Source organism: Schistocerca americana, chromosome 3 (assembly GCF_021461395.2).
Source record: "Schistocerca americana isolate TAMUIC-IGC-003095 chromosome 3, iqSchAmer2.1, whole genome shotgun sequence".
Taxonomy (NCBI): domain Eukaryota; kingdom Metazoa; phylum Arthropoda; class Insecta; order Orthoptera; family Acrididae; genus Schistocerca; species Schistocerca americana.
The window spans coordinates 945489679-945561767 of record NC_060121.1 but is presented as its reverse complement, the minus strand read 5'-3'; the positions used below and the strand labels follow the sequence as shown (position 1 = coordinate 945561767).

The window sequence follows — 72089 nt, the reverse complement described above, 5'->3', positions numbered from 1 at the left end:
CGGGTCGTAACACATCTGAAATGAAACATCCATTGTTCAAAGTGCCATCAATGCGAACAAGAGGTGACAGAGACGTGTAACCAATGGCACCCCATACCATCACGCCGGGTCATACGCCAGTATGGCGATGACGAATACACGCTTCCAGGGTGCGTTCACCGCGATGTCGCCAAACACGGGTGCGAGCATCATGATGCTGTAAACAGAACCTGGATTCATCCGAAAAAATGACGTTTTGCCATTCGTGCACCCAGGTTCGTAGTTGAGTACACCATCGCAGGCTCTCCTGTCTGTGATGCAGCGTCAAGGGTAACCGCAGCCATGGTCTCCGAGCTGATAGTCCATGCTGAAGCAAACGTCGTCGAACTGTTCGTGCAGATGGTTGTTGTCTTGCAAACGTCTCCATCTGTTGACTCAGGGATCGAGACGTGGCTGCACGATCCGTTACAGCCATGCAGATAAGATACCTGTCATCTCGACTGCTAGTGATACGAGGCCGTTGGGATCCAGCACGGCGTTCCGTATTACCCTCCTGAACCCACCGATTCCATATTCTGCTAACAGTCATCGCGATAGGCCACAATCAGACCTTTATCAAAGTCGGAAACGTGATAGAACACATTTGTCCTCCTTACACGAGGCATCACAACGACGTTTCACCAGGCAACTGCTGCTTGTGTATGAGAAATCAGTTGGAAACGTTCCTCATGACAGCACGTTGTAGGTGTCGCCACCGGCGCCAACCTTGTGTGAATGCTCTGAAAAGCTAATCATTTGCATATCACAGCATTTTCTTCCTGTCGATTAAATTTCGCTTCTGCAGCACGTCATCTTCATGGTGTTACAATTTTAATGTTTAATGGCCAGTAGTGTAGATGTGCGATGTGGATAGGATTCATTATTCTGTACATCAAGAAGCACTTTGCTCTGAATTTACAGGCATGGACCACCTGAACAAATTGCAGGTACGCTTAGTAAAATTCCTAGTCTCACACATTATTCCATTTTCATCTGCAACAGTTTTCAATGGCAATGAACAAAGAGTAAGGAGACTTATTACTGCAAAAGCCCGCTGGTTAAGTTGAGGGGAGTGCCTGGAAAGATTTTTTGATTTAAATCTCACTATTATTGAATTTATGAAGGAAAAAGGAGTGCAGGAACGAAAATTAGAACATTCGGAATGAATGGCAGACTTTGCGATTTAAGGGGCCTTGATTGCACACTGCTTAAAGTAACTGCAAGGTAACTTCTTTCTGATTTGATGGGGACGCATTGAAAAAGAAAATTGCATTGCACAAGGACAGGTTCTGACAAAAAAAATCCAGTTCCCTAAGTTCACTGGCATTAAAGAAAGCGCGAGAATTCATAGTGGCCTTGCAAGAATTACAAAAATAGTTTTATAAAGGTTTTGAGGACACTATGGATCTTACATCTGTTTTCGAGGTGTTGTCGAAACCGCTTGCCGTTTCAGTTGAATGCACCCCTGTGAGAGTACAAATGTAACTGGTTGACCTGCAATGTAATCCCAGTTTTAATTACAAATATTTTTACGTTAAAAGTGTGCAGGACCTCTACATTATTTCTCTCAGATAGATTTTCCACGTCTCCATAATAAGGTTGCAAAAGTGATACAATATTTCGACTGGCATATTTGTGTGAAAGACCTTTTTTCGATTACGAAATTAAATAAGTCAGGATTACATGGCAACTTGAGTGCAAAACTCTGTGAAATTTTCTGCGTCTCCATAAACCGACAGTCTACACCAGGTACAAATTATACAGGGTGTTTCAAAAAGGACTTTATAACTTTGAAAATTCATGTAAATTAATTCATTGTACCTACGGAGGTGACTGGAGTGTCAATTTGTATGGAAATACGTCAAGTTTCGTATCGCATAGTTCGCTAATGCCAAATCGCACCGTAAAGAGCGCTAGCGGCAGTTGCGTTAAAGATGGCTGCCTTCCCTGTACCCAAACATGCTAGTTGTGTGTTTTGGTTTGAAGAATCCAAGTCAGCAACAACAGTTCAGTGTAATTTCCATACCAAGTATACTAAAGATCCTTCTAATAGGCCTACAGTTTATGAACAGTATAAATATTTTGTAGAAACAGAGAGCTCAGTAAGATATGGATAATCATCAGGTCGACCGAGCACATCTGACGACGTCGTTGAGCGAGTGAGACAACGTTTTGTCGACAGACCTACAAAATCGACCTGGCGTGCTTCTCGCGAACTGCAAATCCCACATATGACTGTTTGGTGCGTTTTAAGAAACCATTTGCATTTGAAACCTTGCAAATTGACGATCGTACAAGCAATAAGAGACACTGATAAAATCGCTCACAAGAACTTCTGTGCCACTTAAGCGGCAAAGTTAACATATATAACTGTATGATTTGGGGCAGGGAACATCCACATTGAATATTGGAACATGTTTTGATAGCCCTAAACCGAGCGTTTTTTGTACATTGAACAAGAACAAAGTGTATGGCCCCTTTTTTTCGTGAGAGAAACATCAACGGGATAGTGTGCCTGGGTAGGTTACAACAATTTTTGATACCACAGATCGATGAGAATGACTAAGTACGAAATGTTTACTTCATGAAAGGTAGCGCACCATCCTGCTACCTGGCTGGTGTCCGGGATTTTCTCAGTGACCGCTTTCCAGGTCAATAGATTGGCCATGATACGCCAATTGCGTGGGCCCCACATTCCCCAGACCTGATAACACTCGATTTTTTTATGGGGATTCAGCAAGGATATCGTGTTTGTACCAGCTGTGCCGGATTCTCTACCTGAACTAAGAGAAGAATTTATGCCTCCACTGAGCAAGCTACACCTGCAGTGCGTCAGCGAGTTTGGGAAGAAATTGACTTCCAGTGGGATGTATGCAGGATAAACAACGGAAGCCACACACAACATCTTTAGTTTAAGTTAAAAAAAACTTGATGTGCTTTCCTACAAACTCAGCTTTATATCTTCTTTCAGTAAATTTATACGAATTTTTAAAGTTGTTAAGTTCTTTTTTAAACACCCTGTATTATGTCTTCAGCGCGCCAAAACTAAATAATTAATTTTGGAAACTTGTTTTGTTTGTGATCGTTGTTGTTGAGAAGTTTCCCCACTTCTTCCTCATCGCGCTCAGACGGCGCGGCGTGGCCTTGGTGGAAATGTGAAGTGAGGCTGAGTGCATTGGCACTTGGGCCAGGGTATGGCTCACGAGCCGATATCTTGGTCACCCCTATGTTACAACATATGGAGAAAGCATATTTGTGCCATCAGCTGTACAATTTCATGTTTATTCTGTACTGGTTTCGATTGTTACAATCTTCTACAAGGATAAAAACATTGTATGTCAATGGATCAATGATACATTTGATAATAATCCCAGTTTTAATAATTATTACATGCGGAGTTATCGTCAAATGTGTGCTACTATAATTATGCCAAAGCACACAATGGATATATGGACTGTCTTGAGACAGACTATTACGAGAATTAGATAGGTTTTACATTTGTATGTCTCATGTATGACAGAACAGTATGGTTGATCCAATGATGTACAATGTTTTTCTCCTTGGAGAATCATTGTAATGATCAAAACCAAAAATAAACGTAATAGTGTTGAGCTGATGGCACAAATATTCTTTTACAAATATCGGGAAGAATTGCTAATACCTTGATATCTCCACATATTTGCCATTTGTATTTCTCAACGAGGTAAGTGTGAATAATCGGTATTCTGTGCCCATTGTAGAGAAGTATTGCTTTCAGACTAACTGTGCTGCCATCTATGAATAACAGCCAATATCTCCTTCACTGTGTCCTGTTTGTTCATCGCTGTCTTTGTCTTCACTGTCAGTCACATTCTCAGGAGACAATGGTACAGGTAATTCTTCACGGCAACGTATAGGCTTTATAGCAGATGGTAAATTACGATATTACACAGTTTTCCTAGTTTTCGAGCTGATTCCATTCATTTCTCTCAGACAAAAATTACAGTTCGTTGTGGTTACCTCCTAATCATGGAAATAGTAAAGGGCGTGCGACGTGATCCTTGTAACCAGGCTGTCAGCAGTGCAGCACATGACAAAAAACATTTTGGTGGGGCCCAGTACTTGTCCTGATCGCCAACCTTACACGTTTACAAGACTGTTAGGATATCGTTTCCGCGATTTCAGGGTAAACTCTTTACTGATATAGCAAAAGTAATTTGTGGTATTTACACACGTACGAGGTATTTCTTATTCTGAATTAACACAAATCGCAAACCAGAAATCTTCACTAGTTTAGAAAACCAAGCGGTTGTTTACAATTGCCAGAACTTTTAATGCTGAGACGTAAGTGGCACCAAAAAGTGATTCCACATGTTCAATGGGGGCTCTTCGTCAGTGCTGTGAAACCACCTCCACTTCTTGAAGGTATATTTCTGGGCTTATGGCCTTGTGTAGCAATTATTTGTACATGTTGTGATTATTTTTCGACAGTTAAATCTGCATAAAATTTAAGTCACGGAAGATTTACCAATACGCAGTATTTTCAAGTATATCGATAGACAGAAGATAGCGTGCGACAAGACAAATGATCCCAATAGTAAGAATTGATTTTATATTCTAACACCTCCTACGATATACTAATGAGCCCCATTCCTATTTTATATAACAAAAAGCTTGTTGGCCAGTGTTACTAGTCTGTCTCTGTATTTTAAACTCTTATCTTCTAAGGATTATGAATATCCATTTCATCCTACATTCTCCAATGCTTTCTCTTGAACCACAAGTGTTAGAAAAGTATTCTGATTTTCTTCCACTCAGCTTTCCATTATCAAGAGCATCAACATAAATCCTTTTCCGGTTTGTTTTCCTATCGTGAAATTGATCTTCCAATACGTCTTCAACGTCTCTTTGTATTCCAAGAAATACATCATTTTCAATAAGTTCTACCGTTAAAATCAGCACTATATCAAGCACTGCTGGGCAGTTTTGAGTCTTCGCTTGTTTCAAGGGCAGAGATGAGCGAGGGCAAATAAGATGAACTCTGCATTCCAGAAAGCCAGAAACGTATACAAGAAGAAGGCTCTGTTCGTGTGACACCAAAATTAAACATTATAATACAATAGTGAGATCTGAGGCTCCCGAAGACGCCGAAACACTAAAACTAGAGAGGAAAGAGGGTGGTATAAACAAAAGTGTGAAAACAGAAAGAAGATTGATTAGAAGCATAGTTGTCTCGAGGACAGGAGAAACAGAATACTGCAGGCCACGATCTAATAAAGAAATCTATGAACATGTGGGAACGCAATACACACAATGTGTAAGAGAAAAATGTAGTTCTGCGGACATTTGGCTAGAATGGACGGTGACAGACTGACGAAGCATATCTTTAGTAAAGTTATGAAGCTGAAAGGACAACTATCATGATTTACACAGACATAAATGACTTCAAAGAAACAGACGTCAACATAATGAACACACATAAAAGGAATTGAATTAGGAAGAAAGTCCAGAAAGTGGTCTTCAGGGACGAAAGGAAGTAAAAGAAAACATTGTCAAACAACTTCGAAAGCAGAGATGAGAACTGATGAAACGAATGTGGAAGAAGAAGAAGAATGCAAGCATCAAGAACTGAAATATTGATTTAAAGTGCTGTATAAAAGGGCTATTTGCATATATAAATAAAATAAATGTGTTATGTAATGTTTGCAGATATGCTGCTCGTAATTCTTTAATTTTATGCCAGTGAAAGTTTCGTGAGCTTAATATACTGTTTGGCTCTACTTATAATTTTTTGGGATCTTATGTTGTAACGTGTAGCCTTGGAATAGCACAGGAAGAGTGTTGTACCTTAAGGACAGTTTACCTAGGAACCCACGACCTTTCCTGGTCAGTGTTTCGATGTAGTGACCGATTTGAGAATAACATGTAGAAATGCGAACTACAAAGCACCATAACCGCTATCCGGCGTTTTATACTGTTTCTATTGTTGAGGAATGTCAGGTTGTGTTTCGTGCAGCATTCGTGTAATCTATTAAAGCTGTCTCGAAGATGTTAATTCTTCTGTTACAGAATTTTATGCTGAGTAAAATTTTATATGTTTTGAAACTAGGTATATAACCTGTGGAGATAAATCCACACTTTACCATTCGTACCGTCTAGCACCTTGAAACAAAAGGAGGTTGTCTAGCATGGAAGACGTAATATTTCCAAATGAATTGAGTTTCTTTAATGTCTTAACAGTTTTACCTGACTTGAAAATGGAAATTTGTGTTAGTCATCAAATGTATTTGACTTGTAACTTGTTTTTCATAGTATTTCTTTTTACTTTGGTTTCACTTGGCTGATTGTTGGTATGTAACAGACTATAAAATACAGTATTGACAATATTTTCTCAATTTTTAAATTTAAATAGAATATTTGTTCCTGGGTAAATGACCATGTTGCACCTTGGAACATTTTTTCACTTTTGGAAAAGTCTTACTTTTTCGCAATAATTTTTCTAATTTCAGAAAAAAGACTGTAGCACAGAAAAGTGAAAGCTATCATTTAAAAACCGAACAAGAGAATATACCAGCAGAAAAATGCTCCTACCAGAGTACAAAAAATGTGAAAGTGCTCCTATTTATTTAGGACTCTGTAAATTGGGCTACCAGATGACTCATTTTATCTTCCTCGATACGTTTAAAGAATTTTCCAAAAATGTTGATGTGCGAACGTTCTCACTCCTTTTTAACACACAACTGACCTCTAACGCCCCCAAACTCGCCTAACAGTAACTCGCTCACACACAGAAATCCACTCCCACTTGCCCATTCTCATTCTGCCCAGCTCATTGTCATTATCTCTTTGTCTCTCTCACTGTCATTCTCTCCTGTGTCACATCAAGAGTCTCCTCCGTTCTGTCCTGCACTGTCACTGTCTCTCTCTTGCTCTCTCTTACTGCTACTCTCATTTATTCCTTCCCACTGCTGCTCTCTCTTTGCACTGTCACTATCTCCCCCTTCCTCGTTGTCATTTTCATAGTTTCTGCCTCTTATTATCACTGGCTCTTAACTACATCCACTTTGTCCTTCTCTTTATTCCTCTGCCACTGGCATCGTCTCCTCTTCACACTTTTCCTAGCATTGTTCTGTCACTGTCAACAATGTTCCACTGCCACTGCCACTGTGTCACTCTCTTTCTCTGCCACAAATACTTATGAAACGTCCCCTTAGAAAAATTATTAAATTACTGTGCTGATAAATCTCTTACGTTATTTGATTTTCAAACAGCTGAGCAGAACTGAACGTACTCAGACATTTCGCTCTTTACCTGTTCTGATCAACACTAAACTGACACACAATAGTTTTTTAGCGCAACTCAATCTGACTTTCAAAAATCCCTACAAAAGAATGGCCCTGACTAACATTAAGCTATACCTTTCACAAACCACTTACCTCACAAAAATCTTCGTTACTCTAACTACTGCAATACAGCGAGCGCCACTACTGCCAGCTAAATAAAAGATTCAAATTACTGAAGGCACTAATTACTGATATGCATAGTTAGCAAATGAAAGATTTTGATAGAGAACAAACAATGTATTTACCTTAATAGTGTTCAAAAGTCATAATATATATATATATATAGCAGTTCATGACATCCATTCTTACAAATGTATTGTTTCTGATGGACACACGCCCAGATCATCCGCTCTCAAAACTCCGCCATCTCTCTTCCCACATCCACCACTGCTGGCGGCTACCTCCAACTGCGCAACGCTACACGCTGTTAACAGCCAACTGCCCAACACTACAATAGCAAATTCCAACAATGCCATCCAGCCACAGACTGCACACAGCACAGCCAGTGATTTTCATACAGAGCGCTACGTGGCGTTACCAATATAAAAACCTAAACAGCCTACTTACACACTGTCTACTGCCTCCAATATTTATTACCTTTCCGTCTCTTTCCCACTGCCACTGTCTCCTTCCATCTTAGCATAGAGAAGTGCGAATATGTTCGCATGCCAAACGTTTTGGGAAAGTTTTAAAGGTGCTCAGGAAGGTAGAATCAGGCAGTTAGTACCCAACCTTTCAGCCAAATTCTTTTAAATAAACATATTCTAATTTTTTGTGCTCCGATAGGAACACTTTTCCGCTGGTTTCCTTCTTTTCCCTGCTGTAGCAGGGCATGTCACTTATATGAAAAGGACCGTACAGGACTGTAGAATACTGATAGTTTACTCATGTGAAATTGAAGCAACGCAAAATTAGTTTTACACTGCAGATCAGATTTTACGTGCAAAAAAATTTTGCGTATGCTTCAGTACTACAAGGGGTTTCCAGAAACCTTAGGATGATAACAGAGGCGCTTTACAGCATGTTTCTCCGTGCTACGCCACTTTATAAACTCCGTTTTCGCCTCGCAACGGATTTTACTTGCGTATTTTTAAGTATACAAGTAGGAGCCTCTGTGTCTCGAAAATGGATGGAGATACTGTATCAAGAAAATTTTCGAGGTTGCTCGAAATCGGGATCTTAGGAATATATCGAAAAAATTTCATCCATTTGCTGTCCTTAACCGTCTTGGAACAGCGACTCGGTTGTAGTACCCAAATACCATGTTCTTGGATTGTTTCTCGATAATGACGGGTAGTAGGCTAACTTTGAATCTCTGTATCTCAGAAATAGATAAAGATATCAAAAAAAATTTCTAGATTGTTTGAGATATTGATCTGAGGAATATATCGTCAAAAGCGGAGCCGTTTCTGTGCACAGCCGTCTTGGAACTCGAGGCTAGGTTTTGGTACGAAAAACGGTTAAAAAAATGCTCTTTTCAGGTTCCCCAAGAAATCGCCCATGCACTAATGGCGTCCCTTAAACCCCATAATGCATATCGTAGAAAAAAAACGATTTGCTCCGTTTGCCTAAGCTGTAGGAAGTGTGTAATATTCATACACTGACCCTGTAGTGTAGGATAGCGACACTAAGAGGATCCTTCTATTAGGCACTCTAACACTCTGGTCCAAAGACTATCCAAAACACTTGACCCAACTACTTCATCAAGCCTAGGTACGATCCGCGGAATAATCGCAGTTTTAGGAGCAGCGTTTTGGAACATATTGGTAAGCGTGATATTAAACTACCAATACAGAGCTGACTAGCGTCGGAAGCGTGAAAAGTGCTCCCAAATACAAAACTCTCCTCTACTTCGTTGCACTGCGTACACAAGAATGCGATTTTTCCGCGTTTGCGAGCACACTTCATTAAACAGTTCACCTTCGCTGTGCGTTTATAAAAAACATCTATATCTACATTTACATCCATACTCCGCAAGCCACCTGACGGTGTGTGGCGTAGGGTACTTTGAATACCTCTATCGGTTCTCCCTTCTATTCCAGTCTCGTATTTTTCGTGGAGAAAAAGAGTGTCGGCATACCTCCGTGTGGGCTCTAATCTCTCTGGTTTTATCCTCATGGTCTCTTCGCGGTATGTACGAAGGAGGGAGCAATACATTGCTTGACTCCTCGGTGAAGCTCTGTTCTCGGAACTTCAACAAAAGCCCGTACCGAACTACTGAGCCTCTCTCCTGCAGAACCTTCCACTGGAGTTTATCTATCATCTCCGTAACGCTTTCGCGATTACTAAATGATCCTGTAACGAAGCGCGCTGCTCTCCGTTGGATCTTCTGTGTCTCTTCTATCAACCCTATGTGGTACGGATCCCAGACTGGTGAGCAATATTCAAGCAGTGGGCGAACAAGTGTACTGTAACCTACTTCCTTTGTTTTCGGATTGCATTTCCTTAGGTTTCTTCCAATGAATCTCAGTCTGGCATCTGCTTTAGCAACGATCATCTTTTTATGATCATTCCACTTTAAATCACTCCTAATGCCTACTCCCAGAAAATTTATGGAATTAACTGTTTCCAGTTGCTGGCCCGTTATATTGTAGCTAAATGATAAAGGATCTTTCTTTCTCTGTATTCGCAGCACATTACACTCGTCTACATTGAGATTCCCTGCATCATGCGTCTATACGTTGCAGATCCTCCTGCATTTCAGTACAATGTTCCATTGTTACAACCTCTCGATATACCACAGCATCATCCGCAAAAAGCCTCAGTGAACTTTCGATGTTATCCACAAGATCATTTATGTATATTGTGAATAGCAACGATCCTACGACACTCCCCTGCGGCACACCTGAAATCACTCTTAATTCGGAAGACTTCTCTCCATCGAGAATGACATGCTGCGTTGTGTTATTTAGGAACTCTTCAATCCAATCACACAATTGGTCTAATAGTCCATATGCTCTTACTTTGTTCATTAAACGACTGTGGAGAACTGTATCGAACGCCTTGCGGAAGTCAAGAAACACGGTATCTACCTGGGAACCCGTGTCTATGGCCCTCTGAGTCTCGTGGACGCATAGCGCGAGCTGGGTTTCACACGATCGTCTTTTTCGAAACCCATGCTGATTCCTACAAAGTAGGAAAGTCATTATACTCGAACATACTACGTGTTCCAAAATTCTACAACTGATCGACGTTAGAGATATAGGTCTATAGTTCTGTACATCTGTTCGACGTCCCTCTTTGAAGACGGGGATGACCTGTGCCCTTTTCCAATCCTTTGGGTCGCTACGCTCTTCTAGAGACCTACGTGTATTGGTTGGGAATATTTTTGCTGTTTATGGTGTTATCCACTGTCGATGTGTGTTTTTCGCCGTGTTTTGTTTGCGTTGTGATGTCTACAGGGTGCGTCCAAAAAATGTATACACACTTTGAACTGTCATAGACAATTTATTTCCCGTTCTACAAGGTCAAATATCTGTGAGAAAGTAATGTTATGATTCTTCAACAGGTGGCAGCAGTGGCAAGGAAGTAACTGCAACATGGCGGACGTGCGTTTGAGCTTTGAAGCCCGGAATCATATAATTAAGTGGTACTGGAAGTTTAAGAATGTAGCTGCGGTTCGAAGACAGTGGAGAAGTGAGTATGGTACAGAACCACCTTCAAGGTTAACAATTACACGTCTACGAGACAAATTCGAAATTCATGGAACAGTGTGTGACGTGCATAAAGGTCGATCAGGGCGACCTCGTACAGCTACAAGTGACGATTCCACAACTGCGGTCTTGTAACTGTTTCAGCCCTCGCCTCAAAAATCTTCAAGGCAAGCGGCATGTGAGAGTAATGTAAGTGCTAGTAGTGTGCTACGCGTTCTGAAGAAAGGCAAGTTTCGTGTGTACATTCCATGGCTGGTGCAACAGCTAAGTGACGACGATCCAGATCGAAGGTTAGAATTTTGTGAATGGGTTCAAGGAGAACCGGGATTTATGGGTAGCATAATTTGGTCGGATGAAGCCCAATTCAAACTCAATGGAACTGTCAATAGGCACAATTGTGTGTACTGGGCTGAAGATAATTCTCACATTGCAGTTGAAAAGGCTGTGAATTTGCCTGGTGTAAATGGGTGGTGTGGTTTGTCTGCAAGGGGACTCATTGGGCCTTTCCGCTTTGAAGGTACTGTTACTGGAGAAACGTACCTAACAATGCTTGCTGACTTCATATTCCCTGCCATTCGTGCATTATACGGTAATGATGAGTTTTATTTCCAACAAGATGGCACCCCGCCACACTGAGGCGTAGCGCCTTCGCATCGCTCCTGTCACTTGTTAGGATGATATCGTTATAGGCATGAGTCATCGACAGATGTCACCAGCTGACATGGACCTGAGTTACAGAGCTGCACGTAGTTGTACTAGTAGGCGGCAGAGGTCAGCAGTTGACGGACAGTGCTAGCAGTCGTAGTCAAAACAATGTTGTAAAGTTATGTTTGACTAATATTTAATGTATTTGCATAATTATAATTGTTTTATATGTGTAGTAATTAGCAGTGTAAGTGTTGTATGAGTGAAGAAAAACAGAAGTAAATGAAAAGTGTTTTGTTTATTCACGAAGTACCAGTTAAACTATACAGGGGATTTACTATAATTAAAGGCAGTCAGTTTATGGTACTAATAAATCGTGAGTAGAACACAAATTAATCGGTAATTTCAGAAGGAGTAATTTTATATTTCATACTTTTCTAAATTTATTTATTTAGCAATTGCCATAGAAAGAAATGTTTTACTATGACTGGTCATAGAAGTAAAGCTCGGGTTAGCGTGGGATAATGCTGCAACCTGATTTGCTGTTTGTGATATCAGCCAATCAGAAAAATGGAGGCTCGCGCCAATCTATGCTGGGAACAAAGCCTTTGGTGTGATCTAGGTCGGTCGGGACTGAGGGCTCGAACTAGTAAGATCTGATTGAAAGCAGCTCCAACGAAAGTACTGTAAAATCGCAGAAAAACGCTAATTATGAGTTCGCGAAGTAGTACAAAGCGCATTTAAGTGAACGGTATAGTGGAAGTCGTGTGGAATTTCGGACGGAATATCAAAATTATTACTTTTGACTGTTAGTTAAAACCGCGTGGCGTATTGTGCGAGCTAAGACTGGAACAGGTATTACTTGTAGAGCAGAGTTCACAACATTTGAGCGAGCATTTTCATAACTAAACGATCTAGTGAACTCTATTAACTTCGGTAACGGTTGTAAATACCATAAACTGGCTACGTGTGTGATTGTGGTGTGCGTGGGAACTTTACATTGTGTAGACACTTAGTACGGACTTGGCAGTATTAACTGTGATCTTTATCGTAAAAATACACCTGAAAATTTACATTGCCAAGTTAAAACTTTTATTTCAGTACTAGCCACATCCCATTTACCGGACAATTCTACACTCCTGGAAATGGAAAAAAGAACACATTGACACCGGTGTGTCAGACCCACCATACTTGCTCCGGACACTGCGAGAGGGCTGTACAAGCAATGATCACACGCACGGCACAGCGGACACACCAGGAACCGCGGTGTTGGCCGTCGAATGGCGCTAGCTGCTCAGAATTTGTGCACCGCCGCCGTCAGTGTCAGCCAGTTTGCCGTGGCATACGGAGCTCCATCGCAGTCTTTAACACTGGTAGCATGCCGCGACAGCGTGGACGTGAACCGTATGTGCAGTTGACGGACTTTGAGCGAGGGCGTATAGTGGGCATGCGGGAGGCCGGGTGGACGTACCGCCGAATTGCTCAACACGTGGGGCGTGAGGTCTCCACAGTACATCGATGTTGTCGCCAGTGGTCGGCGGAAGGTGCACGTGCCCGTCGACCTGGGACCGGACCGCAACGACGCACGGATGCACGCCAAGACCGTAGGATCCTACGCAGTGCCGTAGGGGACCGCACCGCCACTTCCCAGCAAATTAGGGACACTGTTGCTCCTGGGGTATCGGCGAGGACCATTCGCAACCGTCTCCATGAAGCTGGGCTACGGTCCCGCACACCGTTAGGCCGTCTTCCCCTCACGCCCCAACATCGTGCATCCCGCCTCCAGTGGTGTCGCGACAGGCGTGAATGGAGGGACGAATGGAGACGTGTCGTCTTCAGCGATGAGAGTCGCTTCTGCCTTGGTGCCAATGATGGTCGTATGCGTGTTTGGCGCCGTGCAGGTGAGCGCCACAATCAGGACTGCATACGACCGAGGCACACAGGGCCAACACCCGGCATCATGCTGTGGGGAGCGATCTCCTACACTGGCCATACACCACTGGTGATCGTCGAGGGGACACTGAATAGTGCACGGTACATCCAAACCGTCATCGAACCCATCGTTCTACCATTCCTAGACCGGCAAGGGAACTTGCTGTTCCAACAGGACAATGCACGTCCGCATGTATCCCGTGCCACCCAATGTGCTCTAGAAGGTGTAAGTCAACTACCCTGGCCAGCAAGATCTCCGGATCTGTCCCCCATTGAGCATGTTTGGGACTGGATGAAGCGTCGTCTCACGCGGTCTGCACGTCCAGCACGAACGCTGGTCCAACTGAGGCGCCAGGTGGAAATGGCATGGAAGCCGTTCCACAGGACTACATCCAGCATCTCTACGATCGTCTCCATGGGAGCATAGCAACCTGCATTGCTGCGAAAGGTGGATATACACTGTACTAGTGCCGACATTGTGCATGCTCTGTTGCCTGTGTCTATGTGCCTGTGGTTCTGTCAGTGTGATCATGTGATGTATCTGACCCCAGGAATGTGTCAATAAAGTTTCCCCTTCCTGGGACAATGAATTCACGGTGTTCTTATTTCAATTTCCAGGAGTGTATGTATGTTGCGACCTGCAGTAGACAGTAGTGGCCTTGTATTTTCTACTACAGCTTTTAGCTAGACAAATGAACATTGCTGGACACTGGCAGGGCGGTAAAAAGAAACGTGCCGTGCCGCAGCACTATCATAGGGACGTATGAGCACACCTGGATCACAATGTGCCAGGCCAGTGGATAGGACGAAGGGGACTAATCGAGTTTCCTGTACGCTCTCCAGACCTCACGCCGCTGGATTTCTTCTTATGGGGCACAGTAAAAGATGAGGTGTACAAACGTAAACCACGTTTGTACACACTTTGGTATGAGATTCGGGCAGTGTGCGCAGGAATCTCATTGGACACTTTGTACGACGTATGGAATCAGTGGTGACTCGTACTCAGAAATGTATTGACGCTGAAGGCCACCAGTTTGAACATTAATCACATTTGCAAAGTACATTTATTTTTCCAATTGTAATTTAAGCTTTCCATTTGCAGAAATGTAACATTGTAGAACGGGAAATAAATTTTCTATGACGCTTCAAAGTGTGTATACATTTTTTTGACGCACCCTGTATGTATTCGTTTGTTTGTTGTGTTGGTGAATGTGGATGAGAGACGTGTTTCAGTAAAGCAATTTGCGGTTGTTGTTTGTTTTTTGTTGTATGTTATTCTAGTCAATAGTTCACAAGTTTGAATCAACAGCCTAATAGTCAGATAGTTTCCGCATTTGCATGGCGTATGCAATGTGTTTTTTGCAGGCGCTGGTGACGCAGAAGGTGATGCCTGTAACCGCAGTGGGGCCCGCCTGCCGTGTGTACGCTGCCTGGAGGTGGGGGTCTGCAGATATAGGCGGCCGAGGAGCCGGCGCCACGGCAGTCAGCAGTGGGCGAGCCATGGCGCTGGTACGAGTTGTGGCATCTGTGGTGGCGGCCGTCGTGCTGGGGCAGCGCGCCGCACTTGCAGAGGGCGCCTACACCGTGCCGGAGCCCCACATACAGGCGCTCAGGCCCAAGGGGGTCCGCTTCTCCATACCAGGTACACCACGCTACCTGCCAGACTCACTGCTACCGTGCTCTAGACCAAAACTAGTTTTCGTTCTATTCCATTTACAATCTGAAATTTCAAGGGTACCAGTGATCAGTTGTTTGGAGAAAAAGGTCCTCCACAACTTGTACAGAAGAATAGAAGGATGTGAAAGATAGACGTAGCTGAGAAGGGACGGAGACAGAATTGTAGGCTATTTGCCACATTGTTCAATTTGTATGCTGACCATGTAGTACAGGAAACTAAAGACAAATGTAGAAAGGAAATTAAACCTCGTGGAAACGGTAGGGGCGTAATTTTCCGTTAGAAGATCGTACAGTCTAGAATCGGTATAACAATCATGCAAAATCGCCTTGAGCATTGAGGCAATGATCCCACCGATGCATCAGGTTGAAGCTATCCGTTTGGTCCTCTTGCATGAAGAAGTCCGTAACTGCCTGCTGCACATTATCGTCCGATCCCCCTTTTAAGGGCCCGAAGGCATGAGAGATAAGGACTATTGGGCGGATATGGGGACGTGTATTATCAAGTCACGGTTGATTTTCGACAAACGTGCTGGCCCATACACATTCTTCATTCTCCGATGGGTGTCTATCGGTGTTTGTCCTTCGGCAGCCAAGAAGAGAACAACAGCATGTTGGTCCTGTTTCGACACATTTGCTAATAACCTCACCATTGTTCACGTTTCTGCATTTACAGCACCCACTTCGAAAGACACAAATGCCACACTAATCCCTTGAACACGTGTCAGCGCATTTATACGCGCATCGGAGTCGCGCTACGTTTAGCCAACGTACTCAGATGGAAACTTTTTGATCGCCCCTTATAATTAAAAACTTCGAGTATAATTTCTTAGATTTTCTCGGTGATTCGTTGTTGTCTAGTAGAATCGGGCGTACTCCGGTGGTTCGCATCTTCCCAACACGATGTCTCGGCGCCGTAACTCGGCGTCTTCATCAGGTGTTTCCAGAGACTGACGAAGACGCCAGGTCATGACGTCTAAAAATCGTTTGGGAAGACGCGGACCACCGGCAGTACACCCGATTCTACGAGATGACAAAAACTTTAAGCTTTGCTGATGACATTATAATCTGTCAGACACGGGGAAGGTGTTGGAACATGGGCTGAACGGAATGGACAGTGTCTTGAAGAGCGTTATAAGATGAGCACCAACAAAAGTTAAATGGAACGAATTAAATGAGGCGATTCCGAGGGAATTGGATGAGAAAATGAGACACTAAAAGTAGTAGATACGTTTTGCTAGTTTGGTAGCTGGGGCTTATGGGCGCTCAACAGCGAGGTCATCAGCGCAGTTTGGTAGCTAAATAACTCACTTTGACAAAAGCAGAGACGATATAAATGCAGACTAGCAACAGCAAGAAAAGTTTTTCTGAAAAAGAGAAATTTGTTAACATCTGAGTTTCTTCTGAAAACACGTGACTTGTGTGTAGCTTTATGTGGGAGTGAAATGACGATGAATAGCACAGACAGTAGCTTTCGTAACATAGTGCTAAAGATGAACCCTAAAGATGTGGTGGCTACATCGAAAAGCTAATGAAGAGGTACTGAATCTAATAGGAGAAAGAGAAATTTACGGTAGAACTTGACTAAAAGAAGAGGTTAGTGGACAGGAGACATCCTGTGGCAATATCGTAAATGGCAGGATTCCGAGCGTGCTGAACAAGAAGGTTGGGGGAGAGGGGGGGTGAGTAAATTTTTGAGGGAGATCAAGGCTTTACGATAGAGTCAACTCAATGTCAGTTGCTATAGTTGTGCAGCGAAGGAGACACTTGCACAGCATTGGCTAGCGTGAGCTGTGCGTCAGACCAGTCCGCAGACTGAAGGTCAACTGGTTTATTAGAAAATAAATGCCGGAGGAGAAACTAAAGAGGGAAGAAGGAAGAGTACAGTTTAACGTGCCGCCGACATCGACGTCATTAGAGACGAAGCAGAAGCTCGGAACGTTTCGGGGATGGTTAAGAAATTCGGTCGTGCCCTTTCAGAGGAACCATCCCGGAATTTGCCTGGAGCGATTTAGGGAATCATTGAAAACGTAAACTCGGATGGCCGGACGCGGATTTGAACCGTCGTCCTCTCGAACGCGAGTCCAGTGAACTGATCACTGGGCCACCCCTCTAGGTGTGGAACTAAAGAGGAGATAAATGTTGACTGGCAATAGCCACAAAAGTTTTTCCTGGAAAAGTGAAATGTGTTATCATCGAATATAAATTTGTTAGGAAGTATTTTCTGAAAGTATTTCTGTTGAGTGTATCATTATAAGAAAGCAGGCAGTGGACGATAACGGAGGCTTTTTAAAGATGCTACAGAAGAATGCTGAAGATTTGATGAATGGATCAGAAGAGGAACAGAAGCGAATCTAGGCGAAAATTGCTTTGTGAAGCAATTTGAAAAAAGCACGAGTAACGTAGTAGAACAGTTACTGAGGAATCAAGAATAGGTAATTTGTAATGGAGGGGAGTAGATAAAGATCAAGAATTGAATGTATACACAGTTTCGAATGGGTGAGGAAGCATCAGATAGGGATGATGTTACCTAGCAACGAGTCTTTGGACGAACACCGCAACTACTTTAGTATTGTAATACTAGTTTGAGGCTTGGTTCCACTATGAGGTATGGTCAGATAAAAACGTAAGTTAATGGTTTCCTCAGCCCAAAAGCAGTTTTAACATTGCAGTGTTTTATTAGGCACGGGGTGCTACGTCTTTTTCTTTCTCCATCCTTTGAAGTCAATTACCAGAGCAGTTACAGAGGTACCAACAGTATAACGGGCACTCAGAACTTGGCATTTCTCACACATGCAAATCAGTGCCAGAGATTGGAGAAGCGGTAAGCAACAGAAAAAATCCTAGTGCCAATCCCCACACCACTGGGTATTTAGTCTGACACCCGCGCAGTCACCGTGCCCACATTTAGTAATTTGCGACTTAATACTTCCTTCCACCGAAGTGCCGCTTCATTTATTGGTAAACCACAAGATAACAGTTCTTTCATTTAAAGTCTGAGACAAGACAAGTGCCCTGGAAAGAATGCGAAATTCGTTGCGCCATATACTACTTGAAACTGTCCTGTCAGCAGCATCTATTCACACAGCAGAGCACAAATTCAAACTGAAGTCTTACGAGGTAACGATAGTGCTTCATCTGAACAGATAACGTTGTTTGACGTCAGTACTTCAAATGGCTATTGCAGTCTGAGCGCAGTGTGGGAGCTGATCTTGAAATGCTCATTTTGTATGAGGTATGGCTGCATTTATCGAGGCGCGTGCAATCGCAGGCCAATAGATGTTGCAGTACCGAAAAACTTCAGCAGTTACATCAAGAGCATCTGCATGATCTGGATACGGGAGTGTGGTGCGCAGTTAGCGCAACACAAACTACTGGACTGATCTTCTTCCACCAAGTCGTACCTTTTGATAGGTTTGTGAACAATATACTGCAAGCTTTTTTCAGCGAACTAACAGCTAATAAAAAGACTTAAAAGTTATTTCCTGCTGGACAATGATAGAGGCCACACCTCCAACGTGTCTGTAATAGTATTATGAGGATAGTCCCTGTAATCAGAATCAACTTTTAGTATTTTCAAACTCGTATGGCCCCACAAACCTTTCCTTTTTTCTAGTAATGGTCTTCCGTAGAATTCTTTCGTCACCTTTATCTGCCAACTTAAATTTCTATGTTCTTCTCTATACTGTGTTCCAAATGTACACTTTCAGAAACTTCTGAGTTCCGTACCAATATCAGATATCAGCAGAGCTTTCTTTGTCTGCACTTATTTGATTCTGATATATTCCTTACTTCCTCTGTTGTGTATAATCTTTCTTTCTCGTTAGCAGATTGTTTCACTTCTTCCATTACCATGTTGATCCCGCCTTTGATGTTAAGCAAGTTACTCTCCTTTCAACGACTCTTCACCATCTTCGTCTTTGTTTAACATTAGCAATATTCTGCGCTAAATATTCTGTCCATGTCTTACAACAGACCATCAAAGTATTTCTTAAATCCAACCAAACTAAAAAGATTCTTTGATAGAGTAATCCAAACTATGTTGAAAATTATGTTTACATATTGATAAGCATTCAGAAAATGTGACACATATTGAAAATAGCTTTTTCGTTGTTAATCTATATCTGTGTAACATAAAAACGAATGCATGTTTGTATGTATGTTCTACCTCTCCTCCTAAACCACTGGATCAATTTCATCCAAATTAGGAACATATACTACTTATTGTCTGGAAAGAAACGGTAAAAACCACCGAAGTTCCATAGAGGCATGGGTGGGAGTGAAAAGGGATGGTAGCCACTGACATCTAGATTGCTTCGCAGGTAGTAACAGAATGCGTTACAGAGGATATACGTGCGGATGGGCATGGCTGAGATGAGAGAATGGGAGGAGGAGATGCACAGAGAAAGAGAGAGAACGAGACGGATTGCTAGAGGGAATAGGGTATGGAATGAGAGGGAGTGTAGGAGATGGACCGACTGATAGGGGAGAGGAGGAGATGGACAGATGGTGGGAGGATGAGATAGAGAGAGGCGAAGGAGGAGATAGAGAGAGAGGGGGGAGGTGGAGGAGGAGGTAGACAGAGAGAGGCGAGGAGAGATGGGCAGAGAGAGGGGAAGAAGGTGGACGGAGAGAAAGAAAGAGAAGATGGATAGAGAGAAGGGGGAATGGACAGACGGAGAGGGGTGAACAATGAGAGGATTATTAGAAGATGGAAGAGGAGCAGGTTGTGAGGATGCAGATGGAAAAGGGGCAGATGTGAAGAGGCAGATGGAAGACGGACAGATGTGAGGAAGCAGATGGAAGAGGATCATATTGTGAGAAAGCAGAGAGAAGATGTACAAGGTGCGATGAAGCAGGTGGAAGAGGGGAAGAGAAATGGCAGGGGGAAGCTAGGGTAGGGGAGACATTTAAATTTTTCCTGATTATTTTTATGGAACAACAGCTAAGATCTACCATCATGTAGGCAGCTGGCGTGGCTCCTGTCATCTGTAAGTCTGTGTATTGAGAGGCAGTTGGGTTGCAAAGACAGTGACATATCAACCAGACCATCTCTGCAATGCCTGAAGCAGTTTTTCCCAAACTTGGCACACATATCACTTGCAACCTGGAAAAAATTACTCTTACAGTTAGATATTCATGGCACCCCTGAGACTGAGGTAAAGGTGAAAAGGAGTGACGTAAAGGCATAACTCAGGGGCGCCTGAAGCAATTTCAACAATCTTTAGTATATAAATGACTCATTTATTTGTATATAAACAGTGTGGTAAAGATACCCCTAAAGCCCCTAGGGGTGGGGATGGGAAGGGAGTGAAAATTGTTCTAAAACAACCGGTTTTGGTATTTCTCTCCTCTATTTAGATGACATAGAAAACTTTAGAAGTATGAAGTGCAATTTGTCTCTTACTTTTGCTGTTCAGTGTGTCAACCAGGTTGCGAGAATGAGGCGAGCCAATACTTTTAGACCAAAGATTATGCCACACAGCTGAGTACCACAGATAAATTCAACATCCTCTCTGAGGTCGTATGTTGTAAAACAGCAGAGATTGAGACATATATGTGTGAAATATATATATGACACACACTTAGTAGGTCAAGCAGCGGGTAAAAAGCTAATTGTCAATATAAACTGCACGATACCGGTACTGTCTGATCTGATGTACTTATGACGTCAGTTATTTCATATTCCTTTCACCGCTGATCATTCCATACCATACGCCAAGGAAAGCAAGTTCACGTTTTAACCTTAGCAATACCAACGCAGCACCCCCGGAAAAAATTAAAGAGAAACAAAATTCGTTAATTTTTGTTACCTTTGAACAACATACTTTTTAAAGAGGTACTGACGTCTTAGTAGGAGCCAGAACATGGAAATATCTTTTAGCGCACCCTTAGCAACATCAACGCACTTTCCAAAATCAACGCTCTTTCAGTAACGTGTACTAGCAGAGAGGAGGGGGGGAGGGGGGGCGAGGCGAGTACCTTATCCCCACCCCAAAATCATGTTTAAAATATGCAGATTTCGTTAACTTGTTGATTTTTGCTCACAGCATACTTTTTAGAGAGATATTGATGTGTAAGTAAGATCTGAGCCGAAAATATTTCATACGACATTCATTGTGGAAGGTGATCGCTACTACTAGGACTTAAATTTGAGGTTAAGTTTAATTCAAAATTTAAAACATTCATGGAATCAGAAGAATTCACCAAAAATAATGATTTTTAAAAATTTTAAAATACAAACTAACTCGATTACAATATTTCCAAATGGTGGGCGTGAAGAACACTCCCCTCCCCCTTGGCACTGCGAGCGTTAATGCTGTTGCTTTATTCTTAACTGTTGGAAATGAAGTATCTGAGTGCTTATAAACCTTCCGCAGTCTTGCCTTGAGAATGACAGGGTGTGCGCCTGTCGAAATATTGGCGTTTGTCGACGACGTGCCCGGCTACATTTCCGTAAATTGTGTCAACAGATGTAAAGTTTGTTTCTGAAATACCACAGAGGGTGTTATAACGCCGTTAGTGTTTACAATGCAAGGCTTTCATAAATTAGTTGTGTAGTAATCATTAATTGTGAAAAGATTAAATAAGTCGTATCAGTGTAAGGCCAGGAGGCGGCCAGACGGGTAGGGGAGCTGTGTGGCGTGGACTGGGCGGTTTTTTAGGTTAGAGGGTCTCAGAGAAACACAAAAAGAGCTTCAGTCTCAAAGGAAATACGTAGATCTAAGAACAATCGGGGTAACAGTTGCAAACTGTCGTAGCTGTGTTGGAAAAGTATCATAGCTCCAAGCGCTAATACTAAGTACTGATGCTCAAATGCCGGCCGCGGTGGTCTAGCGGTTCTCGGCGCTCAGTCCGGAGCCGCGCGACTGCTACGGTCGCAGGTTCGAATCCTGCTCGGGCATGGATGTGTGTGATGTCCTTAGGTTAGTTAGGTTCAAGTAGTTCTAAGTTCTAGGGGACTGATGACCATAGATGTTAAGTCCCATAGTGCTCAGAGCCATTTGAACCATTTTTTATGCTCAAATCGTTATAGGCACTGAAAATTTGCTTAAGCCGGAGATAAGTTCAACCGAAATTTTTGCGAAGCACCTAACAGTGTTCAGAAAGGATAGGCTACATACAGTTGGCGGTGGGGCGTTTGTTGCTGTTAGAAGTAGTTGATCTTGTAGCGAATTTGTAGTAGATAGTTCCTGTGAGTTAGTATGATTAGAAGTTATTCTTGACAACTGGAATAAAATAATAGCTTGAGCCTTTTACCGACCTTCCAGTTCAGATGATTCAATTGCTGAAAGGCAATTCATACATCTACCGACTTAAAAAAAAAATGGTTCAAATGGCTCTCAGCACTATGGGACTTAACATCTGAGGTCATCAGTCCCCTAGAACTTAGAACTACTTAAACCTAACTAACCTAAGGACATCATACACATCCATGTCCGAGGCAGGATTTGAACCTGCGACCGTATGGTCGTGGTCGCGCGATTCCAGACTGAAGCGCCTAGAACCGCTCGGCCACTCTGGCCGGCGCCGACTTCAATTTACCAAATTTTCAAATGTATGTGAATTGCTAAGGGACCAAACTGCTGAGGTCATCGGTCCCTAGACTTACACACTACTTAAACTAACTTATGCTAAGAACAGCACACACACACACACACACACACACACACACACACACACAAGCCCGAGGGAGGACTCGAACCTTCGGTGGGAGGGACTGCGCAATCCGTGACACGACACCTCAACCGCACGGCCACTCCCCGCGGCCTTCAATTTACCCTCGATATATTGCCGGAAATACAGGTTTCAGCCCGGAGGCAGACGTAAAGCATCATCCGAAATTGTGCTAAACGCATTCTCTGAATATTAGTTCAAGCAGTTAGTTCATGAGCCCACTCCAATAGTAAACTGTTGTGAAAACGCACGTGACCTCTGAGCAACCAATAAATGTGAGCTAATAACGAGCATCAAAACGAATACATGGATTAGTGAACACAAGGTTTTCGTAGCGAGACTGCATATTGTAACTTCCAAATCCTCCAAACATAAATGAAAAATATATCTATTCAAAAAAGCAGATAAAAATTTGCTTAACACCTTCCTGAGAGACAATCTCTCCACTCGGTCCAAACTAACAATGTGAGTGTACACCAGATGCGGCTTGAGTTCAAAGAAATAGTATAGACAGCTATTGAGAGATTACACCAAATAAATTAACAAACGACGAAGCTTATACCCCATGATGGAGAAAATAGGTCAGAACACTGTTGCAGAAAGAAAGAAAAAAGCTTCTCAAATTTAAGCGAATGCAAGACCCCCAAGATAGGCAATCCTTTATATAAGCTCGAAATTTAGCACGAACTTCAATGCGAGATGCTTATAATAGTTTTCACAACGAAACTTTGTCTCGAAACCTGGCAGAAAATCCAACGAGATCCTGGTCGTATGTAAAATATGCTGGCTGCAAGGGGCAGTCAATGCCTTCTCTGCGCGACAGCAATGGAAATTCTATCGATCCCAATGCTGCTAAAGCAGAGTTACTAAATACAGCCTTCCGAAGTTCCTTCACCAAAGAAGACGAAGTAAATATTCCATAATTCTAATCAAGAACAGCTGCCAACATGAGTAACTTAGAAGTAGGTATCCTTGGTGTACTGAGGCAGCTTAAATCACTTAACGAAGGTAGGTCTCCGGTATGGACTGTATACCAATTTTGTTCTTTTCTGAGTATGCTCATGCACTACCTCCATGCTTTACAATCACATACAATCGCTCGCTCGACGAAAGAAAGGTTCAAATGGCTTTAAACACTATGGGACTTAACATCTGAGATCATCAGTCCCCTAGACTTAGAACTACTTAAACCTAAGTAACCTAAGAACATCACACACATCCATGCCCGAGGCAGGACTCGAACCTGCAACCGTAGCAGCCGCGTGGTTCCTGACTGAAGCGTCTAGAACCGCTCGGCCACAGCGGCCGGCTCGACGAAAGATCCGTACCCAAACACTGGAAAGTTGCACAGGTCACACCGATATTCAAGAAAGGCAATAGGAGAAATCCACTAAATTACAGGACCATATCATTAACGTTGCTATACAACACGATTCTGGAACATGTGACCGCACATTACGAATTACCTCGACGAGAACTGTCTATTGACACACACTCAACACGGATTTAAAAAACATCGTTCTTGTGAAACACAACTAGCTCTTTACTCTCACGAAGTGTTGAGTGCTTTTGACAAGGGACTTCAAATTGATTCCGTATTTCTCGATTACCAGAAGGCTTTTGACACCGTATTTCCAAGCGGCTTGTAATCAGATTGCGTGCTTATGGAATAGCGTCTCAGTTATATGACCGAATTCGTGATTTCCTGTCAGAGAGTTCATAGAGTTGGCAGAAAGTCATCGAGTAAAACAGAAGTGATATCTGGAGTTCCCCAGGGTAGTGCTATAGGCCTTCTGCTGTTCCTTATCTAGTCGTATATAAACTATTTAGAGAAGCAGTCTTAGGTTGTTTGCAGATGACACTGTAGTTTACCGCGAAGTAAAGCATCAGAAGATTAAAACAAATTGCAAAAGATTTCGAAAATGTATCTGTGTGGTGGCAGTTGACCCTAAATGATGAAAAGCGAGAGGTCATCCATATGAGCGCTTGAAGGAATCCGTTAAACTTCGGTTACACGTTAAATCAGACATATCCAAACGACATAAATTCAGCTAAATACTTAGGAACTACAACTGCGAACAACTTAAAATTGTAAAGAACACATAGGAAATGTTGTGAGGAGGGCGAACCCAACACTGCCTTTTATTGGCAGAACACTTAGAAGATGCAACAGATCTATTAAAGATACTGCCTACACTACTTCAACGGCAACACGTTTTTTATTATCGGGAAATAGGGTTGAGAGTGTCACGGACTTGACATAGGATTGAGGTGGACATCATTAAAACAAAGGCGTTTCTTGCTGCGGCGGGATCTTCTCACAAAGTTTCAACCACCAGCTTTCTCCTCCGAATGCGAAAACATTGTTTTAACGCTGATCTGTGTGACTTGTAGAGTATCCATGTAGATCAGATGTAGAAGTAGATACAGCACTGAATGCAATGTTTCTTTACGTTCTATTCCCGCCTAACACTGTTAGTTACCGATGTTCCCACTAGGTGCCATGCGCGAAAGAGTTGTTCCAACAGACACCATGGAGTCGTGTAACGGTACAGAGCTTGGCGAGTGTTGTTTATGGTTTCATAAATACAAATCCGCTTCAATTCAGGACAAAATGTCGCAAGCCACCACCTCAAAGGCAAACTGTTATTACTTGGTACAATCGTTTCCCAAAAACGGGCTGTGTATCACGTAGGATGCGAGGTCACGGTCGGCTAGCAGTCTCTGATGAAGCAGTTGATCCAATTCAGCAGTCCTACATTCGTAGTCCGGATAAATCAGCGAGACATGCCGGATAAGAATTGAATATCTCTAGTGTTGCAGTGGGGAAGATATTACAGAAACGCCTGTCACTCAAACCCTACAAAGTGGAGCTGTTGCAAGCTATAATTGAAAGTGACAAAGAAAAACGAGCTGAGTTTGCGTAGAAATTATTAACAAAACGCAGACTGCAGATAATTTTCTTTGTGAAATTGTGTTCAGTAATGAACTACCTTCCATATCTGTGGTAAAGTGAATCTGCATAATATTTGGATATGGGGTGAGCAGGAACCACATTACGCAATCGAACATGGATAGGACTCGCCTAAGTAAATTTTTTTTTCTTTTTTGTGTGTTGTAAGCTGGTATAATAAGATTTACGGTCATTTCTTTTTTGCTGAGTCAACCGTAACTGACATAACGTACCTGGATATGCCAGAACATCACCTAATGTCTCAATTACAACAGGATACGGGCACAGAATTTATTTTTCATCTAGATGGTGTGCCACCACGTTATCATCGTGATGTTGTCGCGTATCTCCGTAGGAATGTCCCGACTTGGATTGGACGTGGCGGAACAATATCCTGGCCTCCACGATCACCTGAGTTACTCCCAATGGACTTCTGTGTATGGGGTCACATTAAAGACAGAATGTTCGTTCCTCCGCTTCCTGGAAACGTCGACGGCCTGCGACAAGGAATATTACGAGGGTGGTTTGAAAAGTTCTCGGGCTCGCCACGAGAGGTCAGCGCTAGCGCAACGAGTTGTTCAAATGATATTCATTGGAGTGTTTCCAGTAAACATGTGCCACGTCAGTGCTCTTGGAAGAGAGCTGTGGCGGTGTGTGGCTCTGTTGTTGTTTCCGCGTAGTGATTTGCGACGACGAAAAAAATCGAGATTCGAGCAGTGATTAAGTACTTCGTAAAGGAAGGTATGAAAGCAAAGGACATTCATGCCGACTTTCTGAATACACTGGGGAACTCTGCTCCTTCATATTCAACTATTGGTAAGTGGACAAATGAATTTAAATTTTGTGCGGTAGCGTTCTCGCTTCCCGCGCCCGGGTTGCCGGGTTCGATTCCCGGCGGGGTCAGGGATTTTCTCTGCCTCGTGATGACTGGGTGTTGTGTGATGTCCTTAGGTTAGCTAGGTTTAAGTAGTTCTAAGTTCTAGGGGACTGATGACCATAGATGTTAAGTCCCATAGTGCTCAGAGCCATTTGAACCTTTTTTTTTTTTATTATTTAAATTTGGTTGGGAAAGCTTAGGTGATGATCCGAGCAATGGTAGGCCAAGATGTGTCACTACTCTAGACGTCATTGCAAAGGTGCACAAAATGGTCATTGAGGATCGCCGATTGGAAGTGCGTGAATTTGCTCACGCTTGCCAGATGTCATCTGAAAGGGTATATCACATTTTAACTGAAGAATTAGAAATGAAAAAATTATCTGCAAGATGGGTGGCGCGACTCTTGATAGTGCATCAAAAGCGCATGAGAATGGAGAATCGGAACAATGTTTGGCCCGTTTTAGGAGAAACGAACAAGACTTTTTGCGCCAGTTTGTAACCACAAATGAAACTTGGATGCACTACTATACCCCAGAGACAAACAACAGTCAAAGCAGTGGAAACATGCTGATTCTCCGCCGCCAAAGAAAGCAAAGATAATTCCTTCTGCGGGGAAGGTCATGGCATCAGTGTTCTGGGATGCGAAGGGGATTCTGTTTGTAGATTATCTTTTCATAATGGTTCACATGGCTCTGAGCACTATGGGACTTAACATCTGAGGCCATCAGTCCCCTAGAACTTAGATCTACTTAAACCTAACTAACCTAAGAACATCACACACATCCATGCACGAGGCAGGATTCGGACCTGCCACCGTAGCGGTCGCGTGGTTCCAGACTGAAGCGCCTAGAACCGCTCGGCCACACTGGCCGGCAGATTATCTCCCCACTGGGCAAACAATTACTGGTGAATGTTATGCTAACCTCCTGAACAAATTGCAACAAAAGACACGTGAAAAAGGCCAAGTTTAGCAAACAAGAAAGTCATCTTCCATCAAGACAATGCGCACCCGCACACATGTGCCGTCGCCACGGAAAAATTACACGAACTAAGGTATGAACTGTTGCCACACCCGACTTATTCATCTGATATGGCTCCACCAGACTTCCATCTCTTCCTAAAACTGAAAATTTTTCTTAGTGGACGAAGATTCACATCAAACGAAGAATTGGTAGCAGGAGTTGACAACTATTTTGCATGCCTACAGGAAACTCATTTTCGAGATGGGATCAAGGCACTGGAACATCGTTGGAGCAAGTGCATTATTCTACAAGGAGACTACATTGAAAAATAAAAAAAGTTTCAGTGATGTAAGTACTTTTTTTCTATGCCGTTCCGAGAACTTTCCAAACCGCGCTAGTACAAGCAGCTGCCACCATAAATCAAGACCTGCTCCATAGAATTCGACAGCTGACAACAGTATTTGTGGTATTACAAAAAGTAGCTGCATTGAACGTTTGTAAATAAAACTTAAAGATATACTGCATTCAATGTTGTGTCAAACATTTGTGACAATTATTTACCTTTTCCACAATTAAAGGTTACTATTGTATAACTACGAGGGTTGGAACTTTAGTAGTGGCAACTATTTATTTACAACTCGTACAAAATAGATACGTGTCACAAAGTTTTACTAACCTTCAAAGTAGTCACCAGCATTGTGTATAACCCGTTGCCAGCGATGTGGAAGTTATAGGATACTCTTACAAGGGAACCTCCTCATCGCACCCCCCTCAGATTTAGTTATAAGTTCGCACAGTGGATAGGCCTTGAAAAACTGAACACAGATCAATCGAGAAAACAAGAAGAAGTTGTGTGGAACTAGGAAAATATACAAACTGAGAAGTCCATGTGCAGCATAGGCAACATCAAGGGTACCTCGAGCTCTGGAGTGCCGTGGTCCCGTGGTTAGCATGACCACCTGCGGAATGAGAGGTCCTTGGTTCATGTCTTCCCTCGAGTGAAAATTTTATTCTCACAAAGTTATGATCTGTCCGTTCGTTCATTGACGTCTCTGTTCACTGTAAGAAGTTAAGTGTCTGTGTTTTGCGACCGCACCGCAAAACCGTGCGATTAGTAGACGAAAGGACGTGCCTCTCCAATGGGAACCGAAAACATTTGATCGCAAGGTCATAGGTCAACCGATTCCTCCACAGTAAAACACGTCTGATATATTCTATACGACACTGGTGACGGCATGTGCATCTCATGACAGGAATATGTTGTTGACCCACCTAACTTGTACGGTTGGCGAATGGGTAAAAAGATTCTTCTACTTTGCCCGATTTAGGTTTTCTTGTTTAGGTGTAGCGTCCGCATATTACGGCGCAGTTACCTCGCATCGGACGGACGGATAATAATTGTCTGAAAATAAAAAATTAAAACTTTTCACTCGAGGAAAGACTTGAACCAAGGACCTCTCGTTCCGCAGCTGCTCACGCTAACCACGGGACCACGGCGTTCCTGAGCTTACACTTTCCTTAATGTTGCCTATGTTGCTCATGGACTACTCAGTTTGTATACTTTGCTAATTTTTTCATAGTTGCACATAACTTCTTCCTGTTTTCTCGATTGATCTTTGTTCAGTTTTTCAAGGCCTATCCACTTTGCCAACTTATAACTATATCTGAGGGGGGTGCGATGGGGAGGTTCCCTTGTTAGCAGTGCCAGTTGTGTTGACAGTTCGAGCGGCGCGGTCTATTGCCCGACGAATTTGTAGCAGTTCTGAAGCGAATGGCGTGAAGTGTTTCCTTTAGTTTAGTAGTCGAGTTGAACTCACGAGGGCTTAAGTCAGGGGAGTGCATTAGGTAGTACAGCACTTAGCAGCCCCATCAGTCAAACAAATCAGCATTGTCCTGCAAAATGATGGTCCGGTCGTGCAGAAAGTGTCATCGCTTCAGCCTCTATGCTGTTCATTTTTGGAATACAGTCTACAACCAGCTTAGAGACAGAAATGATGACACTTTCTGCAAGACCTGACCATCATTTTGCAGGACAATGCTCAAGCACGTACAGTGCAAGCTGTTACTGATTTGTTTGACTGATGGGGCTGCTAAGTGCTATACCACCTACTGCACTCCCCTGACTTAAGCCCTCGTAAGTTCAGTTCGATTTCTAAACTGAAGGAAACACTTCACGGAATTCGCTTCAGAACTGCTACAAATTCGTCGGGCAATAGACCGCGCCGCTCAAACTGTCAACACAACTGGCACTGCTAAAAGTATCCTATGACTTCGACATCACTGGCAACGGGTTATACACAATGCTGGTGACTACTTTGAAGGTCAGTAAAACTTTGAATCACGTATCTATTTTGTATGAGCTGTAAAGAAATAGTTGCCACAATTAAAGTTCCAACCCTCGTAATTTATAAACACCCTGTATATATATGAAGTTGGTTTGATAAGTCTGGCAAAGAATAGTAAGAAAAAATGTTCGTTTCATAAGCAACTCACCTTACTTCTCAATATAGTCGCCTCTGAGGGATATAAACTTGGTACAGCGATCGTCCAGCTTTTTCGTTCCATCGAAAAAATAGGTTCTGCAAAACTCTGTAAAATACTCGTTGACTGCAGCTATCACTTCCTCATTTGATGATAATTTCTTCCCAGCAAGCCAAATTTTCAATTTGGGCAAGAGGAAGAAGTCACTGGGGGCTAAGTTTAATGAATAGGGTAGATAAGCAACTAGTTCAAAGCCCAGTTCATGCTCTTTCGCCATTGTTATCCCTACTGTGTGGGATTGTGTATTATCCTAGTGAAGGAACAATTTTTTGCGTGCCAATTTTGGACTCGTTTCAGCCAACGCAAGTTTCATACGATACTAGCATAGTAGGATCCAGTTACGGTTCTGCTTTTTCCAAGTATCTATGGGGATTATTCCATAGGAATCCCAGAAAACAGTGACCATCCCCTTATCAACTGAGGAAATTATCTTCGCCTTCTTTGGTGCACTTTCACCGCATTTTGTCCATTGTTCTGAACATGGCTTTGTCTCTGGTGTGTAATGATTGATTCGGGTTTCATCAACAGTCACAAATCGGAGCAAAAAGTCTTGCGGACAACGATTAAAGATCGTCAGACATTGATTTGAAATGTGCTGGATGCGCTTTTGGTCGACTGTGAGCAATCACGGCATCCACCTCGCACGCAGCTACTTCATGGACAATTCTCCATGCAAGATATTATGCACTCGCTCAGTTGAAATGTCTACAGTCTCAGTACTCACGAAATTTTATTCGGCGGTCTTGCATTACCATATGATGGATTTTGTCAATGGTTTCCTTTGTGGTCGGCTGGAGCGTGATCGTCTTCGGTACCTGACCAACTGCATTTATATTCATTAATCCAAATGTAAATCACCTTCAAAGATGGTGTAGAGTCCGCATGAACTGCATCCAGTTATTTTTTGATTTGTGTGGTAATCCAACCCTTCGATTGAAAATGTTTAATAACTGCACAAAACTCCATTTTCAATCACAGTCGACACTCTGGCAATTCCGGCGGCTGCCAATAATGAACTGTGCAGTGTACATTGTTGAAAGTCCTTGGAATAATCAAGCTTACCCAACCATGAAAGTGCAACAAAAAAGTTCCATTTACCAGACTTATCAAAATACCTTCGTAAGTGATCTGGCAGATGACGTCGGGAAGTTGCAACTCCAGAAGACAGCAGCGAAAAAACGATTGATGCAGGGACAGGCAGCTGGTTCTCAACGTAAATAAATGTGACGCATTGTGCATAAATAGGCGAAGAGCTCCACTATTGTTCCGTTACACTTTCGTGATAAAGCACTGGAATCAGCAACTACCATAAAATAGCTACGAGTAAGCTTCTGGAGCGAGTGAAACGGCCACACAAAGCTAGCAGCAAGAAAAGTAGGTGCCAAGCTGAGACTCAGTAGAAGAGTCTTAAGGAAATGTGATTCATCCACGGAAAAAAAGTCTTATGAAACTCTTGTTCGACCGACTGTTGAGTATTGCTCGTCTGTATGGGACCCTTACCATGTCGGATTAATGGAATATATGGAGAAGGTCTGGTGAAGAGCAGCGCGGTTGGTCACGAGATCGTTTAGTCGCGGCAGAAGCATTACGGAGATGCCGAACAATCGTCACTAACAGACGCCACAAAAGAGGCGTTGTGCATTAGAAAAGGAAACGTACACTCGGCTTCTTAATATCCTGCCTGTCGGGTTCCGTTATTGAGAAGGCTACTATATCTCCGACAGGAAACACCTGTGTCAGTACGAAAGAGATGTTAGTTAAGCTAATAGGCATCATCCAACTGGTAATTAACAACATGTGGCGTCTCACGAGGTTTCATCTAAGGACCTTTACTTTTTATAGTGTACGTGAATGTCCTTTCATCAGTAATATAGCCAGATGCCAAGTTTGTTTTGTTTACAAATGAGACAAACATTTGCAAAAAAATATCAAATCGAGTGTAGCCCTAGAAAGATCGATTAATGCAACTGTCATGGACATTAATAAATGGCTCGCAGCCATTTCTTTGTCACTAAACTTTGAAAAAAAAAAAAACACTATATGCAGTGTAGACTCGTAACAAGTTTCCCGTCAGTACTTATATATGGCTAACATATTAAGCGAGCAGATACAAAAAGATGACAGTGTTAGATTCTTGGGATTACAGCTTGATAATAAATTCAAACGAGAGGAACATACCACAGAACTTCTGAAACCCGTAAACAGATCACTATTTGCAGTGCAAATGTTGTCAGACAAGGTGATAAAAAAATTAAAAAGGTAGCATGCTTTGGTTAATTTCATTCCATCATGTCATACAGGATTTTTTTTTGGGTAATTCATGAAGCCAAGCCAACGTTTTCCGAGTCCAGGAACGTGGCATGTAAAAAGGATTATTTGCGGTGTGAAAACAAGGACGTCCTACAGAGGCCTGTTTGTGGAACGAGGGATACTAAGGTAGCGGTCGTGGTTCAGGGACACTACGAGGTGCATTCAAGTTCTAAGGCCTCCGATTTTTTTTCTCTGGACTGGAAAGAGATAGAAACATGCGCATTGTTTTAAAATGAGACCGCGTTCATTGTCAATACGTCCCAGAGATGGCAGCACTGTACGGCGAGAATGAGAACTGTTTTAAATACTTAAAATGGCGACGTTTTCCTTACTTGAACAGCGTGCAATCATTCGTTTTCTGGATTTGCGTGGTGTGAAACCAATTGAAATTCATCGACAGTTGAAGGAGACATGTGGTAATGGAGTTATGGATGTGTCGAAAGTGCGTTCCTGGGTGCGACAGTTTAATGAAGGCAGAACATCGTGTGACAACAAACCGAAACAACCTCGGGCTCGCACAAGGCGGTCTGACAACATGATCGACAAAGTGGAGAGAATTGTTTTGGGGGATCGCCGAATGACTCTTGAACAGATCGCCTCCAAAGTTGTCATTTCCGTGGGTTCTGTGCACACAATCCTGCATGACGACCTAAAAATGCGAAAAGTGTCATCCAGGTGGGTGCCACGAATGCTGACGGATGACCACATGGCTGCCCGTGTGGCATGTTGCCAAGCAATGTTGACGCACAACGACAGCATGAATGGGACTTTCTTTTCGTCGGTTGTGACAATGGATGAGACGTGGATGCCATTTTTCAATCCAGAAACAAAGCGCCAGTCAGCTCAATGGAAGCACACAGATTCACTGCCACCAAAAAAATTTCGGGTAACCGCCAGTGCTGAAAAAATGATGGTGTCCATGTTCTGGGACAGCGAGGGCGTAATCCTTACCCATTGCGTTCCAAAGGGCACTACGGTAACAGGTGCATCCTACGAAAATGTTTTGGAGAACAAATTCCTTCCTGCACTGCAACAAAAACGTCCAGGAAGGGCTGCGCGTGTGCTGTTTCACCAAGACAACGCACCCGCACATCGAGCTAACGTTACGCAACGGTTTCTTCGTGATAACAACTTTGAAGTGATTCCTCATGCTCCCTACTCACCTGACCTGGCTCCTAGTGACTTTTGGCTTTTTCCAACAATGAAAGACACTCTCCGTGGCCGCACATTCACCAGCCGTGCTGCTATTGCCTCAGTGATTTTCCAGTGGTCAAAACAGACTCCTAAAGAAGCCTTCGCCGCTGCCGTGGAATCATGGCGTCAGCGTTGTGAAAAATGTGTACGTCTGCAGGGCGATTACGTCGAGAAGAAACGCCAGTTTCATCGATTTCGGGTGAGTAGTTAACTAGAAAAAAAATCGGAGGCCTTAGAACTTGAATTCACCTCGTAGATATTGAGCGTCAGTGACAGAGGGGAGCAAAGGTCATTATTTTGTCAGGAATGGTGGGAAGGAAGCGACACTTTGTGGGCGGTACAGTGGACTCTTTCCTCGGCTCAGTAGGGGAGGTGTGAGTGAAACATTGGTGGTTTCACTAACAGTCATGTACAGAAACATAAGACCCTTTAAACAAACAGATTAATACATTGTGTTTTAACTCGCTCAATTCCTCGCGGCGGCAGATCGGCGGAGTCGCAGCGTGCAGACTCCGGTGACAGCCGATGCAGCGACGGCTCGTGCTGCAGCGGCGCGCTGGTGGCTTATTCTTCCATTGAGTACTGTGCCCGTGACTCACTGCGGCAGCGGCGTGGTCTTTGCTCGTTGCGTTAGTAACAAGCGGCTACGGCGTGACGAGGAGTGATCCGTCCCGGAATCGAACCGGCGACCCTCAGGTTGGGCGTCTTCTGGCGAAGTTCATCAACCTCTGGGCTCACAGGTCACCCATATGGCGAGGCCGCAGCCCCTTCGTCGTCATCAGCCACCTGGGTAAGTACCACTCGAACTTCTTTCTGGTAACATCTGGGATGGCATCTTTTGCGTTGTCCTATTGGCGCGGTATCGACTTCTGCTTCTGTCGAGCAGCGTTGCGGCTAAGTCGTCTTAACGAAGTATGACGTCCGCTGACTAACCATCGGTCTGTCCATCCGGACGACGTTTCTTCGTGTCTTCTAGCACCCCTTGAAGGACCTCCTCAAAGGACCACCTTACACCCGTTTGTCGGAGGTATTTAATCGGTGTTTTTGCCAATGTCGCAAAGTTTCTAGGGCGGCGACTGACTCTTCTGTCGTTGATCTATGCTTCTCACGTTGGGCGCAAACGTGACTCATGTGTCGGCTTTCCATTGTTTTACCTCTGTGCTGGTGTGGTCGGGCATTGCCCTGTCGTCTCCTCCGCATCGCCAGATACGTCACGTACGTGAGTTCAGCATGCTGACAGTTCCTGGAGCATTGACCACTGATGTGCGAACAGCGCTGGTCTTTGTTCTCCTTCGAAGCGTTGCCCGTCTGCTCGGTCGCCGATCTGTCGAAGTACTGCTGCTGCGCAAACTCCGCTAATCATCGGCCTTCTCACGTTGAGCAGAAACGTGACCAATGTCACACACGTGGCGGTTTTCCTTGTTCAACTGCTGCCGCTTCCGAATATTGTGGCTTAAGTCTCTAAAATGTTCACTTAACCTATAATAAGTCTCTCTGATTCGAACAAACATAAACAACACATAATTATTATATATAATTATTATACACTCTATAGTAACTACTGCTTCCCAATATATTTATTCCTTAATTAAATTGTCATTAAAATATATCTCTTTTTCTAAACCAATATTAGAAATAAGAATAAATTTGACAAAGATTAAAAGTCACATGCTTTGTCCCTGAAAGGCGTCCATTATCCACGAACACAAATTTTCAATGATTTGGCAAATCCATAAAAGCTTTAACTACTTACAAAGTTCAGTTTAAGAGAAGTCTAAAGGCTTTAGTTTTGGTCAACGCCTTCTACTCTGTTGTATTTCTTAGCAAAAGCGTTTGATGTGTACATATTACGAATATTTTCAGTTAACGCGAGTAGTGCGTACAATCTAAATTCGGTACAAATTCAGTGCCGTAATGTGATCATCGTAATGTGTAAAAGGTGCTGGGTAGGAATCACTAACTCAGATCTGCATATTTAATAATGGTAATATAAAAAGGATAAAAACTTATAAACGATCAGCACGTAGCCATGTGGACAAATTAATTCGTGATGTGAATACAAACCGACTCTTTCCATGTCATTACGATTTATCGTGCAAATGATCCATGAAACATGAAGCAAACTAACCAACTAAGCGTTGTAGAGTGATTCTTCTATTCGGTGACGCATGGTTGCAATAGCCTAAGAATTATGATATGAATATATTTTGTGATAAGTTTATTAATACCTTCGAAATGCAATTTAACATTTATTTGTCTAGATCTCGAGTTTAGGAAATATGACCAGTTTAGATCGTGCTAAAAATCATCTTCACACCGTAAGACGTCATTGCAGAATGTGTGTTACAAGTTGTGTATCAAGTACAGTGTCATTAAGACTTTTTAAATGAAAAAAATAGTTGAAATGGCTCTGAGCACTATGGGACTTAACTGCTGAGGTCATCAGTCCCCTAGAACTTAGAACTACTTAAACCTAACTAACCGAAGGACATCACACACATCCATGCCTGAGGTAGGATTCGAACCTGCGACCGTAGCATAAATGAAAACATGTTAAAAATTTCTTAACATTGCACATACAGGAGGATAATTACACTTAGGATCTGTGGAAGAGACGGCCGCTGTGGTCGAGCGGTTCTAGGCGCTTCAGTCGGGAACCACGCGGCTGCTAAGGTCGCAGGCTCGAATCCTGCCTCGGTCATGGCTGTGTGTGATGTCCTTAGGTTAGTTAGGTTTAAGTAGTTCTAAGTCTAGGGGACTGACGACCTTAGATGTTAAGTCCCATAGTGCTTAGAGCCATCTGTGCAAGATACATTAGAATATGTTTCTTCTTTGGAAAAATGTACTGTGTATTCTCTGACATGTTCTACTGCCTGGTGGATCTCCTCAATGTGGATCTTTGGGAACGAAAAGCACATTTGATTTAATCATCACAAAGAAGTTTACTGTTGAAATTCTGAGAGGGTACTTTCAAAGGATAGTTGAGCAACATTCCATTTCTTCCTATATACATCTCACAAAACGAAATGATGAGAAAATTTGAGTAGTTATAGGCCATACGGTGGCTTACCGTCTGTAATTATTCCCAGCTCACAACTGTCAAATGGACTGATAGGTTTACGAAAGTGTTCTCCGCTACACACCGTACGTTGGTTTGTGGAGAATAGATAGCGATGAACTACCTGTCGAAACAGAAGAGGGACGCGTTGTATTTTAAGAGTAAGTCATTTCTCAAAGCCGACTCCCGATGCTACCGGTCATTATCTTGATGGATACTTTGAGAAAGATGCTGAAGTGGGAGAGAAAATGGAGAGTGCCAGGGGGACGCACAGGTACACAGAGTGGGCGCCAGCTGTGGCCCTGACCTTTGGCGCGATGGGCGGAATTCCCCGCGGCTGGCGGGAGACGCGTCCATCTCGCCTAGCCCGTCACCACGCGCTGCGTCTTCTGCCTCGGGCTGGCTGCAGGGTTGGCGTTAGGTAACGCCGCTAAGAGGCACCCACAACCCGCAGGCTGGGCTCCCTGCGGTTTCGCCGCTTCCTCTCTGCGTGAAACCGTGCCGGAAGCTTGTGCTTACGAAAGGGTCCACTGCTTTTCTGATAGCTCACATCTGGTGCGATATGGAAGTTGGGAAATACCATACGGTGTAGACTATCTTCACAACACTGCCGTGTAAACAAAACAGTTTGTTATCACAACGTAACACCAGAGCAGTTGGAGAGGACAACAACGTTTATCTTACAACTGAGGCACAACGCTACCGGACATTGATGAAATTTCCGTGGATAGCATCGTACCAAAGTCTCCGACAAAATGGGTATACGGACGTCCTTGGAAAGAGAGGAATGCACAACAGGCAGCCATACATACCCAAACTTAAGGCGAGTACGTATAAAATATGGATGGATGATTAGACTTTAACGTCCTGTCGACGGGGTCGTTAACTCGGACTGTGGAAATTATAGAAGGCAACCCATCGTCCTCTTTCGTCCCAGTATTCGCCTTAAGAGATCTAGGTAAACCACAGGAAAGATGGCTGGACGGGAATTTCAATCGTCATCCTCCCAGATACGAGTCTAGAGTCTCATATCGCTGATTTATGCTTATAGATGGCGGCAGAGGGAGCGAGCGCTCCGCCTCCCAGAAAGAACAAAGAAATTTTGTGGTTTATGGATTGGGCATGGGGTGGACACCACAGAGAGGTGCCACTGTCACGGCAACTTCCTACTCGGCCACCACGGAATAGGCGTCAGAGGCTCTTCACTTGTTTGCGAGACTCAAGTGCAGGTGTTGTAAGTCACGATTTCAAAAAAATGGTTCAAATGGCTCTGAGCACTATGGGACTTAACTTCTGAGGTCATCAGTCCCCCAGAACTTAGAACTAGTTAAACCTAACTAAGCTAAGGACATCACACACATCCATGCCCGAGGCAGGATTCGAACATGCGACCGTAGCAGTCACGTCACGTTTTCCTTGCGGCCAAGTGGCAAGCCTGTCAGCAAGTGACTTCTGCAAAAGACTGTGCAAATTGAAACACTAATTTCCCACCTGTATCATCACTCTTATCACATTAGGGAAAGAAACAACTTACGTAATCATCCGTGTATTGTTTAATTCTCACGTAATGCAAGCCATCGTATAACCAGAACAAATTACTATATTTGAATTGTTCTTTATTTTTTTTCCCTCAGTAATTTGAAAGATATTTGTTGTTTTGTTCGCCTGTTGCCATAACAGAAAATGGCAGCTGTGTTGAGAAAGTAAGACGTAGAATATCTATGCGTAAAAGAGCTTTCAAAAAGTTGGAAGGTTTGTTGACGGCAAATATAATTCCAACAGCCTAAGAAACAGAGTCACCAAGTGTTTCGTCTCGACAATAGTATTATATGGCTGTGGGTCATGGACAATCAAGAAAGGGAGGAAAAATACTTGGATGATTTTGAAATGCGTTTGTGGGGCCTATAATTATTATTTCCATTATTATGTATGTATACCCTGGCCGATGAAAAATAGCAGAAGATTAATATTGCCTGTTCTGACTATCTTATTCCTCTCAGGAGCCCAGCTGGTAATGGGTTGGTACATGACTGGTGATGCCGGGGTTTCTGAGCTGAAAGCTCTTCAGGACCATAAGTCTTCTGTTAACATAAACTCTGGGCAAGCTAGAGCGACAATCCTGGGGCGTGAAGGTGGAACGCTACGTGTCCCAAAGAACAGATGGTCCTGACTTCACTGCCCGGATAGCGAGAATGTTAAAGCTCCGCCGCTCTGGCCTCAGAAGGACCAATTAGGACAGACCGACTCCCTTATCAACATCAGCCAATGCGTCATTTGGATGCGGTATGGAGAAGTGTGGGCTCAGCATACCGCTCTCTAAGCCGTTACGGGATTTGCAGACGTTGGAGCCGCTTTTTCTCATTGAAGTAGCTCTTCAGTTGGCATCGTGAGGCTCAGTGAACCCCGTTCCAGTCCTTCCATCAAGGAAAAATATCTGGCAATATCGGGAACTGAAACCGGTACCTCCACACGGCAAACCACCATGGAGACCACTCAGCTAAGAGGGTGGACGAGAATGGTAAAGATCTCTATAAGAACCTATCAGTCTCCAGGAACGAGACTTCTTGACAGATTGAAACTGATTTCTGGGTAGGGATACGAACCGGGAACTGCCCTGAAAACTTTACTTCTACTTCAGAAACTTCACATAAGCTCCCCTACATACCTTGCTGGACTAACACTCCTGGAAGAAAGGATGCTATGGAGATATGTCTTAGCAACAATGTAGGGGATTGTTTTCACAATGAGAACTTTCAAAGCAGTGCACACAACTTTGCAGAGTGAATACTTTGATTCTTTGAGGAGCCAACACATTGCTCTGTAAAAGATTGCAGAGATTACCGTTTTTGTACAGTGTTATCGTTGAGTCAATATTGCAATTGTGCCGCTTAAACCGTAGTTGTTATTGTGGTCTTCAGTCCAGAGACTGGTTTGGTGCAGCTCTTCATGCTACTCTATCCTGTGTAAGCTTCTTCATTTCCAAGTAACTACTGCACCCTACACCTTCTGAATCTGCTTTGTGTACTCATCTCTTGGTCTCTCTCTACGATTTTTACCCTCCACGCTGCCCTTCAATACTAAACTGGTGATCCCTTGATGCCTCAGAACGTGTCCTACAGCTTAAACTAGAGAACCATTTAATTTTGGAGTCAATGTCATGGGAAGTGTCTAAAATCAAGGAATTTTAAAAAAACTCACATCTTCGCTATGTGCTTCCTATTAAGTATTTTCGCCTGTCATCTGCTTCCCTGTAGTTTTTTTTATCCACACAGGGCGATTCTTATTAACGTTTAAAAACACCGAAGCGATGTAGATGACGCTGAGACATATAATTTAATATAAGACTCAAATGGTCACAAATATCGGAAAAAACCCAAAAATGGATGAGAAATGTTGAACATGTGACGTCACCAGATGAGGTACCTCGCCGCACGTGCAGTGGTTGGGCATGGAAGTGAAGGTATGACTGAGCGATGCAGTACTTGCATTCGATCAAACGGTGCAAATTTCGAACACCTTCTGTAAAAGGTGCAATGTGATCCGTTGTAAACGTAGACGTTACAAAATTATTGTCCTCACTATAGCCAAGTAAAAGCTTTTCTTACATTGCATTTCTTTGAAAGTAAAGAAAACATTGGTCATTTACTGGTAACGACGCAATTCGGAAGCTTACGCTCATTTATTTGTGACTCAGTGTGGTTGGTTTTTGTTGTACTGTACTTTGCAATAACCCGGAGGAAACCGCGAGACCGGCAAATAAAATTAGATATCTTATGTCAATGTAAATATAGAATTGTCTAAGGCAATGAAAAAAATATTGCCTGCTAGACGTAAGACTCGAACCTGAGCTCCACGCTCACCTGCGCACCTGAGCCGAGCGCTACACCGACATGAATACTTCATTGGCGTTGGAAAGATCAGGTGCGAAAGACGACGTTTGACGGGGTATGTCATTTGGTGATGTCACGTTTTCAACATTTATCATCCAGTTTTGGGATATTTCCCACATTTCCAACCCCATGTGCCTTGTATTAAACGACATGTCTCAGCGTTATTTATATCGGTTCGGAGGTTTTTAAACGTTAATAAGAATCAGCCCCTATAATTGAAAATTTTATGCTTCTCTTATTAAATACAGTTCTCGGACTCGGTTTTGTAAATCATTTTCCGATTCTGTTTTACTCCGCTTGTCATAAAAGTTGAATGACAAATTAAAAAAATTTAAAAAAACAGGAAATTGCACCTACCAAGTAATGAAGCTCCTATCGAAGTAGTTTCCTTGACTATTTTCACACAGTTGCCAACGTTTCTGGAGGTCATGGAAGGAAGGAGGGAAATTTTCAACTGCGATGCTGGGAAACTACTTTGTCTCAACCCATTGGATTCTCCGATATCTTTATGAAGCTTTCCTTTCAGTAGCCTTTTCACTCGCGGATACAGGAAAAATTCGCAAGGCGAGAGGTCGGGTAAAATTGCGGATGTGGGATGGCAACAACAGAATGTCTAGCCAGATATTCGGTAACAGATAAAGCAGTATGGGGGTCTTGCATCGTCGAGCAGTGAGAAGTAGTCCTGAGAATGCCACAAATCAGGGCGGCGACGTCGCGTTGCTTGTCGCAAACGTTTCAGTACTTCGATGTAAAGATTTTGGTTCGCTGTTTGACCTGGAGGAAAATACTCATGGTGAACTAAGCCTTTACTTTCAAAGAATGCGGTCAACATTCTTTGTTCTCGAAAGTTGTTGTCTGACTTTTTTCAACTCTGGTGAGGGTCATACTACTGACTCCAACTTTCATTCCCAGCAATAATCTTTGGCAGAAATGAGGGATCACGTCTGGCTCCACAGAGTTGTTCAACAGAAATTCTTCATATTTACTCATTCGGGGCGGCCGAGCGGTTCTAGGCGCTACAGTCTGGAACCGCGCGACCACTACGGTCGCAGGTTCGAATCCTGCCTCGGGCATGGATGTGTGTGATGTCCTTAGGTTAGTTAGGTTTAAGTAGTTCTAAGTTCTAGGGGACTGATGACCTCAGAAGTTAAGTCCCATAGTGCTCAGAGCCATTTTCCTCATTCTGTTCGTCTATTACTGCGGGAGGGACGAGTTTTGCATGAAGTTTCCGTTTCCCTAAATCTTCACGTAAAATCTGATGACACACATCACGATTCAAATTGAGTTCTTCTGATATCGCACGCACAGTTACATGACGGTCTTCTTCCAATAGCTGCCTTACACACTCCACGTTTGGATCAGTATGTGCTGTAGACGAATGATCATCTCTGGGATCGTCCTGTACTGAATCTCTGCCTTCACGAAACCTTTTGCGCCACTCGAAAACACGAATTCTTGAAAGTTCCTCGCCTGCGTATGCTTGCTTAATCATTTTCCATGTTTCACTAAGGGTTTTCCCGAGGTTAACGCAGAACTCAATGTTCACTCTTTGCTTGCAATCAGACTCTACTGTGTCGCCGCTACTAATGCGCCAAGTACCCAAACAGCCCTGCCACCTGGTGAGTTTGTGCAGAAATGCGGCGAAGGCCATTTCAAGGACGCCCACTTACTAGTTAACATAAAAATAGCATTTGTTCCTTTTTAGTATTGCAAAGTCAGAAATAAAAAACATGTCTTGGAATTTTTCTGACAACTTGTCCCCCTCTGTAACCGAGTGGTAAGTGCATCTGACGGCCGTGTGGAGGACCTAGGTTCAGTCTCGGTACTGTTGAAAAGGTGTCGGTGGTAGGAGGACTGTAACGGGGTGAATTCAGCACTGTGGTGCCAGGTGAGTAGCTACTTGAAAGAGAAGAAGCTGTTCCCAGGTCTGGAAAGCCGACGGCGACTAGGAGAGCGGTTTGCTAACTCTTTGCTCCTCTGTGCCACAGCCGAATTATGCCACATGGCAGAGGATAACAGCAGGTCGGCATTGCATGGTCCTCTGGGTTTGAGTGTACAGTTTAGTTTCTTTCTCTGGTTGTAATTACTTCGCCATTTTCAAACAGTTGCAAGTTGATGTTTGGTACCACGTTATTATCTTGGGTTGGTGCATAAGTTCGTAGCGTTTTACCATAAGTTTAATAAACAGAACAGACACAACATAACTTTAGTTATCAATAATAGGAAAGGTAAAGGCACGAGAGAGGCAATTCTGATGTTGCGGTTAATAATGCATGCAAGACTAAAGAAAAATCAAGACATGTTCGTAGGATTTGTCGACCTGGAAAAAGCGTTCGACAATGTAAAATGGTGCAAGATGTTCGAAATTCTGAGAAAAGTAGGGGTAAGCTATAGGGAGAGACGGGTCATATACAATATGTACAACAGCCAAGAGGAATAATAAAAGTGGATGACTAAGTGCTCGTATTAAAAAGAGTGTAAGACAAGGATGTAGCCTTTCGCTCCCGCTGTTCAGTCCGAATATCGAGGAAGCAATGATGGAAATAAAAGAAGAGCTCAGGAGTGGAATTAAAATTCAAAGTGGAAGGATATCAATGAAACGATTCGCTGATGACATTGCTATCCTGAGTGAAAGTTAAGAAGAATTACATGATCTGAACGGAATGAACAGTCTAATGAGTACAGAGTATGGGTTGAGAGTAAATCGAAGAAAGACGAAGGAAATGAGAAGTAGTAGAAATGAGAACAGCGAGGAACTTAACATCAGGATTGATGGTCACGAAGTAGATGAAGTTAAGGAATTCTGCTACCTAGGCAGTAAAATAACCAATGACAGACGGAGCAAGGAGGACATCACAAGCAGGCTAGCAATGGCAAAAAGGGCGTTCCTGGCCAAGAGAGGTCTACTAATATCACATATCGGTCTTAATTTGAGGAAGAAATTTCTGAGAGTGTAAGTCTTGAGTAAAGCATCGTATGGTAATGAAACACGGACTGTGGGGAAACCGGAACAGAAGAGAATCGAAGCATTAGCGATATGGTGCTACAGACGAATGTTGAAAATTAGGTGGACTGATAAGGTAAGGAATGAGGAGGTTCTCCGCAGAATCGGAGAGGAAAGGGATATGTGGAAAACACTGACAAGGAGAAGGGATAGGACATCTGCTAAGACATGAGGGAATGATTTTCTTGGTACTAGAGGGAGCTGTAAAGGGAAAAAAACTGTAGAGGAAGACAGAGGTTGGACTACATCCAGCAAATAATTGAGGACGTAGGTTGCAAGTGCTACTCTGAGATGAAGAGGTTGGCACAGGAGAGGAATTCGTGGCGGGCCGCATCAAACCAGTCAGAAGACTGATGCCCAGAAAAAAAAATCTTCACCTTCACTGTTTGTCTGTCAATGATGGGGTAACTTTTCGACTCTGCGACTGCAGAAGTCACATGGTTTTCAGGCGAAGAACTCGTCGAGCTAGGTTCAGAGAACGTTTTCATCCGACAAGGAAGTTCCTAGTAGAGTGTTCAGCACCAGTAACGATAGAGGATAGGAATGGTTGGTGTTGTTCACGAGCCCGTTGATAACGTGCAAGCAGAGACAGACATATGTCCATCCGCTGATTTTTGTGAGTTTGACTTAGAGCACGCGGTACCCATACACCCGATTTTTGAACCTTTTCCATTGCATACAAATGTCAGACGATGGTGTAATGATCACAGTTTATCATATTCGCTAGTTCTCGGATAAACTGCCGTGGATTAATGCGTTTTAACGATCTTCATCAAACCCGGAAGGGCTTCCTGAACGTGGAGATTTACTAATGTCAAAACGATTTTCCTCAAAACCAGAAAACCATTTTCTTTGCTATGCTCTGTACACTGACATTGTCCCCATACATGGCCGCCTACCCTGCCGTCACCCCGCTATTGAACTCAAACATAAGAATATGTCGGGAATGTTACGATTTCTCCATTTGGCACTCCATTTTCCAGCGTCCACAGCTCCACTCACTATCTCCAAATGACAAAATGACAATGTGTAAACTCAAACAGCAACAGTGAACTACAAGTAATAAAATGACGTGACGAAATGACAGAATGTAATATTAGACAGCAACAGTGAACTACAAATAAAAAAAATGACAATCGATAAATAAACATAGCAGCCGGAATACCAACATGCAAAACTAAAACACTACGAACGTATGCACCAAGCTAATATTTGACAGTAAAGTACGAGTTAGTGGCGTCTTTGGAAAGAACGCACACCAGGTTTCAGCCCTGCTGGTCTATTTCTTTGTGTTTGGTATTCTTGTGAATCAAGGAAGTCGAGTGATTGTCAAAAATGGACGAAGAAGAATTTCGTGTGGTGATTAAACAATACTTTATGGAAAGCAAACCACATCAGGAGACCAAAGAGAAGCTTGATAAACATTACGGTGACTCTGCATCTTCGATTAGAACAGTTTATAAGTGGTTTCAAAATTTTCGGAGTGGCCATATGGGCACAAGTGATGCTGAACGTTCTGGACGCCCTGTGGAGGTTACGACTGCAGAGATCATTGATAAAATCCATGATATGGTGATGGATGACAGAAGAGTTAAGCTGCGTGAAATTGCTAGTGCTGTGGGCATCTCGAATGAACGGGTACATAATATTTTGTATAAACATTTGGACATGAGAATGCTATCCGCAAGATGAGTTCCGCGATTGCTCACGCTTGACCAAAAACGGAATCGTTTGAAGTGTTGCAAGGATGGTTTGCAGCTGTTCAGGAAGAATCCGCAGGACTTTAAGCATCGTTTCGTCACTGTGGATGAAACATGGATACATTACTATACTCCTGAGACCAAACAACAACCTAAACATTGGGTTACCAGGGGAGAATCTGCACCAAAAAAGGCGAAGACCAGTCCTTCGGCCGGAAAGGTTATGACGACTGTCTTTTGGGATTCACAAGGGATAATCCTCATCGACTATCTGGAAAAGGGCTGAAAATATTACAAATGCATATTATTCATTGTTATTGGGCCGTTTGAAAACCGAGCTGCAAGAAAAACGCCGGCGATTTGACCGCAGAAAAGTCCTTTTCCATCATGACAGTGCACCACCACACACCTCAGCAGTTGTGGTCGCAAAATTAATGGAAATAGGATTCCAACTCGTTTCACATCCCCCCTGTTCTCCAGAATTGGCTCCCTCGGACTACTATTTGTTCTCCAATTTGAAGAAATGGCTGGCGGGACAAAGATTTTATTCAAACGAGGAGGTGAATGCAGCAACTAACAGCTATTTTGCAGACAGTTCCTATTATTCCGAAGGGATCAACACATTAGAACAGCGTTGGACGAAGCGTATAAGTTTAAAAGGAGACTATGTCGAAAAATAAAAAAAGGTTTACTCCAAACATGTAGTAGTTTTAATTTTTGCACGGACTTTTCAAACGCCCTTGTACGTCTTTTAAATCACTAGAAGCGCATTGTTTTTAAATATTCAGTACTAATTGCAAAAATAAATTGTGCGCGATGCAGTTTGTTTGTTTAGCATATTAGAATTCATCAGACGAGAAAGCCACCAGAAGAAGCCATTATCGTCGACAAAAGTGTTTCAACCGTCGGTGTATGCTGTCGGCCGTGTAGCTTACTGCTGACTGACACGGGGCCCTCTCTCTTGCAGACGAGCCTGGCGTGGAGTTGTTCGCGGTGCACGCCAACATCAACAAGGAGATGCGCGACCTGGAAGCTGGACAGTTGTCCGCCGACGTGTTGCGACCGCGCGACGGCCGCTGGGTCTTCGAGGACCACAAGACGGCGCTCCGACCCGGCGACCGCATCAACTACTGGCTCTACGTTAAGCACGGCGGTCTGGGATTCCGCAGGGACGGCGGCACCTTCACGGTCACAGGTTGGTGCCACTGCTACTTCCACATGCCCTTCGGGTGGTCGAGTACGTTTCACGCTGCTTTTTACAGGAACTGACGTAATCGTGTCGTAGTGGCGCTGTCAGGGCAACCAGAAACGAAGCTTTAGATTTCTCGATCGCTGTAGCTTCGAGCTGGCATTCTTGGATGTGTTAGTGACAGGAGAAACCAGAGTTGCAGCGAGAACTCTTTAAGGGATGTGTTTGTGGTTGCGCAACATGTGAAAAATTTGTGACAAGGAAGATTATGAGTTTTACTGCTCATCGTTTCACTCGCAGCAATTTAAACGGCCTTCTTAGGTTCCTGTCTAACCACACATTCCGAAATCGTCACATATACGGAAATAAACAGCTAAGCATTTATGACAAGGAAGAATACGAATTATATTGCCTGTCGTTTCACTGGCACCACTGTAAGCCTGTCATCTTAGATTCCTGCCTAACCACACACACCACATAATCAGAAATAAACACCCGAATATTTGTTTCAGCCTTGGTTGTCTAATCAGACGGAAATGTTAAAAACATCAAACACTGCAGAAGACACTTGTACTACACTCGTAACCAAGTCCCAGATTGTGTTAACAACAGATGAAAAAAATTAGCGCGGAATAGGATGCGAACCCATATCCTTCCACTTCATAAACCACGACAGTACCCACTATGCAACAGCTTATTCGCGCGACCGATATGTCATGTCTTTGCTATCCTAATATTTCTTCAATTCTTATGCCGTTACTGCAAGTTTGTGATACATTTTTATTGCGCCATTGATTTGAAATGGCACACTGTGGCACACACATTACAAAGGAAATGAGTAATCAAAATGCACGCAGCTTACACATAAGTCGTCCACACACGCTCGCAAAATGCAATAATCGAAAAGCCATTAGTGACGTCACGACAGCGAAGAGTAGTGTGAATTCTACTCGACACCCCCCCCCCCCCCCACACACACACACACTTCCCTACATGAGAGGCTTGTGTTGTGTGTTGTCTTGAGCGTGCGGAGCTTATTAGCTAACGTTGATTATCTCATAAGAAAGGCAGGTTAGTGGTTAAGCACAGAGCGATTCTTTACAGTTCGCTCGCAGTACTGCGGCCTTACGTAGCGGCAATATTCAAAATGTTGAAAGAGTTTGACAAGTTTTCGAACATGTGCCTCGCAAATTAAGTATTATTCACGAAACTTCTCGTTGCGACAACTTGCGGAAGCCTTTAAGCAGTTGTTCTTTTCGCAAAACGAGCTCTCAAGAAAAGGAAAAAACATAGTGTAGTCAGGTGTTTTTCTTTCGAGAAAATGATTTAAAAATCGTTATCACCCAGATTTTCTACAGGATTGCAACTGTAACCTTTTGATTGGTACTTACAAGTCGTCTTCCAAAATGTCAGAAATACTCCACATCACCAGGTCTTCCTCCCCCCTTCCCCCCCCCCCCCCCTAACAGTCGTATCGGAGCCGTTGTACGTCATACAATGGGAAGTAGCGTGTGCATACAGCTCACTGTAGTTAGACACTTCGTCAATAGAGCTTCTAGACGCAACACACAATTTAGTACCTCTGCACTCTTTGCACAATGCAAGTATGTAATCGGGAATGGTTTGCCACTCTGAAGCAGTTAATCCAAATAGTAAGTATCGAACTTATGTCAGCACAGCTTCTACGCAGTTTCCTTGGTTGCCCTTTTTTTCCCCGTGGGAGTGAGACGTGTGCTTCACTCAGTTATTACACGTGTCAGATAATCCACTTTCCATCATTGTTACCGCCACATGCTGTTTTTTTTTTTTATTGCAAATTTAATATTATGATATGTCAGCGTACCTTTACTGATTGTGTAAGTAAGTATGGCGGGGTTGGGAATCTCGGGCCTCACCCACATATTGTAGTTACGTTTGTCACAAACCCATACCTGTGTAGTTACCAGTTAACCAATATGCCGCGCGGAGTGGACGCGCGGATTGAGGCCCCAGGTAACGGACTGTGCGGCTTCTCCTGCCGGAGGTTCGAGTGCTCCCTCGGGCATGGGTGTGTGTGCTGTTTTTAGCTTAAGTTAGTTTAAGTAGTGTGTAACTCTAGGGACCGATGACCTCAGCAGTTTGGTCCTAGGAACTCACACACAATTGAACAATCTGAGGAAACACATCCTATGGTGGATATCGTCCAGAGGATAGTTTTTTGCGTTTTACAGCAGAATCATTATTCTATCAGTAACTTCAGTGTTTCGGAGCCTTATGGCATTATTGCGAGATTTGTATGATAAGTGCTGGTAGTTTCCCTAATGTGGCAGCTCCCGTACGCAGGTTATTTATACCATGTAAAAAATAACAAGACCTACTAATTACCGATTATACGCGTCAGTGTAGTGCCAGAGCTGTCAATACAAGCCAGTGATATTGATTACAAAATGATGTATTACTTTTAATAGGTGTTCACTTTTGTATATTATAAATAAAAATGTTTATATGCATGAAATGCATTTTTACATTAGTTACTTTAATTTTCTTAAAAATATATGTGTTAAACTTGTCAGAGAATGCTAGATTTAACTTAGGCCTATATTTTTGTACCAGTATGTATGAGTATGGCAGAAAACTGCACGTCGTTACTACAACACAAGATTTTTGTTTAAATTTTCAAAATGTTTTGCCACAATTTAATGGTGCCCTGTCAGATTTCGTATCTTAGCAGTTTAAATTTCGGAATTCAAAATCCGTCAAATATTCAAGCGTACATCTTTGAGGACAGTACGTCAAATTACACATTGCTGGGACTCAGATACATGGGCAGTATGTCATATGTTTTTAACATTTGACTAACACTACGTACGATGTGTTAAAGCAGCATGACAATGGCAGCCGGGAACCTTCGGGTGGAATACAACAGTATTGGCATGCGTTAGCAAACTTAGTTACGGAGGCGTGCATAGCAGAGGGCTAAATAAAAGGAAGCAATTTCGCAATCACTCTACAGAAAATGTACGGTGCCAACGAATTGCTTATCCGCACTCTGCCTGGGACGTCAATGGACTGTATAAGGTAGACGCACCTCAAATAACGCTAAAAAACATTTTCTTGTTACTAAATGTCAGGCTAATTTTGGAAAGCCCTCAGCCTACATAGCCTGATGTCAAAGTCTGATCAGTCGACGAACTGACTACGTTTTATTGTCAGGACACTTAGAAAATGTAAACGGACCTACTAAGACTACTCTTGTCCGTCCTCTTTTAGAATACTGCTGCGCGGTGTGGGATCCTTACCAGATAGGACTGACGGAGTGCATCGAAAAAGTTCAAAGAAAGGCAGCACGTTTTGTATTATCGGAAAATATGAGAGAGAGTGTCACAGAAATGATAAAGGATTTGGTCTGGACATCATTAAAAGAAAGGCGGTTTTGATGCGACGGAATCTTCTCACAAAATTCCAATCACCAACTTTCTCCTCCGAATACGAAAATATTTTGTTGACACCGACCTACATAGGGAGGAACGATCACCACGACAAAATAAGGGAAATCAGAGCTCGTACGGAAAGATATAGGTGTTCATTCTTTCCGCGCGCTATACGAGATTGGAATAATAGAGAATTGTGAAGGTGGTTCGATGAACCCTCTGCCACGCTCTTAAATGTGATTTGCAAAGTATCCATGTAGATTTAGATGGATCGCACTTTCTCCTAAGCCGCCATCAACTTCAAAAGAATAACTCGAACGACTCCGTTTGCAATAACCAGAGATTTTGACTGACTTGCTTCCGCAAAATGCTTCCCGCTTGAGACTATCAATAACCTTTCAACACAATGTGGTTTGCCCGGTTACCAAATCGCAACGACTCTCTCGAAATAGAGCTTCCATTCTGCAGCGAAGTGTGTGTTCGATGAGGCTTACAATAATTATAAACCGACTATTTGGCCTTTTACTTTAAAGAAAGTCATACAATAGTGCCAGGATTTTAGGTATTAACATACAGACAAAATTTGGGATTTAAACCTTACCATTTATTGTTTTGTGGCCGACAGGTTGTGAAACGTAGTAACATAATAGAACGAGTAAGTTATTTGTATTTATTGCTTGGATAACTTGCAATGTGCCTGAGTCTGCAACGCCGTAATAGGTACATCTTTTGTACACAGAGCTGGTGGACAAAAACGCGCCAGCATCTCCTCCGTTGGGCTCATCCCAGCACTGCCCCCAGGTATGTACATTGTCTGCTGAGCAACTACACTACACTATGCTATACACTACACTATATTCTACACACTCTATGAGGTTTGGACAAAAATATGGAAGCGTCTTGAGATATGGATGCTCAGACATGAATGCCAACCAAGTCTGCAGGTTGCAGTAATGTATCTGACCACGAACGGCACCTTCTGCCAGTGGCAGTCGTGTTCAGAACAGTATTTTGTGTAGTCGTGAGTGCACTGACTCGGAGCTGAGGGAATGCGAACGATGGAAAATTCTTGATGCTCGTGTGGCGGGTGCGTCCGTAACCAAGCGAGCCGCAGTGTTTGTAGTTTCAAGAGGCACCACATCAAACACTTGTACCGCATACAGGAAAAGCGGAAAAACGTTATCCGCTAACTCAGAACGCGGACGGAAGTGTGTGTTGACTAATCGTGACAGGCGATCATTGACGAGGACTGTGACGAGAAGTAAGAGAACGACAGCTACAAAGGTCTCTCCCCAACTGAATGCCACACATGCGAACCTGTCAGCTATAAAACAACACGAGGGGAGCTCCATAAGCAGGGAATTTCAGGGCGAGTTGGAATCCCAAAACCGCTCATCAGTGATGCAAACAACCATTACAGGAAAACTTAGTGCCAGCGCCATAAAACCTGGACTATGGATCGACGGAAGAAAGTCATTTGGCAGGCTGAGTCTTGTTTCACACCGTTTCCAATTTCTGGTCAAGTTTATGTCCCAAAAGTGAAGCATGGCGGGGGTTCAGTGATGATTTGGGGAGCCACATCGTGGTGTTCCATGGGCTCCATTGGCACTCTGTAAGGTCGCATTACTGCCAAGAATTATGTGACCAATTTGGCTGATCAGGTCCGTCCCGTGATTCTACGTTTGCTTCCAGTGGTGGCACTGTGTTCCATGACTACAGGGCCCCTGTCCACACAGCTGGCATCGTCCAGGACCGTCTTTGTGAGTGCGAGGATGAACTGTTGCACCTACCCTGACTACCACAGCCACCAGATCTTAACGTTATTGAGCTTTCGTGGTCTATTTTGGAGAGAAGTGTGCTTGATTGCTATCCACTTTCATTGTCGTTACCTGAACTTGCCATTATTTTGGAGCAAGAAAGGAATAAGATTCCCTCGAAAACCATTAAGAACCCTTGTTTATCCATTCTGAGGCATTAATGCCAAATGGTCTCCTACACCGTATTAAGCATGGTAATACGTTGGTTTTTCGTGTTTCCATATTTTTGTCCAGCCTCTCTATATGCTACACGGTGATCGCACTGCAGAGCGCTTGCTTGCTGAATCCAAGTGCACTGCATTCAGCGTCCAGTAGTTGGACCAACATTCAAGGTATTCTCTTACTAATTTCCGTTAATAATGGTTCATTTTACCATTTCCCACTGAAAAGATGGTAATGACAGTATTAGTTGTAATCAAGGAAGCTAATATGTGTCTAAAAAGCTGCAGAAACTGCTAATGACCCCCGGTGTTAACTAGTGTTACGTATAAGAAGCATACAGGCATTTTTAAAATAGGCGTCCCATATTCATACAAGAGGTAGAACTTAACGAATGTAGGGAAAAAAGTCCTTTAATCATGTGTCCGGAAACAAGTACTTGTTGACATATGGGTCATTTTCCGTCTGTCAAAAGCTGTCATGTCTCAGTAATGTAGCCTGTCCTCATGTTGGCGTCCATTGTTCATTTCTTATTGTTTGTGTTCGTCTCCGTGCTTCAACTTTACCTGGCTGAATAAATCTAGCTTTCAAACTCTAAACTTTTGACGACTTGAATGGAGCTTGAGCTAATGATTATGGTGCAAGATGGTGCCGCTGGTGAAATTGGAATTCTGGACACTTATCTGTGACAAAACTCTTCTTAAAAGATTCATTGACTTTTACATACGTAGTACGGCAGTTACGGCCGATCGTAGTAAACTCATATAGTTTCAAATTATAACGCATTCATGTCTGTTGACGACTTATTTCTCAAACAGTCGATCATATACCACATATTAAAAATGAATTTTATTTTTGTTCGCCATGCTATCCCTGGCGTTACCCCTTAGATTTAGTCTGTGGTCAACACGGGCCTGTTGAGCGACAAAGCGTCACCAAGCTTCAGCGTGTCGAAATGGTTGCTGCACCAGGTACATTTTTAAAGTGCTCAACAAAGGTCCGTGGGTGGCACTGATTGCTGAACTGTGAGTCTTGGACGGACCCGTTGCTGTTTTATTCACGTATGTGTCAATATCGGAACTCCTTGTGATCACACCACAAGAGATCGCGAAACAGGACAGCTGAAAAAGGATAAACATCCTTTGCTGCTCCCAATCACGCTCACATTTATTTTCCTCCTGCGAAATCTGTGGGAATCAATGGCCCAAGGGAAAGGGTGGTTTGAATGACGCCATTTATGCCACCCCCTGACGCCTTTTCGTGTCGATACTGAGCGACAGCGTGCCTGAAATGATTTCCTCTGCCATCCATAAGAAAACGGCGTCATTCTGATCTCCATCGCAGGGATGTCAAAAGAAGGGGTGAAATGTGGGTGAGAGCAAGAGGGAGTTTGACGAACCTCCCATCGTGTGACACGTCTACGGTGGCGTTCGGCAGAATTGTGGTGAATTCTGGTGCGACTGTGACACCTTACACCTCACAAGAACTTCTGGCCGATTTTTCGCATTTGACGAAGACCTGCAGTCTAAAGTATCACGAGCCCGAGCATGACTTCGCAGGGCGCCATGCTTTTGCACCATTACAGAGAAAGATTGTAGGCATCTTTAAGTCAATTTTCAAACTTCTGCGTTACTACGGGAGACAATTAAGAGGTCTCGAAAAAGTAACCTAATAACTATGTCGCGCATTGTGCATATTATTACATAGTACGGTACAAGTATATTAGAACATTTTTCTTTTTGCGCTTATATGACAGTTTTGTTTCGATAAATACATTCACATAAAAACTTAGCTAATATTTTATTTTCATTCAGTAGCAAATAGTCGACAGCAGTAGCTAGCTGTTGGTTAGATTTTACCAAATGGGTCAATAATTCTCTTCGATGACTGTCGTACCGCCTGCAAGAGAGAAGCACGTGATTCAAATCTCCAACGGACGTTCCATCGCACGCACAGGATAGGCACTCAATAATTTTAATTTGATACGACTAACTAGAAAATACAGGATGTTTATAAATGAATATCGAGGTTTTAACGCTTCATTATATTTATTATATTAAACTTACAGTTATAAATGATATGTCAAATGAAAGAGCAACTCAAACAGTTTTACCAAGAACCTTATAAAAGTTCAATGTGAGCACCTTTGTCACGCGGCACACATCAAGTCTATAGCCGAGTTCTTTCCAAACGTTGGTAAGTGTGTCTTCAGAGATTGTAGCAACAGCTGCTTCAATCCGGTTTCTTAATTCAGGAAGGTCTGCTGGTAGCGGAGGCACGTACACACGATCCTTGATGAAGTCCCAAAGGAGAAAATCGGATGGCGTTAGGTCGGGTGAACGTGGAGGCCATGCTAAGCAAGCCCTGTCATTGGGCCCCTTGCAGCCTATCCAGTTTGGGAAGAACTCGGCTATAGACTTGATGTGTGCCGCGTGACAAATGGTGCTCACATTGAACATTTATAAGGTTATTGGTAAAACTGTTCGAGTTGCCCTATCATTTGACATATCATTTATAATAATGTAATAACTATTATAAAGCGTTAAAACCCCGATATTCATTTATAAACATCCTGTATATTGATTAGATGTGTTTGACTCTCATGCTTATTGGCGATGTTATTTGTCTTCTGTTTGCTATGAACAAAAGAAACGAAAGTTTAAGGAGAATATCTGCCTGTACTTCTACATAAGTTTTGCCTCTCATAATTTTAGATGGATTCCTCCTGCTTTACCATCCTTCAAAGCTCGTTTTTAACGATACTATTAATTTCAGTTCTTGATGATTTGAAATCGTATGTTCGTAGCATGTTCGGTGAAATGAAATGATCGTATCGCACGGACTGGAAGATCCCGTCTAAGGGTTGTTTGGCCGTCTGGTGCAAGTCTTTCTATTTGATCCCACTTCAACAAATTGTGCCTCATTGTGATAAATATGAGACGAAACGGTGACAACACAAACATTGAGCCCCGAGTGAAGAAAATCGTCGACCCGACCGCGAATCAAACCAGCGACTTCACGATCTAGATCCAGCGGCGGTAATCATGAGACCACGAGGCAGATTAAAACTGTGTACCGGACCGAGACTCGAACTCGGGACTTTTGCCTTTCGCGGGCACGTGCTCTACCATCTGAGCTACCCAAGCACGACTCACGCCCCGTCCTCACAGCTTTACCTCTGCCAGTATCTCGTCTCCTACCTTCCAAACTTTACAGAAGCTCAGATGGTAGAGCACCTGCCCGCGAAAGGCAAAGGTCCCGAGTTCGAGTCTCGGTCCGGCACACAGTTTTAATCTGCCAGGAAGTTTCATATCAGCGCAAACTCCGCTGCAGAGTGAAAATCTCATTCTGGATGAGACCACGAGTTGCAGATAGCATGTTCAGCGCCTGTTTTGCTAGTTTATCCACATGCTCATCGAATATTACTTCTCACAAATTGTACCTGCTGGCAAATTAACTTTTTTTCGGTTTTTTCTTGATAGCCAGAATAAGTTTATGAGGGATTTACATCCCACTGCCTCTCGAGTGGTATATGAAGCCACTGATAAATGTTGTGTACATAGTTCCGCGTAGTCAGCGCGTACACAACGTTCCCACTAGAGCGCGCCCCGCTAAGCACAACAGCGCAGGTGCAGCGCTCGTCCGTCTCCGCACTACGAGATGGCGGTGTCTTAGAGACGGACCAAATTCTGCTTCCGCCGATCCGCGTATTAATACGTAACGCAGCCAATGAGATTGCTGCTAACGTAGAACCTTTTCTCCTCGCAGATCACACTCACGGAGTGATACCTGAACGCTCGAGATATTATAACGAGTGTGCAGACCATTACTCAGTCTGCATTAGTCTGTAGTCAAGTTTCAGTCTGCGCCTAATAAGATTATCATATCCCTGTACATAGCCATGAAGAGAAATGTATAGACACTTTGTCAAGTATCAGAGATGTGAGAATAAGATTAACGTACCAAGACCAAAGGAACTTCAGATTGTCAATTGTAAACAGCATCCTGAATCAAGTTACGTAATATCTATGATTTTTATTATTTTAATAAATGTGTGTGAAAATTAATCAAGTTCTGTTTAAAGTTGGTCATCGTCAATCTGCTACTCTAAGCGTGCACGTGGCATTTCTATCGTCTGACCTAACGGCAGAAGATCAAATAATCTGATGGTGTGTGTACCGAAGGTATTACAGTACGCACACCACATTAACACAGACATTTCTTTGAATTGCTGAATTTTCTACATGAGTAAAATTTTCGTAAAAGTCTTGGTCTTTTTGTCGTCAGCACTGCCTTGTGTTGCACAGGGTTGCTCCCATGAGGGAGTCAGCGGCGGCGCGGTCGACCCGCTGACGGAACAGCGGCTGCGCCACGCAGAGGAGCTGCACCAGCAGCGCATGCGGCACGCTGAGGAGCTGCACAGAGAGCGGCTGCACCAGCTGCAGCTGCAGCAGCAGCAGCAACAGCAGCGCGCCGGACACGGCCCTGACGGCGTCGGCCCCGGTGCGGACGTGCAGGACGTGTCGGCCTTCAAGCGCATCGGCAGCAGGCGCTGATCCCTGCCCGCTGTCCGCCAACTGTCCCAACACAGCCGGTTCACAGTACTGATCCAAAATGGGAAAGGACTGGTGGTTTTTATTTCTCTCAAAAAGAGCTCGAAATACCTTACAATAACATTTTAATAAAACATGAGGATAAAACTTGAACTTCGATACAGAAATTGATTTTTACACTATATACGGCACAGAAATGAGCTCCTGGGGTAACCAATCCTACTACTCTTCTGTCAGGGAGGCTCTGATTTAATTTTATTATTTTAATAACTGATATTCAGAAAGCAGGGTATGAGTTTGATGTAGTTCACAGAAGCAGTCATTTCAGTTACTTGTACACTATTTAGTTTAACTTATTTTAAACTGCATAACATACATAACAAAATATTTACTGAAACTTCCTGGCAGATTAAAAATGTGTGCCAGACCGAGATTCGAACTCGGGACCTTCGCCTTTCGCGGGCAAGTGCTCTTCCAACTGAGCTACCCAAGCACGACTCACACCCCGTCCTCCCAGCTTTACTTCTGCCAGTAGTGTGTCACCACACTTCATTAACAACTGCATTCATAAAATACATGGGTCACATTGATTTTATGTATACACAAGTAACTAAATTTTAACCATTTCAGTACAAGATTCTATACAACTGTAATATGCAGGATCACAGGATGATGAAACCTCTGTTAATAGTCAACTGATATTAGATTACCAGTATTTGCTGTTCATATCGTTGAGATTCTGCACTGTCAGTTCAAGTTGTTTGGGGCTGCAACCCACCCTCTCCCCTCTAATTTCCCTCCCCACCCCAGATATAGCTGCTCTAACTTGAAATATTGTATTGTTTAACTGGAAAATACAGGAATTCTCACCATATCCTGCCAGATGTTAGTTTAGTACAATTTTTTGGGGTTAGAAAAGTAAGAGAAAAGTGATTGCTAATTAAGAAAAGCAAAGTTCCTCATTTTGGCCCTGACGAGCCATCAAGACCAACCGACTGTCATATCATCCTCTGCCAATGGCATCAGTGAATGTTGTAAGAGTTTCTTACGGCAGGAGTCAGATACTTAGGGGCAACATGAAAGGTACACTGCTACAGTATTAGAGGAAAGGCTATAGGACCTTGTAAGTGTGCCACATCCACTATGATCAAGTTCTTCGGTAACCTGGCAGACAGCCGTTGGACACTGTGATGTTGACCCCACAGTAGGGCCAGCACATTGCTTTGGGCCTTCTACATTTTGGAGCCGTTACCTCTCACTCAAGGACTCACAGATTCTCAGTTATCATCAGGAAGCTGAGTGCGCCCTGTTCCAGTCGCCTAGCCAAATAAAAATCCCTGACAGTACCGAGAATCAAACCCAGGTATACGCATGGCAGCCAAGCTCACTAGCGAATGCGCTATGTAGGGAGTCAGTTCCAAATTAAGGAAATGCCAGATTTGAGGAAAGCCAGGAAAGCCATTGTAATAATATTGACTTGCCCCTGGCTAACGTTTAAAACTATGGGTGTTGCACTGTCATCACTTTTGATATTGTCAGAAAAACAAATTATATTAGAAATCCCTGGTTGAATTTTGCTGAGGCTAAATAAGAGGGACACCAAGGCTTGCTTTAGAAGCTGTCTGTTCATATCATGATGCGATGCGGCAGCCTAGTAATCCAAAAGTTTACTGTTAGAACTTCTTTCACCTTTGGCTGTGGTATGTTTTAGTGACAAATACCAAGTTGTGGGAGCCCACATTAAACTACAGGTTCCTCTACAACTGGCTGTGTGGGTCCCTTCAGTGGTCAGAGGAACGGTGTAGCACACAGCCTCCAATAAGACCATGCCTATAGTCCGTACAGCGAAAGAAGAGGCGTGGCAGTTACAGTGGCTTGGCGCGACTGATTCGTGCTCCTACTGCAACCACTGACGTAACACGATTTTGTATATGTCTCCATGACAAATCCCACCGTTGCCACAGCTTTATAGATGATTATTGTTTTCAGTACCTTTCACACTTCGCAGCTGAAAGCTAGCAGTAGTGCTGCTATGTCTTAGGGCTCTTCTTTCGCCGTATAAGGTAGACGAAAGCACTACGGTGTTCAACATTTGGGTAGGTAACACGTCCACTTTTCAACAGTCAACAACAGGTTCACTTCTAACACCCAGTTATGCAACCTCCACAAGTACCGATCAAACAGCAACCAGTCGCGAGGTCTATGGCTGATGCAACTCTACTCAAGGTCGCATTGGACAGAGAATCGCGTGCGGCAGTGGGCATTCCCCACGTCGTCATAGGAGAAAATCTTACTGAAGAAAGAGTTACAAGGGATGCACTGCAGACTGTGCACTTAGAAGAGTACATTCCACGCATCCTCTAAGAGTGTCTTACGGCAGGAGTCAGATACTTAGAGACAACATGAAAGCTACACTGCTACAGTATTAGAGGAAAGGCCATAGGACCTTGTAAGCGTGCCACATCCGCTAGGATCAAGTTCTATGGTAACCTAGCAGACAGCCGTTGGACACTGTGATGTTGACCCCACGTGTGGTCTCATGGGACCACTGAGTCGTTAGCATAGGGTGCAGACAGAATTTTGGATTGATCAGAACGACGTTACATGAAACAGTGATGAACATGAAACAGAAGATTAAGGAACAAGGTTATCAAAGTAGGAGAAACGCTATGTAAGGAAGAGTATCAATTAATAATACAAGTGAAAAGATAGCGATAAGGAATTATTTAAGAAGTAATGTCCTGATTGAGAGTGACTCAAATGATCAAAATTAACAACTCTGTACAAGCAATTATTAATATAATAAGAAATAATAATTGCCATACGCAGTTTCAACTAAGTTTTCATGGTTCTCTTAGGGAACAGTTTAGAATGACACTAATCACAGAGAGAATAGAATTGTAGCAACATTGAGGAGTGGAAAGGCGAATTGGAAGTAACAAGGTTGAAATGCTAGTATTATGGCTATGATGATTCTGGTGCTCTTTCACCTTTGCCCTTCCGGTTGCCTATACACTGGGTGTCAGGTCATACCTTCTTTTTTCCTTGGGTCCCTTGTATAGAGTAAAATATTGCGGCCAGTCGAAGTAGGCACGATCTCTGAGCGCCACAATGGTGCAGAGTATAGAAACAGTTATTAAATTAATCCGCAGAGGGAACCACAGTAGCCATAGACAATAGATACGAACTACATAAAGAAGAATTCAGTGGAGTAGCAAAGAGTGGACACACTGAATTAACGACACAGAAGAAATGAATTTTTTAAGAAGATAACTATATAAAAAAAGATAGACAATTGTTCTTTGCAGATCAGAGAGAAACAGACTTTGTGATTATTCAAGAATATCATTCTAAAAAAGTGGCACAGAAAGTGAGAAGAACTTTCATAGTCTTACGTGAAAAATATAATAATGGTAAGGGAAGCAGTGTCAACAGAAGTAATTACCAAAAATTAAGCAACAAATTTTGTATCTTAGGTTTGGTTACGAGAATAGTATTTCAGTTTACTTGATCAGTTAACTAAATGTTTAATTTTCTGCTTCAATCCCAATCAAACTGAATTTTCCTCATACAGTGTCATCTACAAGACTTTGTGCTCAAGGCACTGGTTTCAAAACACAGATATATTAGCCACAGCCCAGCCAAATGTGATACGATGATCTGGGCTGCTAGAGGAACAATAGCGGAAGTATTTGTGTGGCTTTGGCAGGTCTGCAATAATCAGTTTCACAGTTGGCTTTCTAATGAATATGTAGCTGTGAGAAACAAATTACATAACAGCAACACAAGGTGGTCATTAGCTGATAAAGCTACCATATGTGGCAGGTCCACAAATAAATAAAATTAAAGAAAAGTCTGCAATCACTTATCACACCAGTGATGAGCTAGGGACAGAGGTTTGCCTACACACACAGCAGCAATGGCGTCATTAAAATGGTGGGAAACTCAGAAATTCAAGGTAGCTCCAACAGGAAATTTAAAAAAATGGAGAGACTTGTTAAGGGTAACTTTCTTGGAAGGAAAGGAGGGAGAATACGAAGTTCAGTCTCTGCCTATTGTCGAAGAGCAAATGAATGAGGAAACTGTAAATGTGCTAACTGATTCAGGATCTGATCTGCATCAGATTAATAAAATTAGATGGAGTGGAGTAAAAGACAGGAGGGAGGCAAAGTCTTTGGCAATTAAAGGAATACATTTACAAGGAATAGTGGGAAGTCAAAGCATAAAGGTGGACAAAGTGGTTAGAATGTTTTCATAGGTGGTACGGAGTTTCTGCCTCCTCTCTATTGTGGTGTCAGACCTAAGGGGTCCCGTTTTATTGGGACTAGACTGGTTAAAGAAGTGCGAAGCCAATATGTTATTTGGCAGTCAAAACATAAGACGTGAAAGTAAGAGAGATACATTTAACAGCGTAGATACTAATGTTGATGTTGAAGAGGTGGAGAATGCATGGGGAGTTGTACTGGCAAATTGCAGTTCGAAACAATAGGTTATACAGCAACTAGAGGGAAAAGAAAAAATAAAATATGATTTCTGGGAAATGTGTAAAACGGTAAAGAAAGAAATTTAGGCAAACTTGAGTGGTTATAGACATGTGTTTTGAGACCCAGCATCATTACTGGTTACGGTTGTAAACTGAAGATGAAAGTGGGAACTCAGTTTTATAAAATACCTTATCTGACCCCTCTGAGTTCGAAGGAAAAGTTTTGGGCTGAGATTAATCGAAAGATAGCATAGGGTGTTATTGAAAGATCACAGAACCCTTTTCAAAATCCTAATGTAAATCGTAATATCAGATTATTTCTGGATGTGGAAACACTCAGTCAGTGTGTAGAAGTTGAAAGAGATCGAACTATAAGCATAGGAGAAAGGTTAACCAAATTTTCAGGAATAAAATATTGTAGTTCACCAGATTTGATGTATGGGTACTGACAGGTATCTATGGCCTAAGATTCCAGAAAATACAAATCATTCTTGTTTGATGGGAAGAGTTAACAGTTCAGGGTCTTGTCCTTTGGGCTCGGCGTCAGTGTGTCGAAAATTATAAGAGTGATGGACCAAGTTTTAGAGGAGAAGATACCAGAGATAATAATAATTTATGTGAAAATCATTATAATTGCCACTAAAACAAGGGAGACGGACGTACAAACAATTCAAAAAGTGTTGGAACGACTTGACAGAACCAACATTATAGTCAAACTGGAGACAGTTAATATTGATTGTGCTGAAATAATTTTAGGACACATTATTAGTTGTAAGGGTATTAAGCTGGATTTAATCAAGAGAGAGGATGTCATGAAATGCCCCACAACCAATACACAGAAACAGTTGACATTTTTCCTTGGATTGATTGGATTTTACTGGAGATTCGCGCCAAATCAGGTATTAAACTGAACCAATTTGACTAATTTACTGAAAAAAGGAGTGGACTGGAGATGGATGTCAGAGTGTCAAAAGGAGTTTGAGGAGATAAAAAGAGTTTTACAAAGCAATATAGTGCTAAGCCATCCTGACCTCACTGGGACTTGTCATGCAACAACTGATGTATGAAGGATACAGAATATCGTGAGAGATTTATCAAGTAAAAGAGGTGGAAGGGCAAAGAGTGTGAAGGACTACTGTTTTTGCCAGTAAATTTCTTACACAGTGTGAATGTAATTATTCTACCATGGAAAGGGGGGCACTGTCAGTAGTTTGGACTTCCAAAACATCTTGTTTTTTGTTTGCAGGAATAAGGTTACTATTCACTCAGATCATGGAGCTTATGTTTTCCTAATGCACAGTAAATTATTAAACAGTAGGTGGACTATTCTTACTAGAATTTGATTTTTAGGTAATGTATATAAAAGAAGAAATGAACCAGGTGGCAGATGCTCTATCAAAGAGCATATTGATGACTATGAATTCAAAAACGATGTCTGAGTTTATTTTCTTTCAGAACATACAAGGAGATGAAGGAATTAATAACTAAGATTCGTCTAAAACAGAGGATAGATTCATGGATTAGTAAAATACTGGATAAACGTGAAACAGAAGATGTTTATCATAGATTAAGAGAGAATTTTTGTTGTAAAAGCTGAAGCACTTTACGTAAAGAGGTTTGGATTCCCTGTTTGAGACTTGTATTCCACAAAGTTGTGCAGTATCACTGGTCAAATATATGCAAACTGAATACAGTCATTTTAGGCCAAAAATGTATTAATCAGACGAACAAATTTTACTATTTCTAAGGGATGAATAGCAAAGTCAGGAATATTATGAAAATGTGCAAGATATCTCAAAAGATGAAGTGGAAGACAAAAGGAATTAATTATCAAAAGGTTCAAATGGCTCTGAGCACTATGGGACTTAACGTCTGAGGTCATCAGTCCCCTAGAACTTAGAACTACTTAAACCTAACTAACCTAATGACATCACACACATCCATGCCCGAGGCAGGATTCGAACCTGCGACCGTAGTAGTCGCGCGGTTCCAGACTGTGCGCCTAGAACCGCTCGGCCACCCGGCCGGCAATTAATTATCCTTGGTATGCAATTGTACCAAGAAATTTATGGGAACAGGTAGTGGTAGATCTTTGTAGGCCACTGCCAGCAGGTAAGGGAGAAGTGCAATATATTTCTGTGATCTTGGAAGTTTGGTCGAAATCGGTGAAACTTTACTCAATAGTAAAGATGATGAGAAAAAGACTTCTACGGATTCTCAGTGATGAGGATTTCAGCAAATTGCATAGACTGAAAACACTTCTGTCAGATAACAAACCTCAGTTTACACCCCAGAATTTTAACAACTTTGTAAGAGAACAAGGCAAGAAACATATACTTAACTCATAAGTTTCATCCACACGGAAATCCAGCAGGGAATGTGGTGTGGGAAATCGAAGAATTGTTTAGGAAATATTGTGAAAAAAGACAAACTCAATGGGCACAATATATGTGATACTTGGAAATCATTTTAAATGATTTGTCACATGCTGTTAGAAAGGTATCACCTACAGATGCTATTGGGGAATGTAAGCAAGGGAACCAATTTTGAAACTAACTGAGTAGCCAGAGGTAGATAAGGAATGACAAGAAGATACCACAACCTTAGTAGATAAAAATCTTAAGTAGAAAGTTATGGATTATGAAGAAAAAGTCAAGCTAATGGCTCAAGAATCAAATTACCAGATAGGAGAGAAGGTTTTAGTGAAAGTACATAAAGCTTGGGAACAATGTAGAAATGTTCTTTCCTGGTACCAGAGACCCTTAGAATTTATTGAAGTTATGCATGCTAAAGCATATTTGCCTAAAGATCCAGCATGTGACAAACCATAGGCTTATACAGAGTGTCCCACCTAACTCTACCACCTCATATATTTCTGAAAAGGAACGAAATGTGAAAAATGCAATTGGCCAGCGATGCTCCAATGTCATGGGCTCCCACAATGGGTGGGAAAGTGTAAGCCATAAAGGTCAGCTAACACCACATTCAACATAAAGTAAGGTTTATAAAAAGGCATGTATGTTTTCATCTACGGAAATGATTAACTAGAGGTACAATTAGTGAGGGCACGCTTTGTTTCACTGTTATAAACCTCATACATTCTGAAACATGAGATTTTTCAGGGATCATAATGGCACCAGTTTCTGCCATATTGCACAGGGTAAGGGTTACCTGCACTGTGCTGCAACCTGCTGTCAGGGGCTCACACACTGGGCAGAAATGCGCAATTCATAAAAGTAAATAAACATCACTTTCAACACAAAGCTATGTTTATTTAAATGATACATGTATCTTTTTTTCTACAGAAATGAAAAGCTGAGGTACAGTTTAGTGATAAGATGTGGTTCTAGTCTCATAAACACAATTGTTAGTAGCATATAGTTTCAAGGTTGTGCATGAAATCCAGCACGAAAAACACACTCACAAATAACAGGTAACAGCCCGTCCAATGACCTTTGTCACTTCAACAGAAGTACGTAGTAACGCACAATTTGCATCAATACACTCCTGAAGACGAAAAACAAGTGAGCAATGCACCCACATTGGTAACACATTGTTGCATATCCTCTGATATCATGAGGATTTCGTAGTACACACACTCTTTCACTGTGCCCTAGATTGAGAAGTCTAACGGCGTCACGTCGTAGGACCAGGCTGGCGCGCTCACAGAGCCTCCCTATTTGATCCACCTATCTAGAAACATTGCCTCCACAACTGCCCTGGAAACATGTGTGTAGTGTGCGGCGCGTCCGTCATGCTTAAACAACATTGATAGCCGCTTCTCCAATCTCACATCCTCCATGAGAAGGGGTAGATTATCTTGCAGAACTGATGCATATCACCATCTGGTTAACACTTTCCCTGCGGCATCGGTGCAGGCGCGCAACTCTCCAGTGCGGCCCGGCAAAGTGCGAGTGCGGGCCGGTAACACTCTGAAACGGCAGGTTCTGTCATGAAACAGATTCGAAAGCTGTGCTTCCACGCTATCATCACTCTGCAATTCTTCTGCAGCCTCTAAATAATAATCTCCGTGGTATGCCTCGTCCTCACTACACATAAAATCACTATCGTCTAGTACACTAACAAGGGAACCTCCCCATCGCACGCCCCCAGATTTAGTTATAAGTTGGCACAGTGAATAGGCCTTGAAAAACTGAACACAGATCAATCGAGAAACAGGAAGAAGTTGTGTGGAACTATGAAAAAAATAAGCAAAATATACAAACTGAGTAGTCCATGCACACGATAGGCAACACCAAGGATAACGTGAGCTTACGAGCGCCGTGGTCCCGTGGTTAGCGTGAGCACCTGCGGAATGAGAGGTCCTTGGTTCAAGTCTACCCTCGAGTGAAAAGTTTAATTTTTTGTTTTCAGACAATTATCAAAGTTCAGGCACTTACACATAATCAACTTCGCTCTCCAAAATTCCAGGACATATTCAGATTTGCTTGGACATATGCAGGATTTGACGGTCTACACAAGGAAAAATTTGAAAACGTTAAAAACATATGTTTTGACAGAGCACAGGGAAAACTGTTAGACTGTGAAACTGTTGCATTCATTTGTTGCAGTTTATGTGACAAACTCTTATGTTTTATCACTTTTTTGGGAGAGATTATCACATCCACAAGAAAATCTAAATCGGGCAAGGTAGAAGAATCTTTTTACCTATTCGCCAAGTGTACAAGTTAGGTGGGTCGACAACATATTCCTGTCATGTGAAGCAAATGCCGTCACCAGTGTCGTATAGAATATATCAGACGTGTTTTCCTGTGGAGGAATCGGTTGACCTATGACCTTGCGATCAAATGTTTTCGGTTCCCATTGGAGAGGCACATCCTTTCGTCTACTAATCGCACGGTTTTGCGGTGCGGTCGCAAAACACAGACACTAAACTTATTGCAGTGAACAGAGACGTCAATGAACGAACGGACAGATCATAACTTTGCGAAAATATAGAAATTAAAAATTTCAGTCGAGGGAAGACTTGATCCAAGGACCTCTCATTCCGCAGGTGCTCACGCTAACCACGGGACCACGGCGCTCGTGAGCTCACAGTGTCCTTGATGTTGCATATCTTGCACATGGACTACTCAGTTTGTATATTTTGCTTTTTCTTTCATAGTTCCACACAACTTCTTCCTGTTTTCTCGATCGATCTGTGTTTAGTTTTTCAAGGCCTATCACTGTGCCAACTTATAACTAAATCTGAGGGGGGTGCGATGGGGAGGTTCCCTTGTAAGTAACTGTTCCTCTGTCAATTTAACTCTTTTCCTGCTCCTTTTCACATTGGAAGGTCCAGGTGTCTGTTCATTAGTCTCCATTACGAACAATATATGTTCAATAACTGACCACACAAAGTTGTACACGCTTTGATGCTAGCTTAGCCGCTGCAACTGGACTGAGTAATCCGACAGTGAGCGCGGACGCTTGTCAGCGTCAGCCGCACTGGCTCGTGGCTTGTTGTGACGCATATAAGCGTCAGCCGCAGCGAAAGTGTTAATGTTCCCTGATAAAAATATGGACCTACAATATGATAGCAATGATGCCACCCCAAACACTGACACCCTACTGTCGCTGATGAGCAACTGCGTGAAGCTAGTGGGAATTTTGCACAGATCAGTAGTACATGGTTCTCAGATTCACATGAACATGCTTTGTGAACGAAGCTTCATCTGTAAACAAAGTATTACATAGGAAATTAGGATGACCTTGAAACCACTGAACTGCAAAAGGTCAGAATTCAATGCAGGATTCAAAGTCATTTCCATTCAGTACTTGGTGGCGTGAGACATGATATGGATGAAATGTATACCTACGAAAAATTCTCCACACACTGCTATGGCTTATTCCAGAGCAGGGTGCAATCTGTCATACACTCACCTCAGGATTGTATGCTACAGCAGTCAGAACAACGCTTTTGTTGTCATTGTTATTTGCTGTGTTTGTATGTTGTCACTTCCTGGGTACCAAAGTGCCTGTTTCCATGTGACTTGTGCAGATGTTGGAAATGGTGCGACATGACGGATACCATCAACGTGACTAGCGTTTAGCGTACCGTGCTACAGCTGTGATTGCATTTCTGCGACAGTCGCCGTAAATTAACATCATATCTACTTTTACTTCGTTAATGAAGACAGTGTAGGTAGGACATATGTACTGATAGTGTTTGTTTGCAGCAGACTGCAGTTTAGTGCAGGCAACTCTCGCCCGCGCATTACAGCAGAAACCATGTCGCAGTTGCCACGCTTTAAAGTGTATATCGCTTAGGACAATGAAACCAAGTATGTCATCACAAATTCTATCTCCGGTTTTTATTCATGTAGAAATAACATACATGTGCCATTTAAAATATCTAACTTTATTTTGAAAGTGGTGTTCATTAACTGATGGATTATGCATTCCTGCCCATTGTCTGACCCCCTGACATAGGTGCATCCCTTTCCAATTGCATTTTTCACATTTTGTTTCTTTCCGGAAATATATATGGTGGCAGAGTTGGTGGGAAACCCTGTACACTACACACAGTTTGAGAAAATTTGTGGAGAGGCAGGACAATGTACTGAGTGAGGTGCCAGGAGTAGGTGTGAAAGACAAGGGACAACATAACAGTTAACTTGATAATGAGGAAATGAGAACACAGGGAAAGAGGATGGGATTAGGTGAAAGAAAGTGGTCGTCCGAAAGGTGTTCATAGACAAGTGATGAGATGTTAGATACGCAAATAGAGAGAAGGCTGAGCAATGACATGGTGTCTGAAATACAGTCACTGCATGATCAAACTCAAAAAGTATTAACAGAATAAAATTAGGAGAAGGTGCAAGATTACGACCTACAATCAAGGGAATCGTCAATTCCATGGATTTCGACATTATACTTGATTCAGATAGTACTACCAGCCCAGTTAAAGGACAATTGTGGAACAGCATTGGAGGAACCTATGAGCAGTAATATCAAGTGACAGGATAACGAATACGAGGAGTGAATAAAAGAAACAGAAGTTACCAAAGAATCATTCCTTAATTTTAATGTTAATGATATACATTTAAGTCAGTCAATGTTAGTGGTACGAAAGATGAGTGTTGTCGTGTCCCGACAGGAAGTAAGAAGGACAAGTTTTAATCACAAGGGCTTACTTCGATCGATGGCATCAAAGGGCGACTTTTGTATGGGCAGCTGGTAGAACTCCACCCTGCAAAGAATCTACAAGATAAGAGGGTGTTCAGAAAGACAGAACTCGGTGTTAATCTCAGGGAATCTCGTATTTAATTACACTCCAAATAACAAATGGTTCAAATGGCTCTGAGCACTATGGGACTCAACTGCTGAGGTCATTAGTCCCCTAGAACTTAGAACTAGTTAAACCTGACTAAGCTAAGGACATCACAAACATCCATGCCCGAGGCAGGATTCGAACCTGCGACCGTAGCGATCTTGCGGTTCCAGACTGCAGCGCCTTTAACCGCACGGCCACTTCGGCCGGCACAAATAACAAAGTTCAATGACTGTTGACTTATGGCACTACTGACTTAACACGTCTGTTCAATGGGCGCTACTACTGTATTCGGCTCACTCAGCTCTAACAATTAGCTTCTTCCTACCTCGGGTCCTAATACTATCTTCTCAGTACTGTCCCGTTCCTTACACGGCTCTAAAAATTCTAAGTACTCAGCCTGGCGACCTCCAGCACAGGCGTAGCGTTCCAGACAACTATCTACTGTGCTCTGCCTTTGGTTTAGGGCGAGTCCCCTCTTTATACCGCTCACCAAGGTGCTGGAACATTCCCTCTGATGCACATCGCCGGCAAGGGTGTGTTCACTACCATATTCGGGGCAACTCATGATGTACTTAGGTCACTGTGATGTACTGCTGTACGGGACTTGGATCACACGTTGGCTGACGGTGGTCCGTCTGCATATGTGTATAGTCTATGAACCGTCCGTTGCCAGCCTGTCGCTGTTTGAATAATCTATTGCGCCAACGCTTCTGCTGCCTTCTTTGGACATCTCCTAGGTGCAACTTGAATGTAATGCCTTATTTACTCCTTTAATATTGGAATCCGTGACACTTCCCATCCCCCGAGCAAAATTTTCTAGACCCTGTCCTCAGGAATTATAAAATTCTCTGGTCGCATGATCAGTAGTGCCTTTGGCTCTCCAGTTCCTTTTATGCATTCATTTTTTTTTACTTTCAGCAGAATTATGCAACAATATATACATTTTATAGCTGATCAAAAAGTAATACTGATCTTATTCTTCATTCACAATAAATAAGGCAACATCTTTTAAAGTATCGTTTTCCAGTTCTTGCTGGGACTTTTCGTTCGTCAGTGCCTAATTGTGGGGAATTTGTTTTTGGGGAGAGGGATTCAGTCTTCTTGATTCTCCTTGGCAGAGGACCGGCAGCCCTCCCTATTCTGCTGATGGAGAATACTGAATTGACCTGGTGTCATAAGAGTCCAGCCGCTTCGCCTCGTAGTCCATATTGGTATGGTGATCTGGGATATATCTGACATGTGAGATTGGGACACGTTCATTTATAATGGTATTTGCTACGCAAATTCTAGCACAATACTATATACTTGCTATTAGATACAGTTTCTTACGAAAATTCGAACAACGTCCACAATAACGACACAGGCAACACAAGATTATAAATACAATTAACATAACAGGTCCTGATGTTTGGTTTGCGGGGCGTTCAACTGCGCGGTCATCAGCGCCCATATAAAGTCCCAGTGTTCACACAGTCCAATTTTTACCCAATCCAGTCTAGCCACTGTCACGAATGATGATATTGATCATGATAAAATGATGAGGATAACACAAACACCCAGTTCCCGGGCAGAGAAAATCACCAACCCGGCCGGGAATCAAACCCGGAACCCGGTGATTCAGAGGCAGCAACGCTGGCCACTAGACCACGAGCAACGGACATAACATGTCCTGACTATCCCCAGGTGAAGTATTCACTCATGGACAATCCGTTGAAGGTCATTCTTTGCTGATTATATATTTCGTCTTGTAACTCGTCAATTTTATGTCCAGCGGCTTTCAAATCGTCCAGCTGGCGAAATAGGTGCTCTAAAGGTAACGTTACATATATTTCTTATATTTTCTGATTTTCATGTTCTGTAATACAACAGTCTATTTTTGTATTTAAAACAGGTGCTATATCTACATAACTTATATTGGTAGGTATTGTACGCTCTGATTGTAGCATGATCTGGGCTCCTTAGCCCTTGCATTTTCCTAGAAATGTTATCTTGCCCGTACCGCTACTCCAACGTTGGCCATCTGTAATTCATCGTGTAGACCTGTCAGTCCTTCCTCTTTGGCAGCTACGAATAAGTATTTATTGTCCCGTATGTGCGTCCAGGCACTTTGGCTCAAAATTATATATTTAAGATTGCAATCTTTAGATTCCTCTCGGACTGGCTGCAGCATTCGTGCTTCGCGTCTCTCATGATCATAGGTAGACATGGGTACAAAACTTTGTTTACAGATCCGGTGCCTATTATTAATATTTTTAGATTTTAATTACTCAAGAGACAGTAGCGCATATTGCCTCCTAGCTTCATCGATTATTAAGAATTCGTTTGTGGTGGTAATATAGGTAAACGGTCTCTTAGTTGTATCAACTTCGACAGGTAATGGCAATATCTTACGGATCGTATACTCACTGCTGTCCACTAGTGGTACATTCAGAACTCTGCTTAAAGTACTGCCAGCTAAAAATACATCTACATCTATAAGTCACAGCAATTGCTAACCTCAGTTAGTGCTATAGGAAACATTTTGTCTTTCATGTCATCTTTAATTGACTCTAACTACCGTACCACTTGTGCATGAGTTATTAAGTGAGGCCGAAATAAAACAAATCACATTCTCTTTCTCATTCATTAAACATTTCTGTTAATTGTACCAGCTGTTCAGTTACCGTTATCAGAATTAATGCCTGCTGTGCCTTCTTACTCACACTATTTTCATAATCTTCCAAATTTCATCAGCGATTATCTTTTCATTCTTCGTAACCACATTGTCTGTCTGATTAAAACTCGCTAGGCAGGCCTTCACCAGTGTCACTTGGCCCTTGGATAACCTTTATAATTCTCGTTGCTGTACCTTCAGAACATCTATCTTACCCTTGAAAAAAGATGCGTCCTCCTCTTCTAACGTGTCAAACAAAATCTTACTTGCTTCTCCTATAAAATTCAAAATTCCTCTTTTCGGTCAGGCGGCTTCATGCCTAGCTAACCTATCAGTTCTTTCGCTTTACTTACTTTTCCCTACATGCCATATTGCGGCTTGCTGTGCATGTTCACTTTCGACCGTGGCCAACTTAGCGGTATGTAAGCTCGTTGTGCAGTTCGACACCGCTTGGTTCGTGGCTTGGCGAGTTTTGTTAAACTTACCGTGCAATTCCTTCAAATTAAAATACGCTATTATACGCCAAGTAGTACCGTATAAACTAAACGTTTCTTGGTTGTCGTGATACATCCGTAGATTGGAATCGTTGTGACCGTACGTCCCTCGCCGTCTATGTTCCGCTATCGTGGTCACCACACTGTTGATGATTATGTTGAGCGACTGACAATTCGCAATTTCTCACAAACACAACTTTTATTGAGGTAAGTTCACAAGTTTGAAGACTGAACAACAAACGAAAAGGTAACAATAACGATGCCAGTAAAAGTCTCCTAATTGAGGCAAACAAAAGTTCACTTCTAATTTTCCACACACACACACACACACACACACACACACACACACACACACTAGTAAGAGTCCAATTCAGAGACGAAGACGTAATCTTCAGCGGTCGAAGTACACAAGGTCGGCATCCGAGTGAACTGAACTTCGGGGCTGGTTCTAGCCCCTAAACAGCTGTCTCCAGCCAATCAGGTTCTGGCGAAGTGATACTTCCTGCAGGCCGTGGCTCGAGCTCCCCCTGCAGGAAGTAGTGCTCGGGATGTCTGTCTGCATTATCTTGTATGTAAATAGCCAGTGTTTAGCATAGTGCTTTTGATACGCCTTGGACATAGACAACCTCGTCCTCTGTGGTGTAA

General features: G+C 42.8%; 1 protein-coding gene across 1 annotated transcript; it reads left to right on the top strand.

Moving 5' to 3' along the window:
• The first annotated feature begins 15038 nt into the window (after positions 1–15038).
• Positions 15039–56691, top strand: LOC124606670. Its single transcript, XM_047138685.1, has 4 exons — positions 15039–15212; positions 46378–46605; positions 50749–50810; positions 56293–56691. Exons 1-4 carry the CDS (start codon positions 15071–15073, stop codon positions 56539–56541), a joined length of 681 nt encoding a protein of 226 aa, XP_046994641.1. The 5' UTR covers positions 15039–15070; the 3' UTR covers positions 56542–56691.
• The last annotated feature ends 15398 nt before the right edge of the window (positions 56692–72089 follow it).

What these genes read in the sequence shown, in the direction of transcription:
- LOC124606670 (XM_047138685.1), top strand. Translation starts at nt 15,071, where the DNA reads ATGGCGCTGGTACGAGTTGTGGCATCTGTGGTGGCGGCCGTCGTGCTG. An exon ending in GGTCCGCTTCTCCATACCAG is followed by an intron (nt 15,213 to 46,377) that starts GTACACCACGCT and finishes TCTCTCTTGCAG; the next exon opens with ACGAGCCTGGCGTGGAGTTG. An exon ending in CATCCCAGCACTGCCCCCAG is followed by an intron (nt 50,811 to 56,292) that starts GTATGTACATTG and finishes TGTGTTGCACAG; the next exon opens with GGTTGCTCCCATGAGGGAGT.